Below are 72,089 nucleotides of genomic sequence, written 5' to 3' on the forward strand. Positions count from 1 at the left end.
GTATATCAGGTTGTTGTTTGACTGCTGCTAGTGGTTTTTTTTTCATATTGGCCTTAGCCTTCCATGATATTGAAGTCCGGTAAGAGTAAACCATCTAACGTTATCTATCGTAAACGTCAACGCACACGCCTATCTAGAATACCACACACTACACCTGCAACAATGGCTGAAGAAACAGAGACTCCTCTCTCTGATTTTTACAAAGCCCTAAACGATAGCCCTAAGTCATGCATCGTTCTTGCAGACCTAGTGGGGGATTTTTGAATTCCCCCGAATATATTTAATTTGTTACCGGTTTTTCATGGGTTAGACCACAAGAAGCCTTATCAACATATGCGTAGGATAGAACAAGTTCTTACCACATTTCATCATCCTACCGTAGGTTCAGAACAAATTAAACTAAGGGTGTTTCCTTTCACCCTAGCTGATAAGGCGACATCTTGGTTAACTGCCCAAACGCCTAATTCTGTGGACTCATCGGCCAACCTTATTCAATTGTTCATGAAACAGTTTTACCCACCACTGAAGATAGATGAAATGATTCAAAAGATTCATTTCTTCTGCCAGAATCCTCATTGATCTTCTCATTGAATGCCCGCATCATAACCTTGCGAAAGACACGCTTGTTCGTGCCTTTTTCAAAGGGCTTTTATATCATCATAAAGCGGTTCTTGATATAATGACTTGGGGTAGTTTCCTTAATTAGTAAAGGAGCTTCAGAGGCTTATAGGTTTTAGAAGATCAATCTAAACGTAATAATAACTAACTTGGGGTTAACGACATCCCCACTCGCTAATTCTTCTTCCACAGCTAAGGCTGCTAATATATTTGAGGTTAAAACTGATCTCGAGCTTAGAACTCTAATCGAATCTCTCACAAAAAAGGTAGAAGCCATTTTTATTCAACATAAGCCTACTCCTGTCATGAACATCAACTCTCTTCCATGTAATTTCTGTTACAGCCTTGAACATACCGACTCCTATTATCCTCTTGTCTATGAACAACTATCACAACCACCATCACAGCCGGATAATGTTTGCTCCATTAATAGCCAACCTAATGCACCTTGGAGACAAAACCCAAACTTCAGTTGGCGAAATAATCAACAAGTTACACCTTTGGAGTTTAATAATCAAAATGATAGGCCAACAAACAATTACAACCAAGCTCCACCAAGACAAGGACAAGGGAATTATAATAATTACAATAATTATAATAATAACAATAGCGGTATCGTACCAGTTAATAATAACTATCACAACCTACCCGTTAATAATCAACGTGAGATAGTTCTAGTCACACCACCTGTGGCCACTACACCTTCACAACCGGATCGTTTCGAAGCCTACATGCAAGCTAACGAATAGATTTTACAATCCATTAATCATTCCATACAACAGTTAACCCAAGAGAAAGCCCAACCGAAAGGTTTATTTCCAGGTCAAGCTATACCTAATCCTAAAATGTCAAACATATCCTTTGAAGTAACCGATAATACTAGTAATGAAAATTTAAACGTAGGTGAGTTAAATGCCATGACCACTTTCCGTTCTGGCAGAGTGGTTGATAACGTCGTAACGATGCCCATTAATACACCACCAGTGGTCATTGAAAATGAAAACTTACTAGATACCGATATGGAAACTGAAGATCCTACTCTTGTAGAGGTACCAGTTAAACCCCAACCCAAGAGGAAAGCGGCCAAGGTTAAAACTCCTATTGACCCATATGCTAAATATAGAGAGAAATCACCATTTCCCCATAGACTAGCCATGTTAAACAAGGATACAAAATTTGACGAGATTAGGGAAGTTTTTAAAAATCTAACAATAAACCTGCGTTTTCTTTAAGCTATTAAAAAATTACCACAACTGCTAAGTTTCTAAAAGAGTTGTGCACTACTAGGCGGAAAACAAACATTCCAAAAGACGTACGCCTTTTTAACTAAACATTTTCCAACTCTATCTGAACATAATGGAATCGTTAAGTACAAGGACCCTGGTCGTCCTACTGTACAATGCACATTGGGGGATACCCACACGACGACTGCACTATTAGACCTGGGGGCGAGTGTTAACTTACTCCCTTATTATCTATATAAACAAATAGGTCTACAAGAGATGCAACCAACTAAATGATGTTGCAATTAGCTGATCATTCTATTAAGTATCCTAAGGGTGTGGTTGAAAACGTGCAGGTTAAAGTTTAAGATTTTTACTACCCAGCCGACTTCGTTATCCTTGACACAGAAGTCGCTAACGACTCTGTCCTATCATCTTAGGGCGTCCTTTCTTGGCAATTGCCAACACGCTCATTAACTGCCGCAATGGTTCGATGTCCATGTCTTTTGGCCATCTTTCTGTTGAGGTAAATGTTTTTAAAATGATGCAACAGTTACCCGATACGACTATCAATGGAGAAGTTAGCATGATCGAGAGCTTAGCTTAAGATTATTTCAACAACACATTTCCTGATAATCAGATGCACCAATTCCTTTCCTTCGAAAGTTCTGACTCTGACGCTTTCGTCCCCACACTAGTAGATACCCCTCTTATGGATGAAGACAAAGATCACAATTTTGACTCCTTGGACGAGATTGATGACTTTCTCAAAGATGCAGATGAATACCATAATTATATGGATACGACCAAGCTAGATAAGGAATTCGATGAGTTTCTAAGAGCCTGTGATGATCCCCTTTCTCAAGAACTACCTAGCGCACCACCTGACCATCACCTACCTGAGCTAATCCTTCATAAAATCTAATCATTTACCACCGCCTCAATTCCCCTCCCTCCACCTTTTCAAAGGAACCCTGAGTTTACACAACCTTTTTGCTTCTCCTGTGCTTCATGACTTCCTAAACCCATCTGGTAAGGACATAATACCCAAAAAAGAGCTACCTGACATCTTCATTTTCAGATATGTGATAATACCAACCCATGCCACCAATGAGTTTTGTGCTAAACCCACATTCTCATTTTTTCCATTCCTTTCTTCTAAAACTTATCCATATTCCACATATCTTCTACAACCATCCATATTTTCACGATCATTCACTTGGCTACCCTTTCATTAGAGAAATAAGAAGACATTGCAGGCTAGGTTAGGTTATAGATCTATCTGTATTCACTCTTATTCCACTACGCCACGTCATAGGAAATCTTGGTGCCTAATTCTGTTTTGGTTTGTAGTCCGTGTAAATTATTTATGGACAGACCCGCAACTCTTTAGATTGTTGATATATGGAAAAATGCATGTGAATACATGTTTTAGTCTAGTAAGTCTTGGGAATTTGACTTTAAAAAACCCACATTTTAAAAACAAATTTTCTAAACCATATTTTCAAAAATTTGTTTGGGGGTGGGGTGTTTGGTCTTTTCATTCTTGATCACTCAACTTCTTATTCTTATTCCATCCTCATCTCGTGGCTAGTTTGTTGATTGTATTATTGTTGTTTTAGGAAATTTTCCTATTTTTAGTAGAATAATTTTTTATTTCCAGTTGTTAAGTTAAGTAGTTAATATTGGATTATGTATTTGGTTGTTATTTAAATTTCAAGTTAGTTTAAATTTTGTCCGAGCATGCTATCTATTTTTTTTATGAATCCCACCTTCCCGACTTGTTTGGGGGGTGATATTATTTATTTAGCATTGTATTTTACCCTATCCACCTGCATTTGGAATTTAATATTACAAAGGTTTTGAGAATATGGTTTGTGTGAGCATGTTGCTAATGTGGTGTAGCTAGAATTAGCTACTCTTGGTTTGTGCAACCTTAAGGATTATAAATTTGGATGATTGATATTTTTAATTCCAGCCTAAACACTATAGGTTTGATTTTAATTTGGAGCCTGTTTCTATTTTTGGTTTTAGAAGCCTTTTCTTATTCCATCTCTTTCCGTATCAATTAGGGAACCTTGAGGACCTTAGATTAAGTAACTTGGGTTGTATAAATACATGGGATGCTCTAAACTTCACACAGAGCCTCTCAAATTCACCTCTCACTTCATACCAACAAACAACACTCGGAGTGCGCATGCCTTCTCTATTTCCTTATAACAGAGTCGCCCTTTTTTGGACTGAACGCAGAGTCAAAGTTGAACGCGCGCACGCGCCTATAGGTTATTCTGAGCGCGCCCGCGCCCTAACCTCAACACACCTCCAGTTCTATTTTCTGTGGTTTTCCGCACTCACATCCAGGAGTTTAGTAGTGTATTTGTTTGCTATGAAATCTCCTCAAATCATACCGGAGCAGTCCTTCGAAGAATTGCTCGAGAGTGACACCTATGGGTACTGGTTTTGTGACTTGATTGTGCAGGCAGGATGGCAACCTCTAATGGTAAGTGCTGATAAAACTTATTCTCCTGCACTTACTGCTTATTTCTATGATCATTGTAAGTTCTTTTATCAACCGGATGGGGAACAAGTGTTCTCTGTCACCATTAATGATGTAACAATGGACTTAACTAAGTGTTTGTTGGCTTTTGCTATTGGACTGTCTATGCCTGCTGAAATCCAAAACTCATGGGGCTATATGGCTGATAATATATATATCTACAACTATGAATATTTGCATGAGACCTATGGGGCGGGGATTTTTCGTATAAAGGACCAAGGGCAATATAGCGTAGCCCTTGGTAGCTTGTCCCTTAACATGGGCACTATTATGTTCTTTATCATGCTGAATATCTTAGAGGAATGACAATTTTCTTCTGCGAATAACGTCACTTGTGACGTCTTCCTTGCTCTAGCTGAGGGACGTATGCTCTATGACCTTCCCCAGACCTTAGTGTCTAGTTTAGCAAGAGCACATAGTATGAAGCATAAGTACCTTCTTATGCCTATTTTGGTTTGCCGCATAATGCTATTTTTCTTTCCTAAGTTTTGTACCCGTTTCACGGATTGGGTTGGGGTTGACATTGTGAGACCCACCAATTGCATTATACGCTCTTTTCATGCGATGCTTTGGCCGGGGTGGAGGCTACAACCTAATTGGGTTGCCCCTTACACCACATCCGACCAAGTGGCACTTAATAGGTTAGCAAAGGTAGATGACAAATGGCGTGAGGCCTGGCAAATTGTCATGGCATGGCAAGATGAAAAGGAACCTCACTTCTTTATAGAAGAGGAGGACACAGCTTAAATGTTGGATATGAGGTAAATTTTACTTTTTGTTAGTGTCTGCTTATGTCCCAAGCAATTTAATTTTTTGTTATTTCTAAAACGGGTGAAACTCATATAGAGTTGCGTCTGTTTTTCTTTACCTATATTAGTATGTTCTAAATTTGTTTTGCAGATGTTTTAAAATTTTCATGTGTTTCCATGATATTTCCTATTCTTCTTATTTCTCTACTTTGAGGACAAAACATGTTTTTGTTTAGGGGTGGCATAGAAACATGCATAATTTAAGGCACCTATTAGGATATGTGTGTGTGTGTGTGTGTGTGTGTGTGTGTGTGTGTGTGTGTGTGTGTGTGTATAATATGCATTTGTTTTCTAGTAAAAAATTAAAAAATAATAAAAAGTATTTATACTATACACTTAGGAATATTTGTATTGTTTATTTTTCTGTGATGATAGTAGTCTAGAAGTTTCACTTTAGCTCTTAAATTAGAATAGTTTTTAGAAATTTAGGTTAATATATAGGTAATAGTCATTGCATCTTTCCATAAATATATTGCATGAGCATCTATGTTTGTATTGGTAGTAAGTTTCTGAAATCTAGGCTAGTATACTTATTCTACAAATCCTGTGAGAATATAGCCTAAAAGCCTTATGAGTGAAATATCTGAGTAATGACACGAGGGAAAAGTAAATTCCGAATAGAGAAATCACACGTCCACTTGCTTGATCACTATACCATATCCTAAGCGAGAATTTAGGCTCTTTTTTATTTTTATTTTTTTTCCAGATAAGCTGGGGTTAAGGTAGACCCCTACCTGTATATAACCAAAGTTTGAATTTTATATCCACTCTAAGAGTATGATCATTAGAGGGCGTAACATTACAAACTTGTATACCTACTAATCCCCTATTACATACTATATTGTATCCTCATTAGGAAACCCCTCAATAAGGAACAACCATTAGAGAACCAAATTAATACAGCCCAACATATCCATAGCCCAGCATAGCCATATCCCAACATAGCCAGGCTCCAAGTCTGTGCACAATACATTAGCTAGTACTATCAACCCACCATGTAGGCTTGATAAAGAGCCTGGAACCGAGCCCAAACATTCCAACCCGCCTGAAAAGTGGATTTGGTTCGAACCAACCCGACACTCTCCATCTCTACTCGTCTTCTACCAACCACCATCAGCTAGACATCAGCCCAATCCCAACGCAACCAGCAATCAAACATCCCCTTCCAGTCTTTCGCCTTATCTCCATATAAAACCCCGGTGTCACCAAAGCTTCCAAAAAAACCAGCTGCCAAGAAACAGACTTCGGACCCAATCCCTCAACAACCCGCTCATAGTGGTTGTACAAGGCCTTCCCTTGCCATCACTAGCCTCTAGAGATCCCCTCCAGCCACTGCTAGGTTCAAGTTCCAATCTTTAGCCAACGAAATGTACCGAATGTCGTCCCAAGATCACCCACAAGAACCAAACCGCTACACAGCGAAATCTCCAGAGATCACCTCCAGCCACCGCTAGGTTCAAGTTCCAATCTTTAGCCAACAAAACGTACTGAATGTCGTCTCAAGATCACCCACAAGAACCAAACTGCTATACAGCGAAATCTCCAGAGATCCCCTCCAGCCACCGCTAGGTTCAAGTTCCAATCTTTAGCCAACAAAACGTACTGAATGTCGTCCCAAGATCACCCACAAGAACCAAACCGCTAGAGGCTCTTTTTTATTGATATAGCCTGAAATTCAAACCTATATGAAATTACTTTCCGCTAGTCGCCCCTTTGAGCCTTTCCTTAGCATTTTCATAAACCACAATCCTTTACCCTTTTACAAAAACAAATAAAAATAAAATCAGCCTACCCATTTTTGAATGAGTCTGAGAATAGAGATGAAATGAAGAAAAAAAAAAAACCTGTAGAAAACCAAGAATTTGTTAGTTGCTTCAAATAAGAAAAGAAAAGAAAGTTTCCATCCAAAGAAAAAAAAAAAAAAAAAAAAAAAAGGTTAAAACTCCAAAAAGAGAATCAAAGGAGCCAAAAACCAAAAGAAAAAGAAAAAATGGCTAAGGATAGAAAAAAAATGTAGAAGTAAAGTAAAAACAAGATTTTCTCTAGTTACATATTTTGAAGACTCTATTATCTCATACTATCCTTTTGAATATTCATTTCCTTCATTCTTAAACCATCACCTAATCCCCGCAACACCTAATAAAGACCTCTAGCTCAATTAGGAATAAGTTAGTGTGCTAGTAAGTGGTAGATTTGTTTGATTGACTTCGGCTTCCTTGTACGTCATTGAGTTTGTAAGGTAAAGTGTGCCCACTACGCACTGGAGTGAGCGAAACTTGAGTGGAAAAATCAGAGTATTTTTGTCTTGACATATTTGTGAGGACCTACTTAAGGACGCTATTCCAAAGTTTCAGAAATGAACCTGTTATTGCATTTCACAGTATAGTTCCTTATATATGTTTATCCGTAGATGATTAATTGTTATGCACATATTACCTAAGATTTCGAATTGATTATTCTGTATTCATTGCTAGTGAGATGTATAGATATCTGAGAATAAATAAGGAAACGGTAATTTTATTTCTTAGTCGTTGTAGTAATGATAAAGTTCGTGAGTACTTTTTCTAGAAAACACTCATGATGCTATAACTCGTCCACTAGGGAATTCCTAGTGGTTTAAGGTCTTATTGCATATGGTCAATGCAATCGCACTCGGCGAAACGAGATTAGTTAGAACTCTATTTTTTGTCACTTATTTTAATTTCTCATATTTGCTTGAGGACAAGCAAAATGTTGTTTAGGGGTGGTTTGATAAGAGCCCAAAACTATAGTTTTAACCCCTTAATAATATTACATTTAGACCAATTATATTTATAATAAATAATAGTTAGTAATGTTTACGTGCTTTTATGTATTTCAGGTCTTGGAGTCAAATATGTGAAGAAATATCACTTTTACAAGAGAAAGGATCAAAGGTTGGTTGCTAAGAAGTTCTATAGTTAAAGCCCAAGTTTCAAGGAGAAAAAGTCTTTTTAAAACCCAATCAAAGCTGAAAAGTCAAAGTCAACGCGGGCAGAAATAGAGCATAAAAGTCAACAGAACTTCCGCAGGCCGTATCTTTGGACTCAGACCTCGGAATTGAGCCTACTATATATCAAAATGACCGGCTCGGAAAGAACTTTCTAATGGTCCAGGCCTTTATCAAATTAGAAAAGTAAAACCAGATGAAAAGGCTGTTATAGTAATTTCTAGCAAAGAAATCCTTTTTGGACTTAAGTAATTAGGTTTTGGGCTTGATTTAATGGCCCAAAACATAGCTTCAAAGCCCATGCACGAAATTGTAAATCTAACCCTCTTCTATATAAAGAGGACTAAGGCAAAACTCTAAAGCTAACCCTCATTAGTTTAATTTTAATTAGCTCTCTCCCATTAGTTCATAAATTAGTTTTCTTGTTTAGTTTTAAACCCTAGTTTATGTTATTTAGCCTAGACATCATTAATTCAAGTCAAGTTATTATTAATCAAGTAGTTCTTCATTATATCTTATTCTTATTCTTTTAATAATGATAGTCTAATGAATCATTGCTAAACCTCCATTAGAGAGGTTTGATTGAAGCTTTTATGAAGACTTGATGTGTTAGTGTAGAATAGTTGTAGTAAAATATTCCACTCTAGAAGGTAGTTAATTCACCATGAGAATGAGTTTCCATTGCCTCACATGCTAATTATTAGTTGGTAGAGATTTCCATGAATAATTAGGGATTAAAAAGACCTAAACTTTATGTGAAAACAGAAAGATTAGGATTGCAACAAAATCTATACTAGCATATTAAGAATTAATCAAGGTGGAATCAAATCCCCCTAATACTCTTCTTCTCATTCATACCTTCTCATTAAATTGCCATAGTATAATTTAGCATATCTTAATTAGTTATTTTCACCATATTAGTATAATTAAATTATTGCTCTCATAGATATTGTAGAATTGTTTAATTTAGAGAAATTATTACGTCTAATTAACTAGGAGTGGAACGAATTCTGACTCCCGTTATTGCATGATAATTGAGAGTAGAACTTTGATAAATAGTGTTAATTCATGTTTTTACTTCTTCTTAGCATAATTAGTTAAGTAGGAGTAAAAGCTTGTTTTTATAATTATCACCAGGATTACTCGTATATCGACTTAGCTTGCTCACAGAGTATGTTATGTCACGCATTGTACAATTCATGACATACATTAAACTACCAAGAATACGACAGTACTCTAGTTGAGATATGCTATCTCTAGTATTTTTGGCTAAATGAAGATTTACGTCAACTGGTGACCTTTTTGAAATCTGTCTTAAGTTGTAAGGAATATACAACTTAATTGTACTTAATCTTTACCAATCACCAAACTATACAAATCTTTGTTCTTGTACGTGTCTTGTACTTCTTAGTTAAATCCGAGTCAAGTGTAGATACACTATGTCCTTAAGACAAATTTTCCCCCTCACGGTGCTTGAAGGTTGATGGGAAACTGTCTCCCAAGATAGAATAAATTTCCTTCTATAGAAAGCTAGCACTTCAATTCTATAGAATCAGCGAACACAACATAGTATTTGACTAAGAACAGAGGGAGAACAGAAAGATCAAAACTCTGTGTGCTCTAGTGTGTCTTTCTTTCCAAATTCATCCACTATTTATTGGTGAGTGATGCCTCTTCAAAACAACACAGTGACTCTTGGAAAAAAGTAAGCAACTCTTTGAAAAGTCACATGTTTTGAAAGGACACACCATTCCGGCATAAAACACTGTTTCGAACCAGTGCCTATTTCGAAAAGTCACACCTTTTCGGCATGATACGAACCAGTGCACATTTCGAAAGGTCGTACCTTTTCAGCATAATGACTGTTTCGAACTAATGCACCTTTTCGAAAAGATTTTTCTCACTTTACATACTATTTCAAGAGAAACCCATTTTATCTCAAGTGGGGTAACTTGGAGACAAATTACTCATTCATATCTCATGGATTTGTTCAAATCCATTTTTCTAACAGGCTTAATCATACCACACAAGTTTTTGTTCTCCAATGGCTAGTAACAAGACAATATCCGTGCTCTTTTCTTTTACTGTCAAGTTTTTTCTTTCTTCTTTCTTGTAATGCACAACCCCGGAGCTGTAATCACGATGCAATCTATCAGTCCGGAGATTCGATTTCCGATACGGTAAACCTTATCCGTGAATGTGTTGGTTCCCAGACTATTAAACACAGAGAATAATGGAAAAAACAGCTTACTCTTCTCTTTCTATTCACCTCAATATATATATAGATACAATCACAATGACCTAGCTAATGTAGGAAACTACCAAACTAACTCCTAAACTTATGCTAAGAATCTTTCCACAATATACAAGATTTCCACAATCTACAAGAATATCCTATTACTCCCCCTCAAGTTGGAGCATGCAAATCACAAATGCCTAACTTACGTAACAAATAACTAAACTGCTGACGCCCAAGGGCCTTTGTCAAAATATCAGCCACCTGATGACCAGTAGGAACATATGCTGTGGAAATATTCCCAGCTTGTAACTCATCACGAACAAAATGACAATCTGCCTCAATATGCTTCATACACTCATGAAAGATAGGATTCTTCGCAATGTGTAGGGCAGACTAATTATCACAAATAACCTCATAGGCTGAGAATGAAGAACACCAAGAGAACGTAACAATGACTTTAACCACTTAAGCTCCATTGGTTGTGGGGATACCGCCATAGCACGATACTCGCCCGCAGACGAAGCGGGACATCAGATGTCGTTTCTTGGTTTTCCAAGAAACAGGAGACCTACCAAGAAGTACAAAGTAACCAGACAATGACCGACGGGTCAAGGGACAAGCCACCCAGTCAGTATCACAAAAGCATGCAACTGCATATCACTAGGACGCAATAAAATTCCCTGACCAGGGTGTCCTTTCAGATACCGTAAAACATGAATAGCAGCATCCCAATGAGCTATCTGCGGGTTGCTCAGAAACTGAGCGAGAGTATGAACAGAATAACTCAACTCAGGGCGAGTAACAGATAAATACACTAAACGCCCCACCAAACGCCGATATTGGTCCGGATGCTCGTAGGGATCACCTGCTGCAGACGCAAGACGATGATTCTGCTCCATCGGAGTATCAATAGGTTTACAACCCAACATACCTGCTTCTGTCAAAATATCCAAAGCATACTTGCGTTGGGAAAGAAATAATCCCTCATTACCACGAGCCACTTCAATACCCAGAAAATATTTTAACACACCAAGATCCTTCATATGAAAACAAGAACTTAAATATTTCTTGAACCGCAAAACCACATCATGAGTGGAACCGACAATTATCAAATCATCCACATAAACAAGAACATGCAGGGAGACATTAACCCGCTGATAACTGAACAAGGAGTAATCTGCATACGACTGTACGAACCTAAATCTTCTCAAAGCATCAGACAACTTAGCAAACCATTGTCGAGGCGCCTGTCGTAAGCCATACAAAGACTTAATTAACCAGCACACCTTCCCTGGACTAGGACTACTGTACCCGGGAGGGAGCTGCATATATACTTCCTCCTCCAAATCCCCATGAAGAAAAGCATTGCGAACATCCATCTGATGCAACTCCCAATTTTTGGTGACAACAACAGCAAGAAAAAGACGAATTGTTCCTATTTTAGCAACAGGAGCAAAAGTTTCATTATAATCAATACCGGCCACCTGACGATTACCAAAAACAATGAGACGTCCCTTAAGGCATTCAACATCACCATTTGCGTGATATTTAATTTTATACACCCAACCATTACCAATCACCTTCTTACCAGGAGGTAAGTCGTCCAGAGTCCACGTACCACTATTTTCAAGGGCATCAATCTCCTCTTTCATAGCTTGACGCCAACCAGAATCTTGAACTGCTTCTTCGAAGGAAGTAGACTCTTTACGCTTAGTAATTGCTGCCAAAAAATGTTTATGTCTCACAAAAAATTTATTATAATCCACATAACAAGCTATATTGAATTGTTTACCTGAGGAACGAGACGAAGCAGGAGAAGCAGTAGATGATACAAGGGGGTCTATCTTTCGAACAACAATGTTGGTAACAAAACCACGAAGGCGCGTAGAAGGTTCTTTAACCTGATGACTCCTACCCAGTTCCTCATTATTTGGCAATGGAGCAGTAGTATCTCCAGCTTCAAGAATTTCTGGACTCCCCCTTAAATGCAAAAATGTCGTAGTGTCACAAGGTACCTCACCAACCATCATCGTACTCGGACTCGGTGGAGCCATCAAACCATCACGATATGTCACAGCACCCCCAAGACCGGCACTAGCAGACACCACACTCCCTGACGGAGCACCACCCATGTCTACAACACCGTCACCACTTACTCCAGTACCACCCACGTCTTTAGCACCACCGAACTCACTCACTACATCAATCCAAGTATTAGGTGACAAATATTTTTTAAGCTGTACATGAGTAGAACTATGTGCAGGTTCAGGCTTGGAAAAAGGAAAAACATGTTCCACGAACTTCACATCTCAACTAACAAAATACTCATGGGTATCTAAATCATACAATCTCCAACCTTTTTGACCAAATGGGTATCCCACAAACACACACCTCCTAGAACGGGGTCCGAATTTATCTTTAGCACGAGGCCTATTGGCAGCATAACATAAACACCCAAATACCTTTAAAGCAGTAAAAGGGGCTGGACTCCCAAAAAGAATCTCATAAGGAGTTTTACCATCCAAAACAGGGGTTGGTGTCCGATTAATAAGATGACAAGCAGTTAAAACACATTCACCCCAAAAATCAGTAGGCAACTGATCTTGAAAACGCAAAGCACAAGCAACGTTAAGAAGATGTTTATGTTTCCGCTCCACTCGACCATTTTGTTGTGGAGTATCCACACAAGAAGTGTGATGCAAAACTCCCAATTGAGCAAAAAAATCTTTTAAACATAAAAATTCTTGCCCATTATCACTCCGTATCACCTTAACATGTTTACTAAATTGAGTGTTGACCATTGCACAAATTTTTTTAATCAATTGGCCAACTTCATACTTTCCAACCATCAAATACACCCATGTAGCTCAAGAAAAATCATCAACAATGGTCAAAAAATAATGAGCACCACAACTAGAAGCAACACAATACGGCCCCTAAATATCGCAATGTATCAAATCAAACAAAGCAGAAGCCTTATTTGTACTTAATGGAAAAGAGTTACGAGGCTGCTTAGCCAAAAAACACACTTGACAATCGTCATCAGAAAACTTAGTAAAACTGCTACTACTGAGTACTCCAGGTAAAGACCGCACCACCTTCATAGATGGATGACCTAAATGCCTATGCCATACCAAAGCTGAGTCTGCAACTGTTGAACGATTTGCTTAAATACAATGAACTGGACGAAAAAAATAGACCCCATTACACTGCTCCCCCGCTCCAATCAGGTTCCTCAAACTCCGGTCCTGAATAGTACATAGCTTGTCAGTGAAAAGGAATATAAATTTCTGTTTTTCTAAAATTTGAGACACAGACAACAAATTACAATTTAGAGCAGGAACATATAACACATTGTCCAGAATGAGGTGTTCACTTAGTTTAATACGACCTTCTTTAGTTGTAGTAGTATGTTTACCATTAGGAAGACCAACAGGTTCTGAAGAAATATTGTGAACATCAAAAAATAAATCAAGGTTACCGGACATATGGTTTGTTGCACCGGAATCAATAATCCATTGGTCTAGATATTTCTTACCATGCAACTGTGGAGTCGAAGTCGAGACTTTAGAAGAAGTTAACGCAGCTACCAATTGCTGTAGCTGGACATCAGATAGGGTAGGTACACTTCCACAATCTACCCCACTAGCACCACTGTCCATAGTAGCAGCAAAACCACCTCGCCCACGGCTTCCTCCACGGCCATAATTTCCTCGGCCACTCGACCTACCACCACTACGACCACCATTACCAGCCCACTCGGGCCACCCAATCAACTGAAAACACTAGTCTTTCTCATGACCTTTGCGGCCACAATGAGAGCACAGACGAACATCAACACTACCCTGCGCCCTACTTTGCGCCATACCATCAATCGCAAACCCTACCACATCATTGTGAGAATCTTGAGCAGCAGTAACAGATTGGTGTCTCTCTGCAGAGAGCACCTTACCATGCGCATAGGAGAGCGAAGGCAAATGATCAAGCATCAATAGACCAGAAGCAACGTCATGATATTTTTTTAGAATCAAGACCCATTAGAAACTGATGCAATTTTTCCTTTTCTAAAAGAATACGGTACTCACCAACAGCGGAACATGTACAAGAAGGCAACTTTATGGCACTCGCCAATTCTTCCCACAAAGTACGCAATTCACCATAATACTCAGCAATAGATCTACCCCGTTGTTTGCAATCAGCAATCAGATTTTTGAGTTCCTGAATACGAGGACCATTACGAAGAGAGTATCTATCACGTAGATCATCCCACAATACTTAAACTTGATCAGGAAAAGGAACAGTTTTCCTAATTGAAGCATCAAGAGTGTTAAAAATCCAAGCCACAAGCATAGAATTAACTATTCCCCATTGACCATAATCCGGAGAAGTAGCATCCAGTGCAGGAATAGTGCCATCGACAAACCCTAATTTATTTTTAGCACGCAAATTATTACGAAGTGAACGTACACACTCATCATAATTATTCCCTTGCAATAAAATAGGACTAATCACAGACCCCATACCTTCCGATGGATGAAAATAATAAGGGGTAAAAGGTTCATATCGAGAGACAGGTGTATCAGTACTAGACATGATATGGTATCACAACAAAAAGGAAAAAAATTAATTGGAAAAAAAATTACCCACCCTCACAAGATTGAAAAAGGCTCTGATACCATGTTAAACACAGAGAATAATAGAGAAAACGGCTTACTATTCTCTTTCTATTCACCTCAATATATATAGATACAATCACAATGACCTAGCTAATGTAGGAAACTACCAAACTAACTCCTAAACTTATGCTAAGAATCTTTCCACAATATACAAGATTTCCACAATCTACAAGAATATCCTATTACAAACTGCTTTTGCTCACCTCCCATATGGCCAGACTTACTTTAATAAAGCCACAGGTCGATGCTCTGATGGTCGTCTCATGATTAATTTTATTGGTAAGTTTCTATGTTTCTTTTTCGTTTCTAGATTTTGGTAGTCTAGTATGTTTTGTGAATTGGATCGTGCTCCCAATATACTATGTACACCAATATGTATTGTGTAGTTTATAATTTTTACTCCATGACTGAAGACTCTTTTGTGTGAGGCTTGGTATTACAGCGCTGCGTTAACATGCATGTAGCGACTTTTATATAATCATAACTCCATTGATTAGTGGTTATCGAAAAAAAAAAACACTCCATTGATTAGCAGTGCTTTTTTTTTTTTTTTGATAATACCATATATATTACTAATACCATCAAACCAAAACAGGGATTAACTTGTCTTGCAAGATACAAAGAGGAAGCTGGTCCATTTGCTGCTTATGGAAAGCCCATTGTGCAAGCAAATGTGCCTCTCCATTAGACCTCCTATTGATCCACTTAAACTTACAGAAAGCAAAATTAGAGCTTAACTTTACTACATAGTCTCGCAAGCTCTCAGACTTCCAAGAACATGTCTGGCCATTAAGAGCCTTAGTGACTTCTAAGCAGTCCCCTTCTATGTACACAGCAGTCCACCCATGAAGCATCGCAAGTCCTAGTGCCACCTCAGCAGCCACCATCTCTGCTTCCTCTCTCTGGACCCTAGCTTGAACCTTCTAGTGCCTTTACTACTTTGCCTTGCGAGTCCCAGCTATAGTACCCGGCCAATTGCCTCCCCTGACATAACCTGAAAGGCAGCATCATATCTAATATTAATACAATCATTTGGAATAACAGGGAACAAAGAATCTAAATCAAAGTTGTTTTGATCAAAGTAAGTTTCAGAGGGGATAGAGTTCTCATTCTGCATTTTGGTAGTGACAAAACCCTTGTAGCAGTTGCAGGCCTCCATCTCACTCCTTCTGAGAATTCTTTCCCTATTAGGGAGCCTCTGTTCAAACTTGGCTTCATTCCTAGTTTTCCAGATGTTGTATAGGAGATAACAAGCCTGGACTCCTGCCTGAGCTATATGTTGGCTCTTATTATTGCTCCAACTTATGAATTTGGAAATCCAATCCTTAGTGTTGTTCCTACCCTAAATCTCCATTCTTAACCCCAAGCTTGAAGTGAACCACAAATTTCTGGTCCAATCACATTCAAAAAACAGATGGTTTTCTGTTTCCAAACTGGTGTAACACAGGGGACAAGAAAAGTCCCCCTCCATCTTCCGAGAAGCCAACCTATCTCCCATAGGTAAGGCATCCATATAGACTTTCCATATGAACATTTGAATGTTGGCTGGTATTTTGGCTTTCCAAAGAAGCTTTACTGTTTTAGTATTGAAACTAGAACTCTGTCCTTCACCACTATCCTTGGCTAGATACTTGTGGACAGATTTCACAGTAAATCTCCCAGACTTCTCTCCACTCCAGATCAGCCTATCCTTGCCAAGACCTAGAGGTCTGATCATAATATCTTTGATTCTTGCCACAAGGAAAGGATGAAAGAAACCTTGTAGCTTGGTCTCATCCCATCCAGTTCTATCCTCCAGAAAGAGATCAGCCACATGAAGGCCTTCAAGTCTGGGATCCTCCACCCCTAACTCTCTCAGAGTCTGAGGTTTTCCATTGCAGATCACCCAAGGGTCATCTAAAACGGAGGTGGAGTTACCACTGTGGATTCCCCAGACTATCCCTCCACTTATGAGATTGAAAGTGTTATGCTCAACGTACTCATTGCCACATTTTGTCTCTCTGCCCTCCCCACCAAATTAAATACGGGACAAATAACTACGTGTAGACTGTGGACACTTAGGTCTTTTCTTTTTTTTTATTCTTTTAGTTTAACACATATTGATCATGCAGTCCTTGCCGCATCATGTAACTGTGACCTTGTTTCTAATTTCATGAGCACAAAGTTTGATTTTTGCATGATGATTATTAACAAACCTAAAGTGTGTATATTCATATAAATATTTGATGTTTTTGCAGCTGAAGCACTTGGTCTGCCTTTACTTAATCCATATCTACAAAAGAATGCTTCGTTCATCCATGGAGTCAATTTTGCGGTAGCGGGATCAACAGCACTTAGCACATCAGTCTTGCTTCAAAACAGAATTGTTCAACCTGCCACCAACAGTTTTACAGTTCCCTTTCTGTCCAATTCAATTGGTTCAAGAACCATCTCCAAACCCTTTGTTCCTTCAAAACAGGTACAAGTATTTATATGATTTTCTAGTCCATATTCGGTATATTTGCTTTAGCACATTTCTAGTCTCATTGAACACAATGGTTTTGTTGGTTGTTTTAGAATGCGCTCATATACTAAAAAACGCACTCTTCATGGTGGGAGAAATAGGGGGAAATGACTTCAACTACACCTTTCTACAAGGTAAAACCCTCGACGAGGCTAGGAGTTTAGTGCCTCATTGTTGTTCACCAAGTTGTAGACGTTGCCGACGTGAGTATTTCAAATCATCTTGTGACACTTATATAATTATCTCTTTGCAACATATAAAGCTAATATACAATTTGTTATACTAATTTGGGGGTACTGAATGCAGAAATTGATAGAGCTTGGTGCTACTAGACTCGTCATTCCTGGAAATGCTTTAATAGGCATGCCTATCTATCAGAGTTTGTTCCAAAATGATGCGCAATTTACTCTTGACGAGAACTATTGTGTGGCAGAACTTAATGAATTTTCTAAGTACTATAATGAGCAGCTCCAAAGTGCCTTGGAATTATTAAGGACATCTCACCCTGAAGTGTCCATCGTATATGCTGATTACTACAACGCTTTCCAGTGGCTCTTTGACAACCGATCTGACCTCGGTGAGTTCAATTCTACACTTTCTATTTATATCAAAAAAAAAAAAAAAAAATCATGGATATTAACATGTTCTTTTCCTTTTCTGAATGTTAGGATTTTCGGGCTCACAAGCGTGTTGTGGAATGGAATTGGAGATTTATATAACTTTGACTTACGAAGGATGTGTGGGTTGGAAGGAACTGCAGTGTGCTCTAATCCGGATCAAGCCATTAGTTGGGATGGAATTCACTTGACACAGAACGCCTACAAATATATGGCACAGTGGCTACTTGGAAATCATGTCTTTGAATGCACAATTTTACGTCATTGTAGTTTTAGTTGATTTTGTTTAACAAGTGTTTGTTTCGAAATTAGTTTTTATTAATTCTTGGAACGTGAGGTTATTTTAGCTAGATGTAGAATTTAGGCAATTTTCTACAGCCGTGAATAGAATTCGGTAGTTATAGCATTTGGTCTTATGAACCAGATATTTGCTGAATTCCTGAATGCTGAGTCTTGATAATTATCATAATACCTGCCAATGTTGTAATGAAATTTTTCTTGTTTTTGAGTCTGGAGTCTGGACCATATATGTATATGTAACCCATAAAATTATTTCATGCAGAAAGCTGCATGCTATGATTTGGCATACCAGTTTTCAGTACGACATCATGGGACTTGGTATTCTGATAGCATATAATGCTTTTGAGAATTTGATAATAGGCAGCTGAAATTTATATGGTTACGTACATGGTTGTTCCCGAATGACATCATCAAAAAAATTAATTAAATCCAACAACATGTGTAAGTAAGACTTCTCTGCTCCTGACCAGCTTGTTCATTTCACACACTATTATCAACAGGAAACAGTTGAATCCCTTTAATTCAGTAAGATACAAGAAGATTCAACATTCATCTTTTCCGCTCGGAAGATCCGACAGGAAAAATTACTGAGAAGAAAGTGAATGCTTGAAGCTGTGAAGATGTTGAACAGTGAATTATATCAATGCACTAGATACACCACATTTACTGGTATAAGAACGTAAGCTTCCAAAAATAAACATGACACATCGAAAGGCGAGGATTACAATTCACAAGAAATATACCTCTTTGTAGGGAAAAAATTGGGATTGGTCGAAGAGGAACCAGAGTACAACTTTCACCCATAACCCCTACTTCCATAATAAGTCAGTTACAAAGCTAAATCCGAGGCAGCTATATACAAAGGAATATCGAAGAATATCAGATGCTTCCTAGAGATTTTTCTCTTAAGATGTAACTTGCTTCGAGTGATTGAAATCACTTTTATCTTTCTAGCTTGCTGAGCAATGCATCCGTGGGGGGAAGCTCCTTCAGTATCTCTTGCCAATCAGGCATGCCCTGCAAACAAGATTAATTGGATATCCACAACCTAGCTGTTTCCAAATATATTTATTCTAGGACATTAGTAGAAATAACAAGTTATTTATCCTAAGAAGGCACCCCACTTTCCATCTTCTCCCAGTGACATACTTAACATCTTTAATTTACTTAACAAATATGCTTTCATTAGGCAAATGGAATCATCACGGTGCCTCCTCACTTAAGGAAACGTCCAGAGGTCTCCCAATACCATTCTTCTATAAGCAAGTTAGTTTCATAAAAAAAGATTATGTGGAAAAGAGTCCTAAATATCCTAAAATACATGTGGAACATTTTAATTACAGCTTACCACCAAACTGCAGATGAAGGTAACAAAACCATAAAATCTTGAGAAACCTCAATTTCCAGTGATATCACACTTCACAAATGAGCGCGGCAGATATTGCAAGTTTTGATGGCAATTTATTTTTTTTATGAGCTAAATGTTAAAAGGTTTGCACAAATTTCATATGCAAAAATTAATTAAATATCAGAAATATGGTAGTCAAGTTGTGAATCTTACAGGCCACAAAAGGAGTGACATATAAGCTTAACAAAATCATAACACTTGAGCTTCAAAATGGTTTTTGCTTTAAATTTTTTACTAGTGAATTTATCTAAGAATTTAATCGTAAAAATGGAAAGCAGGTAAAATTTAATCATTCCAATACTGTGAAAACATCAATGAATGGTGTAGCAGCATATTTCCATATCGTTATTTGAGAAACGAAGTCACTTCACATCAACCCACACACAAAAAGTACATACACAAGATAAAATAAAAACCAATGGAAAAATCTACTTCATTTCTCAAAACATGATAACCAAAACCCTGGCAAACAGCATGCAGGTGTGGCCCAAAGTCCGATTGACCTTTTTCTGGGTGTAGGATCAATCTAGTGGCAGTATATCGATCATACTAATCAAGAAATATTTTCAATTCCATTCAAGAAGGCATACATTAAAGGAGTTTAAATTGTTAAAATTACCTTCCCCGATCTTCTAATACGACCGTCCAGGCGCAGTATAATGTATACATCTTCGCCAACTGTAACACCTTCAGACTTCTGTTGATCACGTATCCACCTAAGAGGAGCATGGCACATCATAACTCAGAGAAACAAATCGTATATGTAGTCCTAACCAGTTGGAATTTGAACGCTACACCATTTTATGAATTAAAAGAGGCTACTTATTTTTACAGGTGTAGGTGTTAGCTAGCTCAGTTGGTAAAACCTTTGGGTGATGATACCAGAGGCTAAGGGATCAAACCCGACTTGCAAACTATCGAGTTACTGATCTCTTTAAAAACAGGCTTGCCAACACATTTAACAGGTGCCAACTAGCAAAGTTGGTAAAACCTTTGGGTATGACACTAGAGGTCTCATTTAAAACAGGCTTGTCAATCAAATATATAATATAGAAAAAAGAAAAAGAAAAACATGGTAGGACTTGCTATTCTGAATAGTACATAGGTAAGGCTGTATGGAGAAGATAGGATAAGGATTAAGGAATCATCCAACGGAAACATACTTAAGTATAGATGAGGCAGACTGGTATATACCTTTCCCATTCCGAGGATGAAACAATCTCAGCCTTGAACCGTGCTTCAGTTTTCAATCGTGACTTTGCAGTGATAGACTCGGCTCGTTTCTCAAAATCTTCCTACCATGAGTGCACAAAGTGTCAAAAAAAGAACTCTTGTATTTTAAGCTGCTTGCGAAAACCATGCAGATTGATATAAAAGTTGATTTCCATAACTAAAGCCCTCACACAATGAAGAGACGTTAGTGTCAAGCATTGCGATATTGAACTTAGAGTTGAATAACAATACGATTCCCGCATCAAGTGGGGAAAAAAGATATCTAGATATGGAATAAGCATTATATGGAACATCTCAATAAGATAAATTTCATATTAAAGAAAGCACAGGCTCTTGCATGACATTTGCGTACACATAATATTTATCTTGACTCCATAAAAATATAGCAAGTGGGAATACAGATTCCACTATTGTAATCAAGATAAATATTATCGAGTGCAGATAAATCTCTTAGTTACAATACTGCTTGTCTACCAGATAGAATATTAACTAAAAGATTGTGTAATATGCTTCTTCATACTTTATTTATCAAGAGATGTGTTAGAGTTCTATAGGACATTTCCCAAGGAAATTTATGTATTATTTTCCATACTATATGCTTATAAATAGACGTGTGAGAGAAGGCCAAAATTAATCAAGCCATAATTATTTTTCTCTTTCCTTGTCCAGATTTCATTCTTCCTCTCTTATTTCTATAGATAAAATTAATTTAACTAGATGTAACTTCGAACAATAGGCCTGATTAGCTTAAGTTCTGGCTTCTGCAAGAATGCAGTTTAAATAACAAATAGTGTAGAGTTACCACATCTTACCCCAATAGAAGGAAGAGATGCAGCTGCCTTTGCAGAGAGACCAAAGCCTTTCTTCTCTATCTGCGGCCTTTTATCTTCACCCCAGATGACAGGAACCACAAGAACACCTCGGCTTAGGAGTTCAGTCCGAAATCGCTCAGCTTTCTTAACAGCCATAGATACTGTCTCTTTCTTCCCAGCCAAAATTACCTAAAAACATACTCACTTAGAACCACAATACACACACATAGAGACACAAAAAGACAGAATCGACATAGCCATCCTATTCTAATGTCTACCTCCAATAAGAAAAAAAAAAATCCTACTTTGCATTCGGTGAAATAATCAAGTAGTACTTCTAACCACTGTAATCACTCTTTGTGAAATTAAAGGCCTCTTTTACTTTTCAAATATGACATTTTAGATATATGACAATAAGTAACAAGGATTAAATAACAGTGATATAATGACAGATGAGCTGCAGACGTTACAAAATGAACTTCTGATAGCTTCCTAAGAACATCTTCTGACAAAGGATTTCTTCCTTAATATAATAGACACTAGTAATAGTTAAGACAATTAACAAGATATTTATTACTGGAGGGGGAGGGCGAAATTGGTACTAACAGGCCTAACAGTGTTTCGCAGTTGCACCAGTTCAACAACTCGCTTGGTTGAAAGGCGCAGCGGCAATCTTGACAAGGTTTCGTCTCGAGTAATTTGTGCAAGCTGTTCCTCTTCTTTCTTGTTCTCCCAGAAAAATAATGCCACAAGGAGAACAAAACCTGTGGAGTGCTGATACAGAAATTTAGTCAACTTAACAGTAAGGAAATACAAAAGCAAAAAAAAACAAGTAACCACAAAAGAAGACGTTTTCTCATAGATGAGGTTTTAAAAAGAGTTCTTGGTGCTCCTTAGTCCTTATCATCTGAGGTTCTAAGCATTACCAATTATAACTTGGTGTCCTAATTGGTGATGCTTAGACAACTGCTGAAGTGAAGGCTTTGCATTTTCTTGGAAACTAATTGCTTAAAGTTGAAAAAACAAAAAGAACAGCTAATGCATTTATGCTAAAGGTAAATATTATCCAACCAAAGTATTTCTTGGTCTACTATAAGCTCATATTGGTTCATAGATGCTGGAAAAACTAAGTGAACTAAGCGGATTTCAGTCCAAGTATCTCAAACTAGACTGCTGTGACCAGAATCTCAATGGTGGTGAAAGCAAAAGAAGCGTAAAAACATGGGGACCAAACATTCCTTTACTTTCTGTCGTGGTAATAGTACTGGTAGGAGCATTACTCTGGAAATTGTTCAAATAGAGAAGGTTCAAGCTAAATTCAATATGGAAAACCCCGTTATTGATTGTTTTCTACTGATGAGCTCATGGTATTCAGAAGTGGAAAAATCTACAGAGAGATCAAGAATATCATAGCTTCTTTTGCTAACAAAGCAGGGCTTCAAGTTTCAGAAGAGTAGTCTATTTGGGTTAGCTTGGTGCAGCCTCCCATCACATACTTTGGTCTTCCACTAGTTTCTACAGGACTTTGGAGTGAGATTTCCAACCACTTAACGGACAAAATGAAATAAAAAAACTAATCCAAGGAAACCAGCATATTTATCCCATGCTGGGAGGGTCAGCATTCCATTCTATGAGATTGAACTTTTAATCACCCTGAAGAACCCACTAGAATGAAAATGTGTGCTAAATCTCCACGGGCAGATCCTGATGTGCATAGGAAGATCCAGAAGACCTCACCACGAATTGCTCAGCCAAGGAATGAGGAGGCATAACAAATCTGTCAAGGAGAAATACAGCAGAAATCTGTGGTCTGCTATTCAGACTAGTCACCAAATCAGTAGTGTTCTCATGGAGATTTTCCTGGCACGCCATGGTACAATTTGTTTTGGATGCAATAGAAATTTGCCATGACGGACCCGATTTGATGAACACAGACTACATAATTTTTATGGCGCTGACATGAGGTGAACCTTAGTTTGTGTGCACATCAAGGGTATATACAGGAATTACCAAATGAGCAAATGATGGCAAGCATATAGATGAAGTGGGATTGTTTGAAAGATATAAGAGAAGACTATTTGGACTAAGAATTCCCTTTTGGAGATAGCAATGGGTACAAGAATGATGACCAACTGGGGGACTTTTTTTATTGCCAAAAGGTATTTGTATTAGTATAACCAAATAAAGATTACACCCAACCTTTATCTACTAGAAATAGACAACTGTCTTAAGACCCGAAACCCCATACACCAAGAAACATTCCACCTCTAAGATCTAAGAAATATACATGAATTGATGAACACATGCAAGAAACACCTAGCACCAATCAAGCATCCTACTACTTGAGTCCCAAACAACCTAAAAGCCGAAACCATTAATCCTCATCCCACTCCTCATAGGCATAATCAAACTAACATGGGGACTCGTGACTTTTATGTTTGTTTGTTTAGAACTTTTTAGTCTTTTTAAGAGTCTAAAAAAATTGTTTAGTCGTTAATTTATCATGGATTGTTTTGTTATGACTAGACACTTACGAGTATTGTATGGTTACTAATAACTAGTGGATCATAACTGTTGCGCAAAATGTATTTTTCTACTAGCGTTTCCCAATAATATTAATTTGACAACAATTGGTTATGACCTCTTTGAGGAAAAAGGGGGATATGACTTGTGAATTATGACACGCCATATTGCCTTGAGAACCTTGAGGCAAACTAACTTGAGGTGGACAGGACCTGGTAATAATCATTAAGGCTAAAACTCTGGTCCATGCCCATTTCGAAAGGTAGGTCTGCATCTAGGTATAATGTGAAAGTGAAACGTAGTTACAGGAACCTTGCTTAAGGTGACACACCCGCTTCTGAGCCTTGATTCCACACTCCCAACTAGGAACTTCCTCAAAACCTCGCTCCTAACAAAACTGGTTCCGTGTCCATATGATACTCAAAAAGTTATGCAATTTATATTAGAAATTCAAAAATTTAGCATCTTCATTTACTCCATAAGATAACAATTTAAATTGATGCGACATTCTATGAAAAATAAGAACTATAAATTGACTAATTAGGTGAAGATCTGCCTAGTCTCCTCTTATGGTCCACAAATAAAAAACAAATACCAAAAGAGATAACTAGCCATTGAGTTACATTGGTTGAAAACAGAATACTTGGGATTACCTCCAATATTAATGGCACAATTTCCAGCAGTTTCCCAAAGATCAGGTGCACCATCGCCACCTTCAATTGCACGAAATAACCTTGGAATTGTGAAGAATGTTGAAATCCCTGCAGCTGCTGAGAATGCTATGTAAAAGAATCTCCTGACCCCACGAAATGGTGCTTGGACTTCACTAATAAGCTTTAAATCTCTCCTGAAACTGTAGCCGACGTCTTCACCACCAAGCCTAGCCTGTGAGTATTACAAGTACAAGGTGGAGCTAAAGTTAAAGACTTAATCTTTTCAAAGGAATACAGAGATAGCAATGAACTTGGTAAAGTGATAGTTGAGAACAGTAGCTTAGAATGATATGAATCAGCTTATCGCTCATTTCTCACCCATTAACATGGAAAAAAGAGAAGCAGAATGTATAACAACTGGAGACAAGATCAAGTACTCCCAACAATAAGTAACTGGGAATGTTGAACATGAAAGCAAATTAACACATACTTCTTCCTGCAGTTCTTTAAATTCAGGCAAAGCTCTGAAGGAGGCCAAGTCTGGATCATTCAAAATAGTACCAAATTTGAGATCATATTCTCGTAAAGCAATCCGTAAACAATCAGCAGCTCTCTTTCCCTCGCCTCTGTGTCATAGAGAAAAAGAAAAATTCCAGTAATTCTTAGAAGTTAGACCTTCGTTTAGGTAAAATATTAAAATTTGCTTGAGAACCACACAAAACTTCTGCTCTTTAAAAAGTATATATTCATTGAGCTTGCTAAACGACAATTAAGAAATGAAAAACTCAGGATGTGCTCAACTGTCTCATTCTGGGTCATATTTCAAGACCATTTACTCTTTTAACTCTTACTAACCGCTACTATAGGCAAGTTACGCCTGGCACTACGGATGAACACAAGATATAATTACAAAATAATTTAGTTAAGATTGATCCACGCTCTATTACCCGCTTTGAGTGGTTAACTAGTACATATTAACAAACAAGAAATAAGGAACAGAAGACACTGAAAGGCCAACCTGTATGCATGACAGCAAGCTTTGTTATAGAGCGCAGCTTGAGCTTCCACAGGATTTGGATCTAAAGTAAGTGCTGTTTCAAACTGACTAAGCGCATCTTTTACCTGGCACACCAAAACTAAGGTAAGTGAAATAATTCAAACAAAATTGTCTATGATTAGTTTGGAATGCAAGAGAAAATTTGTTAATTACTTAATTTCCAATTTGAACCAGAAAAATTTCCATCAAATGAACAAATATAAAACAAAAGGGAATCTAGACATTGTATAGGCATGCAAAAACTATGGCACGTCAGTACTTGGCTTCATAAGTTGTGATCAATACAATACAATACTGCAGTAACTATAAAAGCGTTGGAGGATATCATATTTACTAGTGCTACTACAAGGTATAAATTTTAGTTCCACCTTGGGATGGAATATCAATTATTTTTGTAATTTCTATAAAAGACTATGTTTAGTTTCTCTTAAATAATCTCAATCACCAACAAAAGTTCTAACAGAAGTGCTCATCGGGGTTTGAGGTAAATATAACAACCTGAGAAACATACTTGAATTGACTTCATTTTCAAAGGTATCTACGTGCTTCCTGAATGATGTACTCTTATCGAACAAGTAGTAATTAAACTACTTTGTCTCGCAGAAAACGTAAATTTGCACTCATTTTTGGTATTAAGTCCCTCATATTACCATAATTTGAGGATAGTTTTAAGCCGCTACTTGGAGGAGGGGACTGTAAAGGCAGATCACAGAGCATAACCAAAGACGTAGCATAAGTAAATGATGTGGTGTGGGTGTGGTCCCACCTGTGTCTCCCAAGACTCTCCTAATATATAAATAGAATTGACCCTTCACATAAATTCGAACTTATGGAGAAATTGGCAATTTAACATTGTTACCCAGAGTAAGCCATCAACTTGCTTTTTACACCTGTAAACGGGGCTCTCAGTCAGCTCAATAAACCATAGTCAGTTAGAAAACTAGGAATTCAGTTATTCATATTATCATTTATATGGATTGCGACATTTCCAAACAACTAATATATAATTTAAGAGCTACCCACTTCATAAAACAGTGTTAAACTCATAAAAAAAAAATACCCGTCCTTTAGAGAAAAGAGAGAGGCCCAAGTTGACACAAGACTCTGCACTCACTACTTCGGTTTCTGATGATGATGAAGAAGATGAGCAATGTATGAGTGATACATGACTTATTTTTTGAGATTTCAAGTTGGGTATGTAGGAAAACCTTGTAGTTGGTTTTAAGAACAAATGGTGCTGCAGAAGTGCAAGAGTTGATACTGCCATTAGCAGACCATGTAGTGGAAAGGGACAGTTTTGAGGAGTTATCTACAAGTTATGGCACAAACTTTAAATATGCACCGTAGAGGAATTTATCGTCGATACATTTCAAAGTTTGGATAATTTCGTACATTTCGAAATATTTCATCCCTTTTATTTTTTTGTTTACCAACGTTTAACACTTTTTTACGTAGATCTTTGAGACGCAGTCAACGGGATTAGAGGTGGAAAATACGTCTAAAAACGTTTTGAGTGGTTAGAATAAGAGAGGTTTGGGCTTTTAAATTAAATTTTATGGATATAAGATAGCCGTGTTAGCAAACAAGATGGAATTTTATTTGGGAGGGGTTCTAGGGATATTTATTATTTGTTTTTTTTTATAAATTTAATTTTAGTAGTATACTGCATTACAGTAGCATCCTACCTATATTAATATCCGTTTCTCCCAAAATGCTCATAATTAGCAACATCAGCAAAGTTTTTAAAATAGTCCCTATTTGAAAAATAATTACTTGCCTTCTTACCAAACTAACTCTGAATTTGGCCTGCTCTCTAATTTAATATAAATTAAAATTGTCCTTTCATGTGTTATGCTAAAACAAAAACAAAGCTACGATTATTTCATTATTTCAAATGTACGCATGGAATAAAAAAAAACAAATTCTAAAAAACAATGGATTAGTTAATTGATATGTATTAGTTATTGGATATGGATATGGATATGTATTAGTTAATAGATATGGATATGTATTAGTCATAGTACAAAATATCGTGCCGGTTCAAAATATCGAAAGTCTCCAAAATCGATATTTTGAAATATATAAGAAAATATCGATCGATAAGAGGAGGTTTGGCAAGCCTAGTTTAATGAGTTGTTCAATATATCGAGACATATAAGGGACTTTTAGTGATGAGATGAGGTTTTGATAGAGGGATAAACAATTTGGAAAATTAAAGGAGATATCAACCAAACCTTACTTGTTATTTGTAAATGACCATATGAGGTGGAAAGATGAGAATTATTACAACCTCATTCATGCTTACAGCAGCCATGCGAATGTGATCTCATTAAAAAAAAAATCTAAAGATGTTTTACTTTTTCTTCTAACAGGAAGACAATACCTTGCAATTTCTAACTTCTTTACACCCAACTTCTCAAATCTAAATATCCAATATTTCTCAAAAAACTTGAATGGAAAGAGAGAGAAAATTTCCTTTGCTTAGAAAACAAAAGAGAATGAGAGATGAATAGTAAAAGAGGAAATGGAAAAGACGACGGAAACGATAAGAGAACAATTGTGTGATCGATCAATTACAAGTTGATATTATCCCACAACATCAGGAACTCAGGGAGAGTGAAAATTACCCATCTCTACTGTTTTGTGTTTACTGTTTACACCTTGTGACAAGAAGATGACCCATGGTATTTCAAAATTTCGATAATTTATCTTAAATATCGCGATATATAGCGATAAATTTCTGGTAAGAGGAGTTTTCCCTGCCAGCTTGATATCGGGAATATTTCGATGTCGTTTTACTGGAAATCCGACAAATATCTCGATATATCGCGAAATGCCGCGGCATTTTGTACTATGGTATTAGTTAATAGATATGGATATTGATTACTTATTAGATATGGATATGTTAAACTTCCAAGTGCTTCCCTTAAATATAGGCCCAGACATGATGGGTTTAAGAATAACAGGCCCGGCCACAGGTCGGGCTGCATGGCTAGTATATATATATACAATCCCGCTCTTATACGACATCCGTTTACGGCTTTACTTAAAAACCAAAATTTCAAAATATAATCTCGCAAAGAATTTTCTCAAAACTCTCTCACTCGCTCCCTCTCTACTATTCTCTCTCCAAACATAACACAGAGTGACCGGTCTCCCCCTCTATATTCTCTCCTTCTGATGAGTTCCTCTTTTCTCTATTTCTCATCTTAAAATTCCGATTAAAAACGAGATTGCAAATTTGTGTGTGAAGAATGGTGGAGAGATTGAAGAGAAACAAAAAAAAAAAGTCATGTGGAGAAGGAGCAAGAACAGAAGATTGTTTCAGAATTTATCTCCTGGTTTTTGGTTGCTGTCAACGATTATTGTAGATTCATATAATTTATCTCCTGATTTTGGTGTTTGTTATTTTGGTTGGAACTATAAAATCTGTGAGATGATGAGTGGTTATATTCTGTTGTCGTTGTTCGCTAATGTAATTTGGAATGCTTAGATTGATGAATTTAGAAAAGAAGTGTTAGTTTCTAATACCTTTATTCTAGAAAAATGGTCTTTTGATTGTTGCTTTATTCTTGATGTGTTTCGGGGTTGATTTGGGGTTTACAATGGGACATACATATAAGAAAACAATTGGAGTAGATTATCTGAGAAAGAGAACACCTAAACTTCGGTACACTTGCATTTGTTGTTTCTCAATGGTTATTCTAGAAACAATGTTACTAGTTTTATTCTAGAAAATTGCTACTTTTTCTTCTTGTAATTTATCTCAACCCATTTTATTTGGTCCTTTTCCTTTTGGTCTTCAATGTTACTAGTACTTCTCTCAGTTTTTGTTTTATTTGGTTTTAAGTTCATCAATGTGTCTTCATCTTTAATGATCTGGTCAGTGGGTTTTTTTTACCGGCCTGTACTTGTTTCACAGTCCATTTTCAATTACTATTTGGGTTTGTTTTGTTTGTTTGGTCTAGTGGCTAGGGGTTCTTGTTACAATCTGAGGTTCTCCAATGGAGATCCTGAACCAGGTAGATGTAGAAGAACAGATGGGAAGAAATGGCGGTGTTCAAGAGATGTTGTGCAATGACACATGCACTGAAGCCGCCCTCGTTCAAGAAAGCCTGTGGAACTACAAACTAAGATCAACAATAGCAATATCACTAGCTCTATTCCACCTACAAAACTCTCAGCAAAACCCACTTCTCATCAACTTGGATCACCAAGACCCTATCCTCAGCTTTCAGTGTTTCTTTCAAAACCTGATCTCAAGGGCATTCCTTTTTAAACAATGGCCACAGTTAGACCTTACAAAGATTCCAGGTTACATTAAAGTTTATATTTATGTTTTCTTGTGTATTAATCTTGTGTAGTTTTGGTAATTTTTACATTTGGGTTTTCTTTTTTGTTATTATTGTTGCAGGTGCATGGACTGGATGCTCAAAGGACAAAATGTTTCTATTCCAAGCAAGGATTTGCGGGAGATGATGCAAGCAAAAGGGAATTCGAGTACGAACACCACATTTCTGCAGCATTATCAAGAGAACAACAACTTGAGCTCATTTACAGATTTTAGCTCCAACTTTGGGGAATTGGAACCCGGCCTCAAAGCGATCCATGTTGCTTGTTTCTCAACCTTGAATTAGAATCTTATAGTCTTAATGAGAGACAAATGCCGAGACAGTTCATAGATGCTTGGTCAACTGCAAGAGATAACCGAACAGGGACCAACAAATCCTCTTTTGATGATAGTGGCAAACTCTCACCATCAACTCTTTCGTTGTCAATGTCAGGTGACAATGAAGTTGGGGAGGACACTGATCAGATTCAAATGGGCCTTGGGATTACTGATTCTGAATTTGATAATAGTGGGGGAAGCAAATCTCAGCCATTAAGTTGGATGACACCAGTTTCATGGATGACTTCGGCACTTGGTGGACCATTAGGCGAAGTCTTACAGTCAAGAACAACTATTTCACAAGTGGAAACCAAGTTACTAATGTGAGCTTCTTCGGATTGGCTCAAGGCAATGCAAGAGGGGTAGTTCCCTCGGCAAGGATTGCAGTTTACAAAGTCTGTTGGGAAGAAGGATGTGATGCACAAGATATTTTGTCTGCTTTTGATGATGCTATTAGTGATGGTGTGGACATACATTCAGTCTCATTAGGCGGAGAGAAGTCAGATGACTATTCAATTGATCCAATTGCCATCGGTGCATTCCATGCCATGCAGAATGGGATCCTCACCTCACAGTCTGCTGGAAATAATGGTCCTGAACCAGGATCAATTTCGAGCATTGTTCCTTGGATCCTAAGTGTTGTAGCGAGCAACACTGATCGAAAAATCATAGACAAAGTTATCCTCGGTGACAACACCACTTTAATGGTGAGAATGACTCGTTGCATTTAAGTATACGTAGTTCTGGTTTTTTCAATTGTTACTATACTGTTTGGTCGTTTGTTTTTTTGTTTGGTTAGGCTGGGAGAATGGAAAACCGAAGTTGGGGTAGTGGGTGGCAGTGACAATGGCATGGTAGTGGCAACGGTAATGACATGGTAGTAGCAAGTTGAGTATTCTGGATGCTCAACTTGAGTGGGGGGAAGTGTTAAGTTGGTATCGTTGGTAGTATTTGGAATTGGAAGTTGGTAGTATTGGTAACATTTGGATTTCCATTGGTCCGTCCATAGAGAATAAGGCACTGTAAATTTCTTCAGTAGACATGTCTTCAGTAATATATTTTTAGTTTTAGTAATGATTGGATGAATATGATGTTGCCATGTTGGTACGTTCTCATCTAAGTCAGGATTTGAAGTAGTAAAAAGTTTTTTTTTAAAAGTCAATAATATGATTTCCTATATCTTCTCAAGAGTGAAGCTAGTTATCACATTCATCTGTTAAAAAGTTGTTTTTGTATAATAATCAAGTTGTCAGAAAATTTATGACTTGTTATTATTTTTAGCTAATAATCAAGTGTGTAACAAAAATCGCACTAGCAACAAAGACTACTGGCAAAGATAGTTTGAAGCCTAGCTTGTACTAACTGCTAGAATAATGTTGAAGTATATATATCAAATTCAGAATGGATATGATACATTTGCATCACTTGAAAGTAGTCTTCTTCAATGATGTTTGGACAAATAAAAACTAGAGCTGCGAGACCAGTAAATTTAATGTCCCAATTTCCTTTCCGAGATCAATCTGTTTTCAAACACTTCAAAAGCTCTCATGAACACAAGAAATAGAAGTTTCACTCATCTAGGACGACACAGAACACCATCCCCACAACTACTAGAGAATAACCTCTTTAGGCAATAACCTCTTTAGGCGGACTTGCTCCAAGTATAGAACCCGCACGTACTGCCATCTGGACTGGAAGACGATCATTCTGAGCAACATGATTACAGGCCTCTTGAGAAAGCTTCTGGTAGTCAACAAACTTGCATAGCTTCTTACACTCGTTTTCAGTTAGCATTGGATGAGCCTGAAAAGAGAGTTACAAGAGATTTCTGTTCAGATTGAAAATACACTAGGTGTTAGGACTTAGACCAAGCTCCATGATTTTGAGGGAGCCATTTCTGAATACATCTCAAGTCTCAACCCTGATCCCTGAATCAAGCGAGATGGTTCTCATTCATCCACAAAAATCAAATGTCTCCTATAAAAAGGAAAGTAGAATTCCTACGACCAGAGTTCAGAGACACGACTTAACTAACAACGCATTGGAAATGGGCTTGTCCAGTGTTCAAAAGCATTGTAGCAAATATTGCTGAAAGGAATTGGATGTGAGGGACATAATACACTAGTAACGGCAAAATGATCAAGAGAGGATGCAGAACGATGTGAAATACTCCACCATTTGGTAGTTCACACTAGGGACATCCAGAAAATGAACTGGCAAATTAATATGATTCATGATCCTAAAAATCCACAGAACATCTTGCTTATAACGAGATCTACTAGTCTTTTGAGTTATACAGAGGTTAATTGTATATAACAGAAACAAAAGAGTTGGGTGAGTTACCAGCACGTAATGGAGGAATAAGTAAGTCATCAAGGGAAACCATCTCTAACCGGAAACCAATCCTCCTTTCTAGCTCAAGCCTTCATGCAACTGTAGCAACAACCGTGATCGCCAATCTCAGCATTCCAAAGAGAAAATTCAGTGGAATGGAAGTGCTTTTCTCTGCTGGAAGAAGACTTACAAGAATTTCCAAAATCACCTTGGGTTCATTTTGAGCCATTCTGCATTGCGGGTTTATCTTTGTTTGATCCCAAACTTCATTTTTTCCAATACCTTTCAGTGACGTCTGAGCATAATGCATTAAAGATGTCATAATGCTATCAAGACGAACACCTGATCTTCTCAATGCAGATATCACTCTCTAATAGAAATCAATCCCCAAAACTGAGAGATCCTCGACCCACCAGTCAGTACATTCTGTCTTCAATTTCCCTGAGCCACCATCACAATAAATAGAGAACAATATATACACAATGGTGGTGATCGAAATGCATCATTGTTTTCAATATTGAACTATGTAACCAAGCTACTGGCATAACCCACAAAGACTCGCTAATGTGTGAACTTGTGAACTTGAAACTAGTAACTACTAAAACAAGCACAAACAACAGTTGGTTTCTTTGAAGATGCAACAATGAATATTGATGTTAGCAAAAAAAAACTAAACTTACGTGTAATCGAGATTCGCAAAGTTTGTATATTGATAAACGTTAAAATGATAGTCTACCTATGAAATGAACGATAAAACTCAAAACGTAAGTAAAACTAGAACTATTTTTATGTATCTAATTTATCAAAGTTTTCTACTCTCAATCAAATTAAGATATAGTGGAGTAGGAAGTTTGTTCCACTCCTAGTTCTTTCACATAGTAATATTCTCTAAGTATAAATAATCTTAACTAAAGTCTAATGAGAGATTTACGAATTATAAACTATGATGAAATTACCCACAAGATACGACTAATTAACTACTTTAATGTTTGCGTTGATTCTATGATAAGGAATTCTAAAGGGGTTTGATTCTACCTTAACTCAACTTAACTTACTAACGACGAATCGTCGTAATCCAAATTGAACTGCTAAGCAGAACAATTGGTTCTTCCTAATCCCTAATTACACATGGCACTTCTACCAATTCATAACTAGCATGTGAACGATTAAACCCATTCTCATGGTGAATTAATCGTTTCTAAAGTGGAATAGAAATTATGACGACTCTACGATAATCGGAATCAAGCTTTCATCAAGGCTTCTCAACCCCCTCAAATGGAGGTTTAGCCGAGAATCATTCCGCAATCATTTCCATATAAATCTAAACTAAACATAATATCAAGATTCTAACTTTACTAATTTTAACAAACAATAATTGAAATCTAAGGTAATAACTGGGAAATGAATAACAAGTAGAATTTTAACCAGATCTATACTGCTATTGACAAAATCGAAAGGACTAATAATAATACTAATTTATTTATCTAATCAATGAATAACAATACTTTTAAAGGTTTAATCTAAAACAAGAAATTAAATGAACTAAACTTAATTAAAAACCATTAAAACTAGATCTAGAAGCTAATCTAATCTAACCCTAGCTACCATTACAAGGGACTAGTTTTCTAAATATAACTAGATCACTTAAGAACTAAGCTTTTCTTTGTTTTTATATGTTTCATATCCAAAATCGTGCATGGGCTTGGAGCCATGTTTTGGGCCAGAGAATCAGGCCCAAAACCCAATTCTTTCAGTCCAAAAAGGCCTATTCAGTTAGAGTTGGCTTTGACAAATTTTTCGTCCAATTTTACTCCTCTGATTGGGTCAAGGCTAAGACCATTGGAAAGCTCTTTCCGAGGCGGTCGTTTTGACGTAAGGTAGGCCCAATTCCGAGGTCTGAGTCCAAAGATATGGTCTTTAGAAGTTTTGCTGACTTTGTGCATCAAGCTTTACGCCTCAAGTGGACTTTGACTTTTCATCTTTTGACCGGGCTTTACAGAGGCTTTGTTTTCTTGAAAATTGGCCTTTAATCACAGAACTCCTTAGCAACCGACCTTTGTTCCTTTATCTTGCTAAAGTGGCACATTTCTGCACATAATGGACTTTGAAGCCTGAAATGCATAAAAATACGTAATCAGTATTAACTCTTACTTATTATTCACATAATTGGTCTAAAAGTACAATTGTTAAGGGGTTAAAACTACAGTTTTGGGCTCTTATCAAACCACCCCCAAACAGCATTTTGCTTGTCGTCAAGCAAATATGAGAAATTAGAATAAGTGACCAAAAATGGAATTCTACTAATCTCGTTTCGTTGAGTGCGATTGCATTGACCATATGCAACAAGGCCTTAAACCACTAGGAATTCCCTAGTGGACGAGTTGTAGCCTCGTGAGAGTTTTCCAGTGAAGGTACTCACAAACTTCATCTATACTACAACGACTAAGAAATAAAACTATTGTTTCCTTATTCATGCTCTAAATTAACTATACATCTCACTAGGAATGAATATAGAATAATCAAGTCGAAACCTAAGTTAATATATGCATAATAATCGATCATCTACGAATAAACATATATACAATGACTAATACTATGAAATGCATTAACAGGTCCGTTTCAAACTTCGAATAACGCCCTTAAGTAGGTTCTCACAATAATAGTCAAGATACAACACTCGATTTTTCCACTCAAGTTTCAATCTAACTCAATGCTAAATGGGCACACTTTACCTTACAATCTCAATGACACACAAGGAAGCCGGAGTTGATCAACACATCTGCCACTTACTATCACACTAACCTATTCCTAATTGAGCTAGAGGTATTTATTAGGTGTTGCGGGGATTAGGAGATGGTTTAAGAAGGAAGGAAATTGATATTCAAAATGACAAGTCTGAGATAATAGAGTCTTCATATTATGTAACTTAGAGAAAACCTTGTTATTTCCTTTTGCTTCTATATTTTGTTTCCATCCTTAGCCATATTTTTTTTTCCTTTTCTTTGGCTTTTGACTCCCTTTTATTCTATTTTTGGAGTTCTTATTTATTTATATTTATATTTTTCTTTTTCTTGGATGGAAACTTCTTTTCTTTTTCTGAAGCAACTAACTAATTTTTGTTTACACAGGTTTTTCTCTTCTTCTTTCTTCACTCATTCTATTCTCAGACTTATTCTAGATTGGGTAAGTTGAATTTTTTATTTTGTTTTGTTTTGTAACAGGGGTAAAGGAATTGTGGTTTATGGAAGACTAAAGAAAGGCTCGAGAGGGCTTACTAGCGGAAAATAATTCATAGGTTTGAATTTACGGCTATATCGATCCGTAGAGGGCCTAAATTCTCGCTTTTAGGATATAGTTTAGTGATCAAGCAAGTGGACGTGTGATTTCTCTATCCGGATTTTACTTCTCCCTTGTGTCATTTCTCAAATGTTTCGCTTCATATAAGGCTTTAGGCTATATTCTCCGCAGGATTTGTAGAATAAGTACTCTAGCCTAGATTTCAGAAACTTACTGCTAACAATCATAGATACTCATATAATATATTTATAGATAGATGCAAATATTATTACCTACATATTAACCTAAGTTTCTAACAATTATTATAATGCAAAAGCTACGTGAGAGTTCTAGATTGTTAAGAGCATAGAGAAAGAAAACAATACCAATATTTCTAAGTGTATAGCATAAACTTATTTATTTATATTTTTGAAATTTTTAACTTGAAAACAAATGCATATTATACATATCTATATCCTAACAGATGCCTTAATTACACGTGTTTCTATGCCCCCCCCCCTCCCCAAACAAGAAGCATGCTTTGTCCTCAAAGCATTTAAATAAAGAGGGTAGGAAAAATACCATGGAAACGCGTGAAATTCTGGAACATCTACAAAACAAGGTTAGAACATACTAATATAGGAAATAATAATAATAAAAAAAAAAACTGACGCAACTCTATAAGAGTTCCACCCATTATGGGGTTAACAGAATAAAATTGCTTGGGACATAAGCAGACACTAGCTGGAATTAAAAACTGACCTTATCTCCCGCTTTTATTCTCCATCCTCCTCATCCTCTTCTTCTATAAAGAAGTGAGGTTCCTTCGCGTCCTGCCATGCCATGATAATTTGCCAGGCTTCCCGCCATTTATCATCTATTATTGCTAACCTATTAAAAGCCACTTGATGCGACGGGGTGTAGGGTGCAACCTGATGAGGTTGTATCCTCCACCCTTGCCTAGTCATTACACGGAAAGATTGAATAATACTATTGGTGGGTCGCACAGTGTCGACCGTAATCCAATCCGTGAAACGTGTAAAAAAAATAGAAAAGAAACATAGCATAATACGGGAAATTAGAACAGGCATAAGAAGGTACTTATGCCTCATGCTATGGGCTCGTGCTAAACTAGACATCAAGGTTCTGGGAAGGTCATAGCACATACGTCCCGTGGCTAAAGCAAGGAAGACGCTGCAAGTGGCATCATTCACAGAAGAAAAACGCCATTCCCCTAAAATGTTTAGCATGATCCAAAACATAATAGTTCCTATGTTCATGGACAGGCTACCAAAGGCGACGTTATATTCCCCTTAGTCCTCGATACGGAAAATGCCTGCCCCATACGACTCATGCAAAAACTCATAAGTGTAGACATGCATATTATCTACCCAATAGCACCATGGGTCTTGTATTTCAGCGGGCATAGCAAGTCCAAGAACAAATGCTAGCAAGAACCTGGTAATTTCCATTGGTTCATCATTAATGTTGATGGAGAACACTTGTTCTCCATCCGGTCTCTCAAAGAAAATACAATTATCATAAAAATAAGATGCAAGTGCTGGAGAATAAAGTTCATCGTCTTACCATAAGCGGTTCCCAAATTTCACGATGTGATCACCTCAAAACCAAACACCATAAGTAGTGCTTTGGAATAAATCTTTGAAAGACTGTTCCGGTATTATTGTAGGAGATGTCATCTCAAAACGACCCTCTGGAACAGCTGCAATTGATCCGGGAACAACTCGCAGAAAACTGGAAATTTACGGTCTACTTGAGGTCGGTATGCCAGTGCGCTCCTCTTGAAGCGCCAGGTGCGCTCGGGTGTTTTGGATTCTAGATGTTTGGGGCGCAGCGCCAAAGTGTAAAATTTCTGACAATGGCTTACGGCGCAGGTGCGCTCCATCAAGCAGATCGCCCGAGGTGCTGATTTGTGAAAATGGTGAAGAACAACGGGAAACGTGGGAGTAAAAGGTGAGAGATGGAAGTTAGGTGTAGTGTGGGTTATGAGTGTAGAATGAATGAAGTTTTTATAGGTTTTAAGTTGCTAAAACGACTCGGGAAGTTACCAAAAAGCTTTTACGGCAATTTCCGAAAATACTAAAATTTTCAAACCCGAAACGGAAACAACTCATATTCTTGATTCTAAAACAACCCTAGTATCTTTTAGGTTGAATTTAGGTTAAAACTACCTAACTTATCGAGATTTTATCCTAACCAATATTTATTCATAGATATGCCTATATCGGCAATATTCTCACCCTAACTCCGAAATAACTTCTAGAAATGAGGGTCATATAAAAATCATGCTGGAATAAATAATACAACCCCCAAACAATTTGGAAAGGTGGGATCAGTATTAAACAACTACGTACAATGAAAATAACCGCATTATATTAAATTTTTCATTCAAAGTACATTTCACTACAAAATTCAAATTACCGAATTAAAACTTACATTAAAATAACTAACAATAATAAAACTACAAATAAAAATCATCAAGCTATACTATCCCTAAACACGTCGGTACTGGTAGCGGAGGGCACACGCTCAGGAGATGGCTCTTGAGCTCCCGATGGGCCAGCACCATTCGTCTTTCTGCGACGACGCTCGTGCCTCAATGATGTATCCTCAGAAGGAGAATCCCCGTGAGGTGGAAAGCGTGCAAGCATATCGGCTCGGAACTGGCGCTGAGATTCTAGCTCAGCCTTCATTTGTTCCCACCGCTCATCCTCTCGCTGGGTACGAATCTCGAAGTTATGGTGCATAGTAGCTTGTCGAGTCCGGAGGTCTTCGCAGATAGTATTGAGTGAATGCATGCCACGATAAATCACAGCCATGTGTTCTGCATCTGACCAACACCTCTCCAAGGCATCAGCATCAAAACATGTCAAGTCCTCCTCATCCTCCGAGTCATTCTCATTTTCGACGTCCTCCTCGTCGACTACCCTATCCTCAGGCAACCTCCAAACTTGTTGGATACACTCCTTATAAATCCGAGGATTTTGGTGTAGGGTGAGGCAAATCCTATCAGACGTCGGAGTCGCTCTCAACTTCAAAGATGATCTTGGTTATCAAAACAGGGGAGAGGTGCAATAGACTTCCCCACTCCCCTAATCATGTTAAGCAAAAACTCCAAGATACGAACTCATACTTCGCTCCTAGAGTATCCATAGAATGTGAAGGCGATTCGGACCGATGTCGCCGACCTTCTCCTTCCCCTATGACATTCCTACCAATCCACTGAGCTACAGCTAGCTGGTTGGTTCTGAGGGATGCCTGGCAAACACAATGCGAGCTCACATTGTAGTTCCCTTCGGTAACAGTCGCGTGCATCAAAGGCTCTACCCCAGTATATTGGGACTCCCGTAACGTGGGTTGGTTCCGGTGGGATGCCCGCGAAACACAATCTGAGCTCACATTGTAGTTCCGCTTCGTAACGGTCAGCGTGCATCAAAGGCTCTACCCCCAAGATATTGGGACTCGTAACGTGGCATCAAGATGGATTCTAGGCGAATGCCTAGAATCTCACCAACAACCCAAGAGGTTACTTCCTTCCTCCTCTTTGCCACCGTAACAAAAATTTTATTCCCCTCCAACTCTCTCGTGTTGTAAAACCGTCGGACTAACTCTTCGTGGTAAAAGGCGTCGGTCGAGTACCACAAGCTATTCCAATCTCTACTAACTATTTTGTCACCGTAAAACGGCGCGAAGTGGTCGCCAGCAAATGCTTGCTCTGGCAAAATCTGGCGTTGTTGAGCCATTGGAAGTTGTGATAAGGTTAGGGGGTTTGAATAAGGTAGGGGGAAACAATGAGGGACAACCTCACTAAAAAAACGATGGTGGTGGTGGTGTGGTGGTGCGGCAGCTCCAAGATTTGGATTTTTCGGTGGTTTTTGGTTTTGTAAATTGATGGAGGTGGTGGTGGGACGGTTTTGAGAAGATTTGGAGTAGGTTTGGATGTTTGGCGTGGGTGTAGTTAGTTTTCTTTTTAATTTTAATTTTTGGTTTAGGGTTTGAAGCTTGGATGTTTGTCAATGGCGGTTTGGAAGATGAAAACTCACGACTGTTGGTGGAAACATAGGGGCGCAGGTGTGCTGCCAGTGCGCGCGAGTTGGGCCCAAGCCTAATTAGAATTTTTCGAATTTTTGTCGATTTTTAGCGCGACTTCAAACTAACATTGCCGCTTCGTTACCGGTCCGATTTTTGCGAATGAGCTATGCAAATGATTAAGAGAGAATTTCCAATCCAATGATCCATAAAATACTTTATTCCAACTGTGGATGACATATAAGATAGTGGAAAACGCCTCAAAGTGCGGGCATGACGTAAGTTATGCGAACGAATGAACTCTAAATTCATAGATTATGTCAACCTGAATCGGAATACAATTAAATGACCTAAGCAACTCTAATGGGACATAAAACATTCTAGGACGGAAACACGAACACCCCACCCTCAAACAAATTTTTTTACAACAGAGTTTAGAATTTTTTTATTTTTTTATTTTTTTAAGGTGGGTCTTTTAAAGTCAGATTCCCGAGACTTCCTAGATTACTATGTTTATTATTTAATATTGTTTTACTTTTATAAAGAAAAACAATAAGCAATAAGGACATAATTCACCCCATAGAGAAACATGACTAAAAAATCTGAGAAAACATGCATGTGTTTAAAACGTGAATTATGTTAAACGTGGACTTAGGATCCGGTACTTACAGCCACACACTCTATAGGGAGGGCCCGGTTACCTTAATGGTGCACTCACCAATATCTGGAAATGAAAGGAAATGCACCAAACACAAAAATTGAGTCGTTTATAGTCAGATACTCGAGACTTTATTTAAACATATGTTTGAACATGCAGTTTATCATATATCAACAACTGAAATAATTGTGGATCATTCCATAAATAAATATCACAAAAAACATACCCAAACACAATCAAGTACCAAGATTTCCTATGACGCAACCTAGTGAAGTGAAAACGAAGTCGGATAGACCTATAACGCAACCTAGCATGCACCTTCTTTTTCATCTTTGAACGAGAGGGTGTCCTAGTGAATAAGTGTGGAAAAGTGAATGGTTGTGGAGAATATGGTGGATATGGATAAGTTGTAGAAGGAAAGCATGGAAAAAATGAGGATGTGGGTTTAGCATAAAACTCATTCATGGTGTAGGTAGGGACTGTCTCAATTCTGAAAATGAAGGTGTCAAATGGTTTGTCCTTATGAAGTATTTGTTTTCTAGGAGGATTTAAAAAATTATGAAGCACAGGAGAAACAAAAGGATCGAGTGCAAACTCGAGATTTCTTTGAAAGGGTGGAAGGAGGGGAGTCGAGGCGGATGTTGTGCAAAGTAGTTCTTGATAGGGTGACTCATCACCTGCTCTAAGAAACTCATCGAATTCCTCATCTAGCTTGGTCATATCCACATTACTATGGTATTCCTCTATATCTTTGAGAAAGTCATCTATCTCGTACTCATCCATAATATGTGTATCGACTAGTGTAGGGATGAAAACGTTGGAGTCTGAACCTTCAAAGGAAAGAAATTTGGGCATCTGATTATTAGGGAACGTGTTATTGAAATAATCTCGAGCGAAGCTCTCGATCATGCTAACCTCTCCATCCATAGACGAATCGGGTAACTGTGTCTTTGGTTTAAACACATTTACTTCAACAGAAAGATGGCCAAAAGACATGGACATCGAACCATCGCGGCAATTTATGAGCGCATTGGCAGTTGCCAGGAAAGGACGCCCTAAGATGATTGGGACAGAGTCGTTAGCGACTTCTATATCGAGGATGACGAAATCAGCCGGATAGTAGAAATCCTGAACCTTTACCAGCACGTTTTCAACCACCCCCTTAGGATACTTAATAGACCGATCAGCTAATTGCAATGTCATTTTAGTGGGTTGCATCTCCTCTAGACCTATTTGTCTATACAAATAAAATGGGAGTAAGTTAACACTAGCCCCCAGGTCTAATAACACGGTCATCGTATAGGAATCTCCTAAGGTGCATTGTACAGTAGGCCGACCAGGGTCCTTGTACTTAACAATTCCGTTATGTTTAGATAGAGTTGTGAATTGTTCTGTTAAAAATGCGTCTTTTGGTATATTGGTCTTACGCCTAGTAGTACACAACTCCTTAAGAAACTTAGCATGGTGTGATAGCTTTTTAATAGCTTCGAGGAAGGGAAGGTTTATAGTTAGATTCTTGAAAACGTCCCTAATCTCTTTATAATTTGTATCCCTAGTTAACATGGCTAATTTTTGCAGAAACGGTGGTTTCTCTCAATATTTAACATATGTATCACCTGGATGTTTAAGCTTGGCTTTCTGTTTCTTAGGTTGTGTTGTAACTGGTACCTCTACAGTGGTAGGCTCTTCAGTTTCTATTTCAGTATCTAGTAAAGTAGCATGTGTAGGGGCTACTGATGGGGTAACTATAGGCATAGTTACTTTGTTATCAGCCACTCTGCCAAAACGGAGAGTGGTGATGGCATTTAGCTCACCTACGTTTTCATTTTCATTACTAGTATTACCGGTTACCTCAAAGGTCGTGTTTGTTGTTTTAGGATTAGGTATCGTGTGACCTGGAAACACACCTTTGGGTTGGGCTTTATCTTGGGCCAACTATTGGCTTAAATTATTAACGGATTGTAGAAGCTGTTGGTTAGATTGAGCCATGGTTTGGAAAAGTTGTTGGCTCTCACCGTATGAAAGTGTCAAGACGATCCGGTTGGGTGGGTGTAGTGGTCACGGGTGGTGTGACTGGAACTATCTCGCGTTGATTATTTATGGGCGGATTGTGATAGTTATTATTTACTGGAACGATACCTCTATGAGCATTATAATTATTATAACTACCTTGACTTTGTGCTTGACATTGTCGAGGTTGCGCTTGGTTGTTATAATTATTATAATTACTCTGACCCAGTCCTTGTTGTGGTGGAGCTTGGTTATAATTGTGCGTTGGCCTAACATATTGATTAATGTACCCTGGAGGTGTGACTTGTTGGTTATTTCTCCAACCGAAGTTGGGATTTTGTCTCCAAGGGGCGTTAGGTTCACTATTAATGGAACAAGCATGTTCATAGGCTATAGGACAGTGGGAGTCGAGATGCTCAGGACTCCAACAGAAACTACATGGATTGGAATTTACATTCATGACGGGGATAGGCTTTTGTTGTATAGAAATGGCCTCTACCTTTTTAGTGAGTGATTCGATTAGAGATTTAAGCTCGAGATCGTGTTTTATCTCAAACATACCGACGACCTTAACTGTATTAGAAGAACTAGCGGAGCGGTGGATATCGTCACTACCCCCCCAGTTGTTATTTCGCTTAGTTTGATCCTCTAAAAATTTATAAGCCTCCGAGGCTCCTTTACTTAGGAAACTACCCCCATTCATTATGTCAAGGACTTCTTTATGGTGGTGTAGAAGTCCTTTGAAAAAGGCACGAACTAACGTGTCTTTCGCTAGGTTATGATGTGGACACTCTATAAGGAGATCGGTGAAACGATTCCAAGTCTCTGAAAATGATTCATGAGGATTTTGTCGAAAGAAATGAATCTTGGAAAGCATCTCATCCGTCTTTAGGGGTGGGTAAAAATGTTCCATAAATAGCTGAACAAGTTTAGCCCACGAGTCCACAGAGTTAGGCGCTTGGGCAGTTAACCAAGACGCCGCCTTATCGGCTAAAGTGAAGGGAAATACCCTGAGTTTAATTTGTTCAGCACTCACCATAGGATGGTGGAATGTTGTAAGAACTTGTTCAATCCTACGCATGTGCTGATAAGATTTTTCATGGTCTAAACCATGGAAAACGGGTAACAAATTAAAAATATTTGGGGGGATTCGGAAATCCCCCACTGGGTCTGTAAGAATGATGCAAGATTTGGGGCTATTGCTCAAGGCTTTATAAAAGTCCGAGAGAGGAGTCTCTCCTTCGTCGGGCATTGTGTCAGGTAGAGTATGTGGAATAGTAGCTAGAGGTGCAATGAGTGGTATACTAGATAGGCGTGCTTGTTGACGTTGCCGTGTAATTACGTTAGGTGTTTTTGTTCGACCAGACCTTAATCTCATACAAGGTTAAGACCAAACTTAACTAAACACGACAACCTCCAAACAATCCTGATATTCTAGTATAAACCTCTAACAGAAGATGCGAGGTGTGGAAGAAAGGAATACCTGATTATGTCCTTGCTTCGCTTATGAATAGCGTCTTGTTTACGCGTGTTCAGTGTATATAACAAGTTAGAACACTGAAAAACTTGAAAAATCGAAGTTCGAAACAAACCTGTGGAAATCCGACAAAAATCAGCTGAGGGCGCAGGTCGCCACTTTGACGCCTTGAGTGCGCCAAGTAAACTTCGAAGTTACAAGTTTTTGAGCGCCGAAGTCGCTCAACTTCCAAAGAACTTTAGCGCAGGTCGCGCTCCTTTGGGGCGCAGGTGTGCTTCGTGCAATTTTTGCGAGGAAGTTTAATGCTGAAAAAGACAACCACAGTTAGAATCGAACAAGGGTGGGTGGGTGAAATGGGACTTTAAGAAGAGTACTTATACTACGAAAACAATGCGAAAGTGAAACTAAGATGGCAGCGGCGCCATTTGATAAACGTAAAAATGCTATTTTACCTACGAAATGAACGATAAAACTCAAAACGTAAGTAAAACTAAACGAATTAAAAACCATTAAAACTAAATCTAGAAGCTATTCTAATCTAACCCTAGCTACAATTACAAGGAACTAGTTTTCTAAATATAACTAGATCACTTACGAACTAAGCTTTTCTTTGTTTTTATATGTTTCATATCCAAAATCGTGCATGGGCTTGGAACCATGTTTTGGGCCAGAGAATCAGGCCCAAAACCCAATTCTTTCAGTCCAAAAAGGTCTCTTCAGCTGGAGTTGGCTTTGATAAACTTTTCGTCCACTTTTACTCCTTTGATTAAGTCAAGGCTTAGACTATTGGAAAGCTCTTTCCGAGGCGGTCGTTTTGACGTAAGGTAGGCCCAATTATGAGGTCTGAGTCCAAAGATATGGTCTTCGGAAGTTGATAAGAGCCCAAAACTGTAGTTTTAACCCCTTAGCAGTCATACTTTTAGACCAATTATGTGAGTAATAAGTAAGAGTTAATCGATTCACGTGTTTTTATGTATTTCGGGCTTCAAAGTCAATTATGTGCAGGAATGTGCCACTTTGATGAGATAAAGGAGCAATGGTTGGTTACTAAGGAGTTCGGTGATTAAAGGCCAAGATTCAAGAAGACGAAGCCTTTGTAAAGCCTGGTCAAAAGATGAAAAGTCAAAGTCCACGCAAAAGTAAACTTGATGCACAAAGACAAAGAGAACTTCCGAAGACCATATCTTTGGACTCAGACCTTGGAATTGGGCCTACCTTATGTCAAAACGACCGGCTCGGAAAGAGCTTTCCAATGGACCAAGCCTTGACCCAATAAGAGGAGTAGAAATGGACGAAAAGTCTGCTGAAGCCAACTGCAGCTGAAGAGGCATTTTTGGACTGAAAGAATTGGGTTTTGGGCCTGATTCTCTGGCCCAAAACATGGCTCCAAGCCCATGCACGATTTTTGGATCTGGATGTATAAAAAACAAAAGCTTAGCTCTTTGTTAGGGGTAGCTAGTTAGACCTAAATTAAGATATAGAATTCTAGATCTAGTTTTATTAATTAATTAAGTTTTAGTTCCATTTCAATTCCTGTTTTAGATTAAATTCTTGAATAATTGTTCTTGATTGATTAGATAAATAAAATAGTTAGTTTGTCAATTTCGAATTTGGTTATTTCCATTCTAGATCTAATATCAATTCTTGTTCTTATTTCATTCCAGCTATTAAATTAGATTCATTATTGTTAGATTAAGTAAAATTCGAATCTTGATATGATGTTTAGTTATAATAATATGGGAAATGATGTTTTGATGACTCAAGGCTAAAACCTCCATTAGAGGGGTTGATGAAGCCTTGATGAAAACTTAGTGGTTAGTATAGAATTGGTTGTAGAATCTATTCCACTCTAGAAGGTCGGTTTAAGCCATGAGAATGGGTGGATCGACCTCACATGCTAGTTAGTATCCGGTAGGGATGCCATGAACACTAGGGATTAGAACTCGAAGTTCTTGCCGTGAAAACGTAAGAATCGAGATACGACAATCTATACTAGGTTATTAAGTTGGAATCGAGGTGGATTCAATTCCCCTCTATTTCTCTATCTAGATTCAAACAATCGTAATTCCGTAGCTTTCGTAGATTGACTTTAGTTTATATTTTATTTTGTTATTTATTATATCTTATTATTTAAATTAACGCGTCTTGTTAGCATAACATTTCGTAAAGCTCTCATTGACTTAAGACTGATTTCTTAGACTTAGAAAACAATCCATGCTAGGGAACTAGGAGTGGAACGAACTTCCTACTCCACTTAGTGCAATTCGCATCGAGAGTAGAAGCTTTGATAAACATAAGAGATAAGTGAGACTTGTAGACCAGTTTTAGTTTACTTACGGATTGAATTCATCGTTCATTTCGTAGGTAAACTATTCATTTTACAGTTATCAAATGGCGCCGCTGCCATCTTAGTTACACTTTAGCATTGTTTTCATAGTAGAAGTAGTCATTTTTAAGTCCCATTAAACCCACCCACCCTTGATTGTTTCATACTGTGGTTGCCCATTTCATCTTTGACAAATTCCGCGAGAAAATACTCGGAGGCCACCCAGCTTCCAAGGAGAGCGCGACCAGCTAAGTTATTTGGAATTTCGTTTACCAATCGAGCAGCGACCACGCCCATACCAAGCGACCAGCCAAAAACACCGTAATTTGAATTTACATCGAAGCGCCCCGTCCCCATGTGGGCGTGACCCGCCCATGTGGAGCGACTGCGCTAAAAACACTGTAATTTGAAAATTACTCGAGCCTTGGCCAGGCTTCTATCTGCATACTTGGCCTCTGTTTTAATTTTTTCGGATTTCGGCGGTTTTGATTCAAACTTTGATCTTTCATATTTTTCGGTGTTCAAACCTCGCTTATATACACCGAACAAGCGTAAACAAGACGCTATTCATAAGCCGGGCAAGGGACGCTTATCGGTATTCCTTTCTTCCATACATCGCATTTCCAGTTAGAGGTTTTCTACTAGTATATCAGAATTGTTTGGAGTGTTGCATGTTTAGTTAAGCTCAACTTAGTCTTGCATGAGATTAAGGTCTGGTCGAACAAAAACAACAAACGTAATTACACGGCAACAAACAAGTCTATCTAGTATACCACACACTACACCTCTAGCTACTATTTCACACACATCACCTGACATAATGGGGGAAGAAAGAGAGACTCTTCTCTCCGACTTTTACAAAGCCTTGAGCGATAGCCCTAAATCGTGCATCGTTCTAGCAGACCCAGTGGGGGATTTTTGAATCCCCCCAAACATATTTAATTTGTTACCCGCTTTTTCATGGGTTAGACCATGAAAAACCTTATCGGCTATCGCGTAGGATTGAACAAGTCCTTACAACATTCCATCATCCTACGGTAGGTGCGGAACAAATTAAACCGAGGGTATTCCCTTTCACATTAGCCCGATAAGGCGTCTTTGTTAACGCCCAAGCCTAATTGCAATGGACTCGTGGGCTAAACTTGTTCACCGTTTATGGAACATTTTTTTTACCCACCCCTAAAAGACGGATGAGATGCTTTCCAAGATTCATTTTTCCGACATAATCCTCATGAATCATTTTCTCGAGGCATGGAATCGCTTCACCGATCTCCTTATAGAGTGTCCACATCATAACTTAGCGAAAAGACACGCGTTAGTTCGTGGCCTTTTTTCAAAGGTCTTCTACACCACCATAAAGAAGTCCTTGACATAATGAATGGGGGTAGTTTCCTAAGTAAAGGAGCCTCGGAGGCTTACAAATTTTTAGAAGACCAAACTAAACGGAATAATAATTGGGGTAGTGATGATATCCCCTCCAGCCTAGTTCTTCTTCAATCACAATCAAGGCCACGGTATGTTTGAGAAGAAAACCGATCCAGAACTTAAAAATTTAATCGAATCTCTAACTAAAAAAGTAGAGGCTATTTCTGCTCAACAAAAGCCTATCCCCATCATGAATGTAAACTCCAACCCATGTAATTTCTGTTTGAGTCCAGAGCACCCTGACGATTATTGTCCTCTAGCTTATGAACAACAACCACCAGAACAAGATAATGTTTACTCTATTAATAACTATCCTATTCCTAACGCCCCTTTGAGACAACATCCCAAACTTAGGTTGGAGAAATAATCAACAAGTAACACCTCCGGGTAATAATAATCAAAACGTTAGGCAAGCAAACAATTATAACTAAGCTCCACCTAGGCAAGGACAAGGTCAAGGGAATTATAATAATTATAACAACCAAAGCGCAACCACGACAAGGTCAAGCACAAGGTCGAATAATTATAATAATTATAATACCAATAGAGGTATCGTCCGGTTAATAATAATAACTATCACAACCCACCCATAAATAATCAACGAGATAGTTCCAAATGCGCACCACCCGTGACTACTACACCTACACAACCGATCGTGATCGACGCCTTTATACAAGTTACCCAACAACTTTTCGCATAATGACTCAATCAAACCAACAGATTTTACAATCCATAAATCGGGGCATACAACAGTTAGCCCAAGCGAAGCCCAACCAAAAGGCGTGTTTCGGGACAAAGCGATACCAAACCCTAAAAAACAAAACACAACCTTTGAGGTAAACGGTAATTCTAGTACGGAAACTACAATCGTAGGTGACCTAAATGCCATCACCACTCTCCGAAGGAAGAGTGGTTGATAACAAAGTAACTACGCCTATAGTTACCCCATCAAGATTCCTACACCGATATCGAACTAGATACCACAATAGAAACCGAGGAGCCTACCACGGTAGAGGTACCGCTTAAATCACAACCAAAGAAACCGAAAGCCAAGGTTACACAGCAAGTAGAGCCATATCGCGAAATATAGAGCTTAAACCACCGTTCCCTAAAAATTAGCCATGCTAACCAGGGATACAAACTTTGAGGAAATTAGGAACGTTTTCAAGAATCTAACGATAAACCTTCCTTTTCTCGGCTATTAAAAAGCTACCTAACCACGCTAAGTTTCTTAAAGAGTTGTGCACTACTACTAAAGCGAAGACCAACATACCTAAAGACGCTTTTAACCTGAGCAGCTCCCAACTTTATCCGAAAATAATGGAATTGTTAAGTACAAGGACCCCGGTCGCCCCATCAGAAAATGCACCTTAGAGATTCCCACACGACGCCTTTATTAGACCGGGGCGAAAAGTTAACTTACTCCCCGTGATTACTTGTATAAACAAATAGGTCTACAGAAATGCAACCTATAAAAATAACGCTGCAATTAGCGGACAGTCAATTAAGTATCCTAAAGGTGTAGTGGAAAACGTGCTTGTTAAGGTTCGTGGATTTCTACTATCCCGCTGATTTTGTTATCCTCGATACGAAGTCTCTAATGACTCAGACCGATCATCTTAGGATTCCTTCTTGGCAACCGCCAATGCGCTTTATAAATTGTCGCGATGGAAAGATGTCCTTATCTTTTGGCCATCTTTTTCCGAGGTAAATGTTTTTAAAATGATGAAACAGCTTACCGATTCGATGCGTAGATGGGGAGGTTAGCATGATCGAGAGTTTAGCTCAAGATTATTTTAACAACACGCTTCCTCGAAAACAATATGTACAAATTCCTTTCTTTTGGAACTTCAGATTTTGTAAATGACTCCTACTTAGAGGAAGTCAACACCATCCTGGAGTCCACACCAATTGTAGACCCGTCGGTTGCTCTATATACTGATTACGAAGACTTGCTACCTAAGCAAGTCTTCATTACGCAAGATAAGGACACTTATGAAACATCAACGGACATTCCGGCCCACACCGTCTAAACCTCTTCCCCGAGTTAAAATATATTCAACTTGATCCGATGGTAGTCACCGATAATTATATCTTCTCTGTTAACTAAGGATGAAGAGACATGTTTAATAAGGGTGATTAGGGAACATCGGTCTGCGATTGGTTGGTCCCTAGCCGACATTAAGGGAATTGACCCTAATGTTTGCACTCATCGTATCCATTTGGAGGATAACGCCAAGACTTCTCGCGAACCTCGGCCGCTTGAACCCCGCCATGAAAGAGGTGGTTAGGGAAGAAGTCTTGCGATTACTCGATCGCGGTATTATATACCCAATCTCCGATAGCGAATGGGTAAGTCCCATTCATGTAGTTCCTAAGAAATCGGAGTTACCATGGTATCGCATAACGGGAAGGGTGACTATGTTGTCACTCAAGGTCCTACGAAATGGAGAATCAGATCGATTACAGACGCTTAAATGCTATGACACGAAAGGATCACTTTCCCTTACCATTTATAGATCGATGCTAGAACGCCTAGTCGGTCATGCCTTTTATTGTTTTCCGGATGGCTACTCCGGCTATTTTCAGATTATTATTGATATTGATGACCAAGAAAAGACAACCTTCACATGTCCCTTCTAACATATGCCTATAATCGAATGCCTTTTGGCCTTTGTAATGCCCCCGGTACCTTCCAAATGATGTATGCTTCATATATTTAGTGACATGGTAGAGCTTTATGGAAGTGTTCATGGATGATTTTTCTATCTATGGAGACTCCTTTACGAATGCTTGTCTAACCCGCCTAAGGTCTTGACACGGTGTGAAGAAAAGAGCCTCGCTTTTAAATTGGGAAAAGTGTCATTTCATGGTCAAAAAGGGCATAGATTAGGTCATATTGTATCTAGTGATGGCATCGAAGTAGATAAAGCCAAACTAGATAAGATAGCTTAATTCTACCTAAACCATGGACTGTCCGTGAGATTAGAGCCTTTCTAGGCCATGCGGGGGTTTTATAGGCTTTCATTAAAGATTTTTCAAAATAGCTAGGCCTTTAACTAACCTGCTTTTGAAGGATGCAATCTTTGATTTTAATTTTAACTGTAAAACAGGCTTTTGAAACCTTAAAAGTCCTCTAACCATCGCACCTATTATACAGCCCTCGATTGGTCTAAACCTTTCAACTCATGTGTGATGCTAGTGACTATGCAGTTTGGTGTCGTCTTGGGACGTAAACTAGATAATAAGTCCACCGTTATTTATTATGCTAGTAAAACATTAAACGACGCCAACGGAATTATACAACTACTGAAAAAGAATTTTTAGTCTGTCATTTATGCTTTAGATAAGTTTCGGCCCTTATTTGGTTGGTTCTAAAACTTTAGTTTACACGACCATGCAGCCTTTTTAGGTACCTTCTTGCAAAGAAGGATGCTAAGCGAGATTAATCCGATGGATTCTTCTCCTGCAAGAGTTCACATTAGAAATAAAGGACAAAAAGAGGGGTCGAAAACGAAGTTGCCGACCACTTATCTAGACTTACAAATGACGATAGTAGTGATTCTGAGTCCATACCGGACTCTTTTCCTGATGAGCATCTGTATGCTATTTTTTCATCACCATGGTATGCGGACATCGTAAATTATTTAGCGGCTGATGTTATGCCTTATAATTGGTCAAGAAATGAACGTAAGAAGTTCTTGGCCAGAGTCAAGTTATACTACTGGGATGAGCCCTACCTTTTAAGTATTGTCGCGGATCGATTATTCGTCGTTGCATTCCCCAATGGGAATATAATGAAGTACTATCGTTCTGCCATGACAAAGAATGTGGTGGCCATTTTAGTGGTATGAAAACAGCCGCTAAAGTTCTCCAATGTGGATTTTATTGGCCTACCCTTTTTAAGGATGCCCAAGTGCATTGCAAGACGGTATTCGCTGCCAACAACTTGGGCTTAATCACGGCGCTAATATGATGCCATTAAATCCAATCTTGATAGTAGAAATTTTTGATGTTTGGGGTATTGATTTCATGGGCCCTTTCCTCTGTTTCCCACGGTTATATTTATATTCTAGTTGTCGTGGGACTACGGTCTAAATGGATAGAGGCCCTAGCTTGCCGTAGCAATGACCATAAGACCGTTGTATTTTTATTAAAGAATATATTTTCTGGCCGGGTTTGGCATTCCTAAAGCCATCATTAGTGATGGTGGAACACATTTTTGCAACAGAGTTGTTGCATCCCTAGTGAAAAAGTATGGAGTTACACACAAAAAGTAGCAACTCCTTATCATCCACAAACTAGCGGACAAGTAGAAGTTTCTAATAGGGAAATCAAAAAGATTTTAGAAACAACAAGAAACCCCGATAGGAAAGACTGGTCAAGCGCCTATCGGATGCCTTATGGGCATATAGAACTGCTTTCAAAACTCCTATAGGTATGTCTCCCTTTAGACTTGTGTTTGGGAAACCATGTCATTTGCCCGTGAATTAGAGCACCGTGCTCGTGGGCTATAAAAAGCCTTAACTACAATATTGATGAGGCGGGTGTCAAACGCAGTTACAATTAAATGAGCTTGAAGAAATCCGTAGCGATTCTTACGATCTCGCCAAGGATTATAAAGCCAACATGAAACGCGTGTTCATGATAAACATATCTTCGCGAAAGAGTTTGTGGTCGGACAAAAGGTTTTGCTTTACAACTCCCCGCTACATATTTTCCCTGTGGAAACTAAAACCCATTGGTCCGGTCCATTTTCTGTTATCAAGTCACCCCTTACGGGGCAATTACCTTGGTAAATCCCAAGGACAACAAGTACCTTTCAAGTTAACGGTCAACGATTAAAACATTTTCACTTAACTTCGTCCCCGATATAGAGGAAGTCCTTTTACAGACCCTATATATATGAGGAATGACCCTTGTCATTGGTGTACTTCCTTTCACTTCCATTTAATGGTAAGTGCACCATTAAGGTAACCGGCCCTCCCTATGGAGTGTGTGGCTGTAAGTACCGGATCCTAAGTCCACGTTCACATAGTTCACGCTTTCCACTCTTGCATGTTTTCTCGGATTTTGAGTCATGTTTCTCTATGGTGTGAATTATGTCTTTATTTGCTTATAGTTAGTTTGTTAAAAAAAAAAAAAAAATATATATATATATATATATATATATATATATATATAATAATAATAATAATAATAATAATAATTGTTTTCATTTTTAGATATAGATATATATCTAAACCCGTGAGAACTAGCAATACAACAAGTCTTGGGAATCGACTTTAAATCGACCCATGTTAAAACAAATTTTGTGTTTAAAAATTTGTTTGGGGGTGGGAAATCAGTCTTTCCATCCGATTGCTCGAACTTTCTATTTGTGTTCCTTAGGTCCATTAGTATAGTTCATTGGGGTTGACGCCATCTAATTTAGTGTTCATTCGCTCGCAGATAACTTACGCCATGCACGCACTTCGAGGCGTTTTCCACTATCTTATATGTCACCCAAGGTCGGAATAGAGTAGTTTATGGATCATTGATTGGAAATTCTCTCCTGATCATTTCCATATCTCATTCGCAAAAATCGGACCGATAACGGCGGAAATTTAGTTTGAGGTTGAGCTAAAAATCGATTTAAAAGTCGAAAAAATCGAATTTGGCTTTCGAGCCCGACTCTCTATAATGAAGGCCACCATCCTCCTCCAAAACAAAATCGCGACTTCATCTTCTCAAACCGCCTTTCACTAATTCAAATTAAACCCTAGCAACCAAAAATAAAAAAATAAATAAAGAAATAAAAATAAAAATAGAATAAATCAAAATTGAAAGACCACCCACGCCCTTTGTGAAACACCAACACAATCTCCAACCGTTTCCACCAAGAAAACACCCACCAATTCAAGTTTTCAAACCTGCCACCGTAACACCACCACCGCCACCACCATTGTTTCTCGTTGTTTTTATCAAACTCGCCCCCCCAAAGGCTACAAAACCATTAGTTATCTAAGAAACTTCAATGGCGCTTACGACGAAGAATGTTGCCGAGCACGCTTTTGAGGCCAACCATTTCGCACCATTTTACGGCGCCAATATGATTAAGAGGGATTGGAACAGATCGTGGTATTCGCAGATGAGTTCTATCACTATGATTTGGTAGAACAGTTTTATAAGAAACGAGAATTGAGGGAAATAAGATTTTCATTAGGATAGCAGAAACGAGGAGGGAAGTAACGAGACAGTTGTTGGTGAACTATTAGGAATCACGCCAGTAACCAACCTAGATACGACCATTCGTGAATCCCAAAGATAATCGGAGTTCCCGCTTTGATGAAAGATACGGTCATAGAGGGTGAATACAATACGATATCTCATTCATACGTTAGCCACGACGACCACGAACCAACCAATCAACCGGCTGCTCGCTGGATTGGTAGGAACGCCCCTGAAAGACAAAGTCGTGACATCATCGACTTCGTTCCGACGACGTTCTCTGGATTTTGCAAACGAATGAGTATAATTTCTGCATCCTCGATTTAATTTTGAATGTGATTAGAGGAGTGGAAAAGAGCATGGCTCCTCTTCCCGTATTGATCACTAAGATTATGCTCTCATTTAGAGCTGTCGCTAAATCTGCTCCTATTAAGATCAAATTGCATTCTAATGCAAGTATTTATAAGGAATGCATCCAAGAGACTTGGCCGTTGTCTGCAGAGAATGAAGTTGAGTCGCATAATGAAGGGAAAGATATGACATGGTTGGTTGAGGATAATTTCGATAGTCATACTTCTAATTTAGAACGAATGATAATGCTGCAAAACGGTTTCATGCGATGGCGGTTATCGTGATCTGTGAAGATATCCCACATAGACAAATTGTACTTCGAATAAGCAAACGAACTTTCGACGAGAGAGTTGAAATGCTCGAAAAGGGTCGAAGATATCTTGTCTAACTTGGAGATTATCCACCAAAATCACCAAGCCCAAGATGCGATACTCAAGATCGAGATGGAAGCACAAATAGCTTGTTCAGATGGAGATGCTACGACGCATGCCACTTTCGTGGATGAGTCCGTCCTCACCGAAGTCCGAGAGGCATGAGCGCCGCCACCGCAGCCGATGGCTCAAGCATTTCTTCACCACGTAACCGGTCTCCATCCCGTGGACCATCTTCTTCACACGCCTAGGTGTTCACCATCATCACCAGTGTCCCGTTATTTCATTGTTTTTTTTTTTATTGTTTTGTTAGTGGAATTTTATTTCAGTAGTTAGATTTGAATATTAAGTTGTTTGTTTTCGATTGCTTGGATTTCATATTATTTTAATATAATTTATTTTGATCATCTTTTCGTAAAGGTCAGTCTTGGAGTCAAAGTTGAAAATTAGGCCGATATCGGCATATCTATGATTTTTTTTGTAGTGGTAGCATGATATGTAGTAGAGTTTAGAAGTTACTATTCTAAACCAAGTTTAAAAGATACCGTGGTTGTTAGGAAATCAAAACTATGGTTAGTTTCCGCTTTCGGTTTGGCAGTTTTCTATTTTCGAAATTGCCTTAAAATAATTTGGCAACTTGCCGATTCGCTTTTGGAAACCCGAACCTATTTAAACTTCCATCAATCTACACTCACAACCCATACTACACCCCACAATAATCTCTCACCTTTCACTCCAAGCTTTTTCTCGCTTTGTTTTTCTTGTAAACATCAAGCTTTTACGATCTACGAAGGCCAGCCAAGCTTCTTCAAGAGCGCCACCGCTGCTATACACTTCCATAAAATTTTTTGTCGAGGGCACGCCCACGCCCAAGCAGAGCGACTTCTCGCCTAAACAACATCAGAATCGAAAAATCTCACAATGAAGCGCCAAGCTTCAAGCAGAAGCGACCAGCCAAACACCGTAATTCCAAAAACCCAAACGAGCGCCGACTTCGCTATATAATGGCCAGCCCGCCCTCCTCCCGTAAGCACAGGAAATTCCGATTTTCTGAGGTTTCTTCTAGGTTTTCGCAGCTGTTCTACAGAGTAGTTTTGATATGACACCTCCTATAGTGATTCCCGAACAGTCATTTGAAGACTTGATGGGAACCGATACCTATGGAGCATCGTCGTTCGAAAGCCGGATCGTGGCAGCGATTAGGATGGCGGCATCTTCGGTGAGTGATGACGATTCTTTTCACCTAAGCTAACCGAATTCTTCTTAATAATATTACTTTTTTTTGTACCCAAGAAGGAGAACAAAAATTTTCCCTTGCTATTGATGGCACGACTATGGAATTCAAGAAGCAATTGATAGCTTTGGTTTCGGGTTGCCATTACCCGACCCCTATGCACACGGGGATATATGACGATAACTCATACCTATATGAATATGCCTATTTCCATGAGTATTATGGGGAGGGGTGTTTCAGATCATGGACCAAGACCAATATAACATCGCCTCGAAAGTAGCCTATCGCTGAATGTAGGCATTAACCATGTTGTTCATCATGATGAACATTCTAGGGAAACGGCGGTTTATTACTTCGCCAATAATACCGCCGGTGACGCTTTTTTTGCTTTAGCCGAGGGACGCCGTCGGTATGACATTCCCCGAAGTTTTAGTTGCTACTCGGGTTGGGAGGCCATACCTTGAGGCATAAGTACCTTCTTATGCCTGCCTTGGTTTGCCGACATTATGCGCGCTTTGCTTACCCATATTCTCAGATACGCGATTACCGATTGGGAAAGGGTCGAAACCATGAGACCCACCAATCGTGGTGGTAAGATCATTCCGAGCCATGACTTGGTCGGGATGGCAGGTGCAACCACATTTGGTTGCCCCTTACACCCCATCGCACCAAGTAACACTAGAGAGGTTAGCACTAGTTGATGATACACCTACGGAAGGCGTGGCAAGTTGTTATGGCATGGCAGGATGCGAAAACCCTCATATAGAAGAGGAGGATGACGAGTAAATCTTTGCCGGGTGCAGGTAAGTTTTAGTTAAGTTAGTGTCCGCTTATGTCCCAAGCAATTTCATTCTGTTAACCCCATAATGGGTGGAACTCTTATAGAGTTCGCGTCTTTTTTTATTACTATATTTGTATGTTTTAACCTTGTTTTGCGATGTTCCCGAATTTCACGCTTCAATGGTATTTTTCCTACCATCTTTATTTAAATGCTTTGAGGACAAAGCATGCTTTTGTTTGGGGCATAGAAACACGTGTAATTAAGACATCTGTTAGGATATAGATATGTATAATATGCACTTGTTTTCTAGTTAAAATTTCAAAAATTCAAAAAATATAAATAAAAAAGTATGCTATACACTTAGGAATATTGGTATTGTTTTCTTTCTCTATGCTCTTAACAATTTAGAAGTCTCACATAGCTTTTGCATCGTAATAATTGTTAGAAACTTAGGTTAATATGTAGGTAATAATCTTTGCATCTATCTATAAATATATTACATGAGTATCTATGATTGTTAGCGAGAAGTTTCAAATCTAGGCTAGAGTACTTATTCTACAAATCCTGTGAGAGAATATAGCCTAAAGCCAGATATGAGCAAAACATTTGAGAAATGACACAAGGGAGAAGTAAAATCGGGATAGAGAAATCACACGCCCACTTGCTTGATCACTAAACCATATCCTAAGCGAGAATTTAGGCCCTCTTTGGATCGATATAGCCGAAATTCAAACCTATGAATTATTTTCCGCTAGTCGCCCCTCGAGCCTTTCTTTAGCCTTCCATAAACCACAATTCCTTTACCCCTGTTACAAAAAACAAAACAAAAAAAAAAAAAAAAAAAAAAAAAGAATAAATCAACCTACCCATTTTAGAATAAGTCCGAGAATAGAATGAGGAAGAAAGAAAAAAGAGAAAAACCCGTGGTAAACAAAAATTAGTTAGTTGCTTCAGAAATAAAGAAAAGAAGTTTCCATCCAAAGAAAAAAAAAAATAGAAATAAATCAAAACTCCAAAAATAGAATAAAAGGGGAGTCAAAAGCCAAAGAAAAGAAAAAAAAAAGAAAAATATGGCTAAGGATGGAAACAAAGTGTAGAAGCAAAAGTAAATAACAAGGTTTCTCTAGTTACATAATATGAAGACTCTATTATCTCGGACTTGTCCTTTTGAATATCCATTTCCTTCCTTCTTAAACCATCTCCTAATCCCCGAATACCTAATAAAGACCTCTAGCTCAATTAGGAATAGGTTAGTGTGATAGTAAGTGGCAGATGTGTTTGATCGACTCGGCTTCCTTGTTGTCATTGAGATTGTAAGGTAAAGTGTGCCCACCGCACCGGAGCAAATAAACTTGAGTGGAAAAAATCAGAGTGGTTTTGTCTTGACATTTATGTGAGGACCTACTTAAGGACGCTTATTCCGAAGTTTTCAGAAACGGACCTCGCTATTACATTTCATAGTATTACTCATTGTTATATGTTTATTTTAGATGATTGATTATTATGCATATATTAGCTTAGGGTTCTGACTGGGTTATTCTTATGTATTTGCTAGTGAGATGTATAGATAGTTGAGACATGAAGGAGAAAACAATAGTTTTATTTCTTAGTCGTTGTAGTATAGATGAAGTTTGTGAGTACCTTCAATCGAAAACTCTCACGAGGTTATAACTCGTCCACTAGGGAATTCCTAGTGGTTTAAGGCCTTGTCAGATATGGTCAATGCAATCGCGACTCAAATGAGGCAGAGTAGATAGAACTCCATTTTTGGTCACTTATGCTAATTTCTCATATTTGCTTGAGGACAAGCAAAATGCTGTTTGGGGGTGGTTGATAAGAGCCCAAAACTGTAGTTTTAACCCCTTAGCAGTCATACTTTTAGACCAATTATGTGAGTAATAAGTAAGAGTTAATACCGATTACGTGTTTTTATGTATTTCGTGCTTCAAAGTCAATTATGTGCGGAATGTGCCACTTTGATGAGATAAAGGAGCAATGGTTGGTTACTAAGGAGTTCGGTGATTAAAGGCCAAGATTCAAGAAGACGAAGCCTTTGTAAAGCCTGGTCAAAAGATGAAAAGTCAAAGTCCACGCAGTAAAACAAACAAGGTAAACAAAGGCGTGAGAACTTCCGAAGACCATATCTTTGGACTCAGACCTTGGAATTGGGCCTACCTTATGTCAAAACGACCGGCTCGGAAAGAGATTTCCAATGGACCAAGACTTGACCCAATCAGAGGAGTAGAAGTGGACGAAAAGTCTGCTGAAGCCAACTGCAGCTGAAGAGGCCTTTTTGGACTGAAAGAATTGGGTTTTGGGCCTGATTCTCTGGCCCAAAACATGGCTCCAAGCCCATGCACGATTTTTGGATCTGGATGTATAAAAAACAAAAGCTTAGCTCTTTGTTAGGGGTAGCTAGTTAGACCTAAATTAAGATATAGAATTCTAGATCTAGTTTTATTAATTAATTAAGTTTTAGTTCCATTTCAATTCCTGTTTTAGATTAAATTCTTGAATCATTGTTCTTGATTGATTAGATAAATAAAATAGTTAGTTTGTCAATTTCGAATTTGGTTATTTCCATTCTAGATCTAATTTCAATTCTTGTTCTTATTTCATTCCAGCCATTAAATTAGATTCATTATTGTTAGATTAAGTAAAATTCGAATCTTGATATGATGTTTAGTTATAATAATATGGGAAATGATGTTTTGATGACTCAAGGCTAAAACCTCCATTAGAGGGGTTGATGAAGCCTTGATGAAAACTTAGTGGTTAGTATAGAATTGGTTGTAGAATCTATTCCACTCTAGAAGGTCGTGTTTTACCATGAGAATGGGTGGATCGACCTCACATGCTAGTTAGTATCCGTAGGGATGCCATGAACACTAGGGATTAGAACTCGAAGTTCTTGCCGTGAAAACGTAAGAATCGAGATACGACAATCTATACTAGGTTATTAAGTTGGAATCGAGGTGGATTCAATTCCCCTCTATTTCTCTATCTAGATTCAAACAATCGTAATTCCGTAGCTTTTCGTTAGATTGACTTTAGTTTATATTTTATCTTGTTATTTATTATATCTTGTTATTTAAATTAACGCCCTTGTTAGCATAACATTTCGTTAAAGCTCTCATTGACTTAAGACTGATTTCTTAGACTTAGAAAACAATCCATGCTAGGGAACTAGGAGTGGAACGAACTTCCTACTCCACTTAGTGCAATTCGCATTGAGAGTAGAAGCTTTGATAAACATAAGAGATAAGTGAGACTTGTAGACCAGTTTTAGTTTACTTACGGATTGAATTCATCGTTCATTTCGTAGGTAAACTATTCATTTTACAGTTATCAGAAGTTCTACTGACTTTGTGCACTGTTTCTGCCCGCGTGGACTTTGACTTTTCATCTTTTGACCGGGCTTTACAGAGGCTTTGTCTTCTTGAAAATTGGCCTTTAATCACAGAACTCCTTAGTAACCAACCTTTGCTCCTTTATCTCGCTAAAGTGACATATTTCTGCACATAATGGACTTTGAAGCCTGGAATGCATAAAAACACGTAATCAGTATTAACTCTTACTTATTATTAACATAATTGGTCTAAAGGTATAATTGTTAAGGGGTTAAAACTACAGTTTTGGGCTCTTATCATATATGTAAAGCCGATCACTTTTTTTTGTTTAGGCTTATAAAATGAGTAAGAGAGAAACGAGAAACCCTTTTATAGAGAAAGAGAGTACCAGGAGAGAGAGAGTCGCGGTAATATTGAGAGAGAATAGAAGAAAGAGAATATGAGCGAGGTTTGGGGTTTTCTAAAAGAGAGAAAATAGGAGAGAGGTTTGGGGTTTTCAATTTTTAGGACCCGATTTTTGAAGGCTTCGTGAGTATATTTCGCGTGATATTTCACTTTTTAGTTAAGTCCGTTTTACGGATGTCCGTTTGTGAGCGGGGCTGATATATATATATATATATATAATAGAAATAAAACAAAAACTCCAAAAATAGAAAAAACGCTAACCTTTTAGGGTTCCCACAAAACCATGACATATAAACTTACAGACATCAGCATCTGTATTACCATGAACTTTGCAAACACTCGCATATATGAGCATCTCCTGTAAAGTGTGATAAATATGATATTCGGATTTACCATCAATATTCTAAGTGTAAATAGTTTTAGCCTGATAAGACACTTGGTCATTAAAATAAGCTTCTTCATAAAGAATATCTTGGGGAGTAGGACGAGGATAATAATTCCTACTATGGCCTACATGGCCCATCTTATGAGTATTATTGTCATAAATTATTTTGATAATATTGGGAGAAATAAAATTTGCTTCAATATCCAAAATCTCATTTGGCTTAATGTCATCTTCATAATTAGATTCTTTAGATAATGTATTAAGGTTCAATTTACTTAATTGACCACATAATTTTTCAATGAAATCATTTTTGGGTGATGATTTATCCAACTTAAAATTTGGAATATCCAAAGGGGTTTGAATAGATGTTCTTATATGACCATACTGGTTTAAAGAAATATTCTTTAAAGGTTCTTTATCCTTAATTTTATTAGGGTCTATCCTTGGGATATGCTTAAGGATATTTTCGACATTATTCTCAATTCTAATTAATTGAACTCCAATAGTTTGTAAACATAGATTAGTATAATTATTTTGTTTACAAATTTTATTAACATCATCAGTCCGAACAAATCTATTAAGATTATCCTGTGGTTTAATATAAGCCACAGTTTTGAGACTATCTTTCAGTCTTAAAGGTGTCGTTGGAGGATGAACAACTGTCATCTCCTTTTCATCAAAAGTAGTCCACTTCTTTTGATGAAATTCTAAAACACCAATATAATTGTCTATAGGAGTAAAGGTACATTTTTCAATAGTAATATCTTTTTTTACTTCAGAAATTACTGGTTGAGAAATAAACTTTTCCTGTATTGGATTAAGCCTTACCTCTTTAATTTATTAGGTAAATTAATCATCTTATCAGGTATCTTAAATTTTAACTATTTTTTTTATTTTAAATAATCACTAATATCCTTTTGTAGAGTAGCACGGTTAACTCTAGAATTAAGAATATTATGATTCTGATACTCAAGGCAAAACCATTTTGCAAGAGTAGTATGATTCTTCTGGTACCAGTTAAAATAATCATTATAATGTTGAACCATAGGTTTCAACTCTATAGGAATCCAATTCATGTCTGCACCACTATAAACTAAAGCAATATAATCAGTAAAAATATATTCTTTGTTAATAATTAAAGTTATAAAAATATTCCATTTTCTGGAAAATATAGTGGAAATAAAATTGCAGTGTTGAAAGTCTTTATTTGACTTTTCTTCTGTAACTTTATCAAAATGGTGTTTCTAGCTTAATTTGTAACACTCTTTGTTTTAATTGAATTATCTCCTTGTTAAGATGATGAACCTTAGTGTTCAAGTCAGGAGGAAAGAGTGGTTTTGAAGAACTAGGTTTATTCTTTCCTAGGCGATCAAAAACCTCTTTAAGATTGTACCCTTCAGAGGAATCAACAATCTCATCCTTTACTGCTTTATCTGGTTCAGAAGAACTAGAATAAGGATCATCATATTCATTATCTGGTTCAGAAGAACTAGTATTAAGTAATAGTTTACTTAATTGTAATCTAAGATCTTCATCAATCTCTAAATTATTAAGCTTCTGTTTAGTTTGGCACATGTTGGCATAATGACCAAGCTTTCCACATTTCAAACAAGTAACATTATTTTTCTGATGTGGATTACTGTAAAATTCCTTATTAGATTTCCAATTTTTATTGAAAGTCTTTTTATTTTTCCGAGAATATTTTCTCTGGTAAGGTCTCTGGGTTTTATGAGAAGAAATCTTCTTCTTCCTCTCAAGATGAATATCATAAGCAAATTGCTCACAAAATTCTCTTAACTCTTTCTTACCAGAAAGATTCTGCTTTTTAATTTGATGTTGTAGCTTTAAATCATTACAAAGGCTAAGACCTTCCTTAATGACATGATTAATAAGACTCCCATACGTATGAGAATTATAAGAAATATTTGATCCTCCATTTAGATCTCTAAGCTTTTTCCTAACTTTTTCTGCAAGGAAGTTAAGGAGACCATCAATAAATTTAGATTTCCAATGCTCATTATTAGCATCATGTAATTGGAGTACTTTGGCTAAGAAAACATCTTTATACAATCTAAAATGGGATAGAGATTGACATCTAAGATTTTGGAGAAGTTCTCTTCTTCTTCTCAAAGATTCATACCATCAAGTCCCATAAAATGATGGACAATAGACAAACATAAAGTATAGACAACATCCTCGATGTAGATACTTCCTGGGTTTGCTTCTCAGTTAAACTCAGACTTAGTAGAATTAAAAATCTCATATCTTTGCTTATTAGTCAGAACATTATTCCACTAACCTTAACCTTTTAGGGTTCCCACAATACCATGGCATATAAACTTACAGACATCAACATCTGTATTACCATGAACTTTGCAAACACTCGCATACATGAGCATCTCCTGTAAAGTGTGATAAATCAGATATTCGGATTTACCATCAATATTCCAAGTGTAAATAGTTTTAGCATGATAAGACACTTGGTCATTAAAATAAGCTTCTTCATAAAGAATATCTTGGGGAGTAGGACGAGGATAATAATTCCTACTATATCTTATGAGTATTCTTATCATAAGTGATAAGAGCCCAAAACTGTAGTTTTAACCCCTTAATAATCATACTGTTAGACCAATTATGTGAATAATAAGTAAGAGTTAATACTGATTACGTGTTTTTATGCATTTCAGGCTTCAAAGTCCATTATGCGCGAAAATGTGCCACTTTAGCGAGATAAAGGAAAGCAAAAAGTCAAAGAGAACTTCCTAATGCCATATCTTTGGACTCAGACCTGGATTGAGGCCTACCTTATGTCAAAACGACCGGCTCGAAAGATCTTTGCAATGGTCCAAGCCTTGAACCAATCAGAGGAGCAGAAGTGGACGAAAAGTCTGTGGAAGCCAACTGCAGCTGAAGAGGCCTTTTTTCGAAGAATTGGGTTTTGGGGCCCGATTCTCCTCGCCCAACCCATGGCTCCAAGCCCATGCACGAATTTTGGATCTGATGTATAAAACAAAAAAGCTTAGCTCTTTGTTAATGGTAGCTAGTTAGACCTAAATTAAGATATAGAATTATAGATCTAGTTTTATTAATTAAATTAAGTTTTGGCTCCATTTAAATTTTGTTTTAGATTAAATCTCCTCATCATTGTTCGATTGATTAGATAAATAAAGTAGTATTTTTTTATCAAGTTCGATTTTTTCATTTCCATTTTAGATCTAAATTCAATTCTTGTCATTGTTTTATTCCAGCCATTAAATTAGATTCATTATTGCTAAATTAAGTAATTCTCAATTTCTCACATTATGTTTAGTTTAGATTCAATGGTAAATGTTAGATTGATGACTCAAGGCTAAACCTCCATTAGAGGGGTTGATGAAGCCTTGATGAAACCTTAGTTGTTTAGTATAGAAACGCCAGTAGCATCTATTCCACTCTAGAAGGTCGCTTTTTCGCCATGAGAATGGGTGGGCGACCTCACATGCTAGTTAGTACTTGGTAGAAATGCCATGAACACTAGGGATTAGACTCGAATTCTTGCCGCGGAAAACGTAAGAATCGAGATACCACAATCTATGCTAGGTCATTAAGTTAGATTCGAGGTGGATTCAATTCCCTCTAATTCCTTATCTAGAGTCAAACAATAGTATTTCCATAGCATTTGTAGTTCATTTCTAGTAATCATCTTAATTAAGCATCGTGAGTATAATATTTCGAAAAGCTCTCATCGACTTAAGAGCTTACTAGTTAGACTTAGAAAACAATCCATGCTAGGGAACTAGGAGGGAACGAACTTCGTGACTCCATTTAGTGCAATTCGCATTGAGAGTAGAAGCTTTGATAATAGACTTCGTAAAAGGATAAGTTTAGTTTACTTACGCCAGAATTAATAGTTCATTTCGTAGGTAAACTACTCATTTTATAGTTATCAAATACGGCGCTGCCATCTTAGTTGCACTTTAGTATTGTTTTCTTGTAGAAGTAGTTATTTTAAGTCCCATTAAACCCACCCACCCTTGTTTGATTCATACCGTGTGGTTGCCGCTTCAGCTTTTTGGAAAAATTCCAGAAAAAATACACCGAAGCGCCACAAAAAAGAGAGCCAATTCGCTTATCTTACACGCGAAGCATAAGAGAGCGCCGCTTCAAAGAGAGCGAATTCGCCATCTTATCGAGCTCGACACATTTTGAGCGCCTTGGCTTCAATACCGAAAATTACCGAGCGCTTCTAAAATCCAGGATTTTCACGCTTGATTCAAACTTCGAAGTTGTCAAGCTTTTCAGTGTTCTAATCTCTTATATACATCAACACGCCGCATACAAGACGCTATTCATAAGCTTAAGCAAAGGACGCTTATCGTATTCCTTTCTTCCATACCGTGATTTTCCAGCTAGAGGTTTTCTACTAGTATATCGTAATTGTTTGGAGTGTTGCATGTTTAGTTGCTTTAACTTAGTCTTGCATGAGATTAAGGTCCGGTCGAACAAAACAACAAACGAATTACACGGAACAAACAAGTCTATCTAGTACACCACCCACCACACCTCTAACTACTATCACACACACACCATACCGACATAAATGGTCAAGAAAGAGAGACTCCTCTCTCCCGACTTCTACAAAGCTTTGAGTTTATAGCCCTAAGTCTTGCATCGCTCTAGTAGTAGATCTAACGGGGATTTTCAATCCCCCAAATATATTTAATTGCTACCCGCTTTTCATGGGTTAGACCATGAAAACCCTATCATTACATGTAGGATCAACATTCCAAGTCCTACATTCCACATCCACCAAGGGTATTTCCTTTTCACATTAGTTTATTCCCTTCACATTAGCCGATAAGGCTTGGTTAACTCGCCCAAGCCTTAATTCTCACACACGGGCTAAACTTGTTCAAATTGCTTATGGAACATTTTACCCACCCCTAAAGACGGATGAAATGCTTTCCAAGATTCATTTCTTCCCGGCAGAACCCTCATGAATCATTTTCTCGAGGCATGGAATCGCTTCACCGATCTCCTTATAGAGTGTCCACACCATAACCTAGCAAAAGACACGCTAGTTCGCGGCCTTTTTCAAAGGACTTCAACATCACCATAAAGAAGTCCTTGACATAATGAATGGGGGTAGTTTCCTAAGTAAAGGAGCCCCTGAGGCTTACAAATTTTAGAAGACCAAACTAAACGGAATAATAATTGGGAGGATGATATCCCCCATCTCGCTAGTTCTTCTTCAACAACCAAGGCCGCTAGTATGTTTGAGAATAAAACCGATCCGTAACTTAAAAATTTACTCAATCTCTAACTAAAAAAGTGGAGGCTATTTCAGTTCAACAAAAGCCTATCCCCGCCATGAATGTAAACCCAACCCATGTAATTTCTGTTTGAGTCCGTAGAGCACTCGACAATTATTGTCCTCTAGCTTATGAACAACAACCACTAGAGCAAGATAATGTTTACTCTATTAATAACTATCCTATTCCTAACGCCCCTTTGAGACAACATCCCAACTTCACTGAGAAATAATCAACAAGTAACTTCCGTGGTACAATAATCAAAACGTTAGGGCAAGCAAACAATTATAACCAAGCTCCACTTAGGCAAGGACAAGGACAAAGTCAAGGGAATTATAATAATTATAACAACCAAGCGCAACCACGACAAGGTCAAGCACAAGGTCGAATAATTATAATAATTATAATACCAATAGAGGTATCGTCTCCTAATAATAATAACTATCACAACCCACCCATAAATAATCAACGAGATAGTTCCAAATACGCACCACCCGTGACTACTACACCTACACAACCGGATCGTGATAGACGCTTTTATACAAGTTACCCAACAACTTTTCCGCATTAATGACTCAATCAAACCAACAGATCTTACAATCCATAAATCGGGCATACAACAGCTTAGCCCAAGAGAAAGCCCAACCAAAAGGCGTTTTCCAGTCAACCGATACCAAACCCAAAAAAAGCAAACATAAATTTGAGGTAAACGGTAATTCTAGTACGAAACTACAATCGTAGGTGACCTAAATGCCATCACCACTCTCCGCTCTAGAAGAGTGGTTGATAACAAAGTAACTATGCAGAAGTTACCCCATCAAGATTCCCTACACCGATATCGAACTAGATACCGCAATAGAAACTCAAGAGCCTACCACGGTAGAGGTACCGCTAAAACCACAACCAAAGAAACCGAAAAGCCAAGGTTACACAAAAGAGCCCATATGCGAAATATAGAGCTTAAACCACCGCTCTCAAAAATTAGCCATGCTAACTAGGGATACAAACTTTGAGGAAATTAGGAACGCTTTTCAAGAATCTAACGATAAACCTCCCTTTTCTCGGCTATTAAAAAGCTTCCTAACCACGCTTAAGTTTCTTAAAGAGTTGTGCACTACTAGGCGAAGACTAACATACCCAAAGACGCTTTTAACCGATCAGCCCTAACTTTATCCGAAAAATAATGGAATTGTTAAGTACAAGGACCCCGGTCGCCCCATCAGAAATGCACCTTAGAGATTCCCACACGACGCATCGCTTTATTAGACCCGGGGGCGAAAGTGTTAACTTACTCCCCGTGATACTTGTATAAAACAAATAGGTCTACAGAAATGCAACCTACAAAAATAACGCTGCAATTAGCGGACAAAGTCAATTAAGTATCCTAAAGGTGTAGTGGAAAACGTGTTTGTTAAGGTTCAGGATTTCTACTATCCCGCTGATTTTGTTATCCTCGATACGTATCGCTAATGACTCACTCAATCATCTTAGGATTCCCCTTCTTGGCAACCGCCAACGCGCTTTATAAATTGTCGCTAATGGAAAGATGTCCTTATCTTTTGGCCATCTTTCCTTCCGAGGTAAATGTTTTAAAATGATGAAACAGCTTACCCGATTCGCCTATAGATGGGGAGGTTAGCATGATCGAGTTTAGCTCAAGATTATTTTAACAACACGCTTCCTCAAAAACAATATGTACAAATTCCTTTCTTTTGAACTTCTGATTTTGTGAATGACTCCTACTTAGAGGAGGTCAACACCATCCCCGAGTCCACACCAATTGTAATTCGCTTGTTGCTCCATATAATCGAAAGTATGAAGACTTGCTACCTAAACAAGTATTCATTACACAAGATAAGGACACTTATGAAACATCAACGGACATTCTCATCCACACCGTTGCTTAAACCTCTTCCCCGAGTTAAAATATATTCAACTTGATCCGATGGTAGTCACCCGATAATTATATCTTCTTCTGCTAACTAAAGATGAAGAGACATCTTTAATAAGGGTGATTAGGGAACATCGGTCCGCGATTGGTTGTCCTTAGCCGACATTAAGGGCATCGACCCTAATGTCCGCGACTCATCGTGATACATTTTGAGGATAACGCCAAGACTTCTCGCTAACCTCGGCCGCTTGAACCCCGCCATGAAAGAGGTGGTTAGGGAAGAAGTCTTTATGACATCGGATGCGGTATTATATACCCAATCTCCGATAAGCTAATGGGTAAGTCCCATTCATGTAGTTCCTAAGAAGTCGGAATTACCATGGTATCGTAACGGAAGGGTGACTATGTTGTCACCAAGGTCCTATGAAAATGGAGAATCAGATTGATTACGACGCTTAAATGCTATGACACGAAAAGGATCACTTTCCCTTACCATTTATAGATCGATGCTTGAACGCCCCGGTCGGGTCATGCCTTTTATTGTTTCCTGATGGCTACTCCGCTATTTTCAGATTATTATTGATATTGATGACCAAGAAAAGATAACCTTCACATGTCCCTTCTAACATATGCCTATAAACTAATGCCTTTTGGCCTTTGTAATGCTCCCCGTACCTTCCAAATGCCAGATGCTTCATATATTTAGTGACATGGTAGAGCTTTATGGAAGTTTTCATGGATGATTTTTCTATCTATGGAGACTCCTTCACGCATCGCTTGTCTAACCCGCCTAAGGTTTTGACACGGTGAAGAAAAGAGCCTCGCTTTTAAATTGGGAAAAGTGTCATTTCATGGTAAAAAAGGGCATAGTACTAGGTCATATTGTATCTAGTGATGGCATCGAAGCAGATAAAGCCAAACTAGATAAGATAGCTTAATTTACCTAAAACCACGGACCGTCTGCGTGAGATTAGAGCCTTCTAGGCCATGGTTTTATAGGCGGTTCATTAAAGATTTTTTTTAAAAATAGCTAGGCCTTTAACTAACCTCGCTTTTGAAGGATGCAATCTTTGATTTTAATTTTAATCAGAAAAATGTGCTTTTGACACCTTAAAAGCACCTAACCATCGCACTCCTATTATACAAAATCTCCTGATTGGTCAAAACTTTCAACTCATGTGTGATGCTAGTGACTATGCAGCTTGGTGCCGCCTTGGGACAGAAAATAGATAATAAGTCCATCTGTTATTTATTATGCTAGTAAAACATTAAACGATGCTCAACGGAATTATACAACTACTGAAAAAGAATTTTAGTGTCATTTATGCTTTAGATAAGTTTCGGCCCTTATTTGGTTGGTTCTAAAACTTTAGTTTACACGACCACGCAGCCCCTTAGGTACCTTATTGCAAAGAAGGATGCTAAGCGTAGATTAATCCGACGGATTCTTCTCCCAAGAGTTCACATTAGAAATAAAGGATTAAAAAAGAGGGTCGAAAACGAAGTTGCCGCACCACACTTATCTAGACTTACAAATGACGATAGTAGTGATTCCGAGTCCATACCGACTCTTTTCCCCGATGAGCATCCAGTATGCTATTTTTTCATCACCTGGTATGGGACATCGTGAAATTATTTAGCGGCTGATGTTATGCCTCATAATTGGTCAAGAAATGAACGTAAGCAGTTCTTGGCCGAGTCAAGTTATACTATCGATGAGCCCTACCTTTTAAGTATCAGGCGGATCAGATTATTCGGTTGCATTCCCAAAGGGGAATATAATGAAGTTCTATCCTTCCGCCATGACAAAGAGTGTGGTGGCCACTTTAGTGGAATGAAAACAGCCGCTAAAGTTCTTCAATGTGGATTTTATTGGCCTACCCTTTTAAGGATGCCCAAAGTGCATATCAGAAGACCCTCAGATTCACGCCAACAACTCGGGCTTAATCACGGCAGTAATATGATGCCATTAAATCCAATCTTAATAGTAGAAATTTTGATGTTTGGGGTATTGATTTCATGGGCCCGCTCCTCGCTTCCCACGGTTATATTTATATTCTAGTTGCCGTGGACTACGGTTCTAAACGGATAGAGGCCCTAGCTTTGCCGTGAGCAATGACCATAAGACCGTAGTTTTTTATTAAAGAATACATTTTCTGTAGGTTTGGCATTCCTAAAGCCATCATTAGTGATGGGGAACATTTTTTGCAAAGAGTTGTTGCATCCCTAGTGAAAAAGTATGGAGTTACACACAAAGTAGCAACTCCTTATCATCCACAAACTAAATGACAAGTAGAAGTTTCTAATAGGGAAATCAAAAAGATTTTAGAAACAACAAGAAACCCCGATAGGAAAGACTGGTCGTGTTGCCTATCGATGCCTTATGGGCATATAGAACTGCTTTCAAAACTCCTATAGGTATGTCTCCCTTTAGACTTGTATTTGGGAAACCATGTCATTTGCCCGTGAATTAGAGCACCGCGGCTCGTGGGCTATAAAAGCCTTAACTTCAATATTGATGAGGCGGGCGCCAAACGCAAGTTACAATTAAATGAGCTTGAAGAAATCCGTGAAATTCTTCTTACGATCTCGCGAAGGATTATAAAGCCAACATGAAACGCGGTTCATGATAAGCATATCTTGCGAAAGAGTTTGTGGTCGGACAAAAGGTTTTGCTTTTACAACTCCCCGCCTACATATTTTCCCTGTGGAAATTAAAACCCGCTGGTCCGGTCCTTTCTGTTATCAAGTCACCCCCTTACGGGCAATTACCTTGGTAAATCCCAAGGACAACAGTATCTTTCAAGTTAATGGTCAACGGTTAAAACATTTTCACGAACTTTTGTCCCCCTCGATGTGGAGGAAGTCCTTTACAGACCCTCGCCTATGAGGATCGACCTTGTCATTGGTGTACTTACTTTCATTTCTATATAATGATAAGTACACCATTCAGGTAACCGGCCCTCCTTATGGAGTGTGTGGCTGTAGTACCGGATCCTAAGTCCACAGTTCACATAATTCACGCTTTCCACTTTCGCATGTTTTCTCGATTTTGAGTCATGTTCCTCTATGGAGGAATTATGTATTTATTGTTTTAAATTATTTCTTATAGTAGACAAATAAAAATAAATTAAAATTCATAAAAATCATAGACATAGCAAATCCAACAAGTCTTGGGAATCGACTTTAAACGACGACGCTTGTAAACAAATTTTGTGGTTAAAAATTTGTTTGGGGTGGGAAATCAGTCTTTCCATCCGGATTGCTCGAACTTTCTAGTTGTGTTGTTTAGGTCCATTAGTATAGTTCATTAGGGTTGACGTTATCAAATTTAGTGTTCATTCGCTCGCGATAACTTACGCCATGCACGCACTACGAGGCGTTTTCCACTATCTTATT

General features: G+C 38.1%; 2 protein-coding genes and 2 long non-coding RNA genes across 7 annotated transcripts; 2 read left to right on the top strand and 2 right to left on the bottom strand.

The window, feature by feature from the left end:
• Positions 1–17,189: 17,189 nt before the first annotated feature.
• Positions 17,190–18,727, top strand: LOC147517166 (uncharacterized). The gene is made up of 4 exons (XR_015211360.1): positions 17,190–17,548; positions 17,647–17,796; positions 17,900–18,170; positions 18,262–18,727. It is a non-coding gene; the product is annotated as an uncharacterized LOC147517166 (long non-coding RNA).
• Positions 18,728–18,825: 98 nt separating this feature from the next.
• On the bottom strand, positions 18,826–27,525 carry LPA1 (tetratricopeptide repeat (TPR)-containing protein). Of its 4 annotated transcripts, none has more exons than XR_015211359.1 (10): positions 27,257–27,525; positions 26,158–26,261; positions 25,630–25,765; positions 25,140–25,371; positions 22,570–22,727; positions 21,964–22,152; positions 21,113–21,209; positions 20,538–20,634; positions 19,254–19,527; positions 18,826–19,122 (listed from the first exon to the last, which is right to left on the bottom strand). XR_015211359.1 is itself a non-coding variant. In XM_086589530.1 (9 exons), exons 1-9 carry the CDS (start codon positions 27,461–27,463, stop codon positions 19,453–19,455), a joined length of 1,299 nt encoding a protein of 432 aa, XP_086445656.1. In that variant the 5' UTR covers positions 27,464–27,522; the 3' UTR covers positions 19,132–19,452. The 4 variants fall into 4 exon arrangements, 1 of the variants encoding a protein (XP_086445656.1); XR_015211357.1 differs by having other exon boundaries at positions 21,113–21,213; positions 27,257–27,522; XR_015211358.1 differs by lacking the exon at positions 18,826–19,122 and having other exon boundaries at positions 19,132–19,527.
• A 1,696-nt stretch (positions 27,526–29,221) lies between these two features.
• Positions 29,222–32,053, top strand: LOC147517168 (subtilisin-like protease SBT4.9). Its single transcript, XM_086589531.1, has 4 exons — positions 29,222–30,510; positions 30,611–31,572; positions 31,665–31,832; positions 31,883–32,053. Exons 2-3 carry the CDS (start codon positions 31,102–31,104, stop codon positions 31,707–31,709), a joined length of 516 nt encoding a protein of 171 aa, XP_086445657.1. The 5' UTR covers positions 29,222–30,510; positions 30,611–31,101; the 3' UTR covers positions 31,710–31,832; positions 31,883–32,053.
• Positions 32,054–32,193: 140 nt separating this feature from the next.
• LOC147517169 (uncharacterized) lies at positions 32,194–33,422 on the bottom strand. The gene is made up of 2 exons (XR_015213815.1): positions 33,209–33,422; positions 32,194–32,668 (listed from the first exon to the last, which is right to left on the bottom strand). It is a non-coding gene; the product is annotated as an uncharacterized LOC147517169 (long non-coding RNA).
• Between the last annotated feature and the right edge of the window lie 38,667 nt (positions 33,423–72,089).

This window comes from Coptis chinensis, chromosome 2 (genome assembly GCF_015680905.1).
Source record: "Coptis chinensis isolate HL-2020 chromosome 2, ASM1568090v1, whole genome shotgun sequence".
NCBI classification, from domain to species: domain Eukaryota; kingdom Viridiplantae; phylum Streptophyta; class Magnoliopsida; order Ranunculales; family Ranunculaceae; genus Coptis; species Coptis chinensis.

Excerpts from the sequence above, each read along its gene's own strand:
- LPA1 (XM_086589530.1), bottom strand. The coding sequence starts at position 27,463 with ATGGCAGTATCAACTCTTGCACTTCTGCAGCACCATTTGTTCTTAAAA. Across the intron at positions 25,372-25,629 it reads TTAAAGAACTGCAGGAAGAA|GCTAGGCTTGGTGGTGAAGA; the intron begins GTATGTGTTAAT and ends TAATACTCACAG. Across the intron at positions 22,153-22,569 it reads TGCGAAACACTGTTAGGCCT|GTAATTTTGGCTGGGAAGAA; the intron begins GTTAGTACCAAT and ends GTATGTTTTTAG.
- LOC147517168 (XM_086589531.1), top strand. The coding sequence starts at position 31,102 with ATGGATGACTTCGGCACTTGGTGGACCATTAGGCGAAGTCTTACAGTC. Across the intron at positions 31,573-31,664 it reads GTGACAACACCACTTTAATG|GCTGGGAGAATGGAAAACCG; the intron begins GTGAGAATGACT and ends TTGTTTGGTTAG.